Genomic DNA, 72089 nt, shown 5'->3' on the forward strand with positions numbered 1-72089 from the left:
CAGAAGATTGGCATTTGTGTATTTACTGGATTAGCCATGATTTATAATACGGAGCTATTTTTTTATTGACTAGAGTAGAAACACTGTAGAGTCTTGACCATTATATTTTTAAAGGAAATATCAGCTGGAAGCATAAAATTAAATTTTATACCTTTAGACAACTCCAGGATTATTTGTTGAGTGTGCTTTTACATATTGAGTCATCCTTAGAACTTATTTGCATTTATATATTCTATTTTAACAAAAAAATTTAAGGGATTTAGAGGAAAAAGAGACTTTGTTTCAGTCAACAGAATTCTATTCCTGTAACAAAATACCTGAAGTAATCAATTTTAAAATGGTGCAGGATTTATTTTGACACATCAGTTGAGAAGTTTCAGTCCATAGTTGGCTAACTTTGTTGTTCAGGAGCCCATGATGAAACAATTATCATTGTGAAAGGACATGGGAGAGTAAAGCATTGTGGTGGCTTGAATAAGAATGGTCATCATAGTACCATATTTCTGAATGCTTTGTCCCTAGTTGATGAACTATTAAGGAAGGATCGGGAGATATGAGATATGGCCTTATTGGAGGAGGTGTGTCACTAGGGATGGGCTTAGAGCTTTCAAAAGGCCACAGCAGGGCCAGTCTCTCTCTCTCTCTCTCTCTCTCTCTCTCTCTCTCTCTCTCTCTCTCTCTCTCTCTCTCTTCCTCCCTCTCATCTCTGCCTGTGAATCAAGACACATCTCACAGGTACTGCTTCAGTGTCGTGCCTGCCTGTCTGCCGCCATGCTCCCTGCCATCTTTTAGGAAATTGATAAATGGAAATATTTGGTTTGTGTAAGATCTGAGTGCTTTATCAATGTTTTGGATAACCTGAAAACTTATACATGACACACTTATATAGTGTGCAGTGATTCTATAAATAGCATCAGAATCTACATGACATTAAATTATTTCCAAACATTCACGTGGCTGAGTTTGGGGCACAGTGATTCTTTAGAAAAGCGTATAGTGCAGTGCATGGCTTAGTATAACATGGCATTTTCCAAATATGAAAGAAATTTTGACCTCCCTTTAAGATACAGAGTCACATGTACTCAATTTCTATTTAAACTGCATTTTAAATCATTTCTATTAGAATACATCCCTGACTGCTCACGTGCACTTATAGTATTGATTTTATACTAAGAGTAGTTTTATAGGACACAGGTAATCCAACAAATTTCATTTTTAGCTGGCTTTTTACTTCTACTACTATATTTTCATATCTAAGTCTGGTTATAGACAGAAAAACAGAAATAAAACAAAGGAGATTCAGGTAGCTTAGGTATACTATAATTGGACCATATCTCAACTCACGGATTACATGCTATAGCTACCAGATGGGAGGTAACCTCAATGGTCTTGATTTAAAATAATTGTCTCAATAGCCTTAAACAGTTCTTACAATCACTGATGTTAAATTCTTAGCTGTTTTTTAAATTCTGAGAATCTAGAAAGAAAATTGTCAACTGAAGTTCCAAGAAAAGAAGAAAAGCTACAGCTATATTAAGTATCTAAAAGGCTAATTGACTGATTAAAATTTCAAAGACTGTGAAGAGCTGGGATGCTTCAGGTTCCAAGCCAAATTATCATGTGCCATCTTACTTCCCTACATCACCATTTTTGTCCACTTCTGTGTATGATATAATATCCTGGTTATTAGGTAAATAGTTTTAGAATGCACAAAAAGAATCTTAGCTTTCAACAACCCCAAAGCTTAAAATGTCACAAATGGCACATGGGTCTTATAGAAAAGATTTCCTCACTTTGCTGTTGAAATTGCATTAATGCATTTAAAAATATCTTGATTTATGATTTTCTTTATTCTATTACTATTTTAAAAACCTTTATGAAACTCTTACCACGTTGGAACTTAGCATTTGAAGGAACCTCTATCTGTGTTCCTAGGCCATAGTCACTCATATTTGGTTTCAGAATAAATTTCATATTCCCTTTAAGGGGAAAGAGAGCTGTGTGTTATTTTTGATTGCTTGTTTGGTTGGTTTGGGGTTTTTTGTTTGTTTGCTTGTTTGCTTTTTGCATTGAAAAAGTGTCTTCCTCAGAGACATCTGGTGAATTTTAGAATTTATTTTCACATATATTTTGAAAGGTTGAGAATGTTTTCTCAGAAAGCAAGTGATAACCAAAGTAGATATTTGTGAATTCCAATAATCAGCTCAGTAGTTGTAACAAATCATGACTCTTAGCTTTGCGAGGTTTTTATTTGTGTGGGGGGTGACTACTGTTTACAAGGAGGAATCATAACTCAGTGGATTCCTTTGGTTGGCTACCATTGTGCTCACCATTTTGAAGTAAGAGAAATATATTTCATCTATTTTATACACACTTTTTATTTTTAATCTTGTGTGATACATGGCATGGAGAACATATAATGAATGTATTACTGCTACTTCTTGGTTATGTAAACAAAAGGCTTTGAGATCATAAACCTCTGTATTCAAATTGGGAAATGCCAGTGTTTCAGAATCTACTAAACCTTTTTTATTTGTGTTTATCAAAGACACTAGAAAATAAATATCTAAGTGCTTATGCTTTAAAAGCCTCTATAAAGCACATTATCTATGTGTTGCAAAATATCTGTGCTTATAAAACAAAAGTGACAGTGATGACTCCGTGCTATGGTATCCCAGAAAACACAGTTTAGACTTTGAATAAGTTTAAAATTATTTAGAGTGTCCTTTCCTTTCACCAATCAAGACCAAGTGAATTTATTCTTTGTTGAAAGATAATCTAAAACCTATAAATCCAATCATTTTCCTCTTGCTTTAAAAAAAAAACATTGCTTCTTCATTTTAATCAATTTTAATCACTTTAGCAAGGCACTAGGTAACCAGATTACAAGTTTTTAAAAATACCATTTTTTAAAAAGGAAAGTCTAAAAGAGAATGAAACCAAATGAAATGTTCCTGGAATAAAAGGCTAGATAACCAATTATTTTCTCTGAGGCAGGAAGGAGATTATAAATACAATATGCCGGGTAATCATCCTATGCTTAGACGACTGCTATGATCGATGGCTATTTCAAGAGAAAATCACAAGAACCAAGCACAGTGCTTCATTAGGACTGTAGCCTGGATAACTGTTTTGCTGTTTTAACAACTGTTCTTGTTTCTATTGTGCCTTCTATTTTACCTAGCCCTCTATACCTATGAGCTCATGAGATCACACTACTCCCTTTAGAGTGGTAGCATACAGTGCAGCCATGAAGAACCCACATCTTTATAGATTTTTAAGATTGTCCATGGTGTTCTTATTCAAATAGAGCAATATTACAACTATGCTATCATCTAGACACAAAGGCGACCCTGCTGACAATAATAATCTCTAAGTGACTGGTAAGAGCAGAGAAGACTGCCACATCCTTCTATTTACCTGTTCTCTCTAGTAAGCACACACTGGTCTAAGAAAACAGTGTGTGTCTCTAATGAGTTACATTGTGTCTGAAGTCCCCATGGACAACAACAAAATACCCAAGCTAGAAGACCTTGGAAGATACTTAGTCAAACTTTTGCTTTTAAAACATGGTAAAAAGGAAGATCCTGAGAGGAGATATGGTTTGGCCACCTAGACAGTCCATAGCAGAGCAGGCCTAGAGAGCAGATTCTCTAACTGCAAGGTCATTGTCCTCTATACTTTGCCATGCCATCTTAGGGATCACAGCCATGGCTTCACTTCAGCTGTCTTCAGTTGCAGAAGAAGGTTACATCTGATTTCATGATTTCTTGTCCTCTACTTAATGTCCTGGTCCATGAAATCCTGTTCCTTTTAGGGACAGAGATTTTTCCCATGTCATGGATGTCTTTTTAGACCTAAAAGATAGCATCCTGTGTTTTATCAGTAAGTTAGTATATAATAAATGATTACCTCAGCTACTCTATTGAAGAAGACATTCAAAAATGGTCTATCATTGTACATTTCTAAGAGAAACTAATGTTCAGACAGGAAAGAAGGGCTGACTTGCATCAGGATTCACAATAGGATTTTAGCCAAGTCAAGAGTGATCCTAAGGAGGAAGAGTTTTCTAAATGTGAAGGAAAATTCAAGATTAAAAGATGCTCAACGACCTTCAAAGTATAGCCATTATGTGAACTGGCAAATGAAAATAGAGAGATGGTACTCATGTTCTTCAACTGAATTTCCAGCGAGTAATAGGCCTGTTTTCTATTGTTTTTAGTCAATGCCCAGAGACCTGCACCAACATTACAGTGAATTTAAGATATTCAGATAAATTTGAGCTCTTAATATAGTCTCTTTCTCTGTACAGTGAATCAGTACCCAGATTCAAACTATGAGGAAAAATTTCCATTTGTTAGAATAACTCACATTTTTACACAGGCACCCAAATGAACTGAGCAGCTCAGGCAAATGCATTCCGATCACTCATGTTGCAATGCTGGAATATTACACTGACCTCTGAGGCAGAAATTATTGCAGTGGCTGTCATGTAGGAAGGGACTCTTTCTGTGATTCGGCACCCATACAGAGCAGAAAGAGAAGGGCTTTGAATTCCTGGTAATGGATGTCTCACTCAGTCAGTGAAAGCCAACCATTCTCACTGTTCGGCAGCTAGTAGGAGAGGGACATGCAAGACCAGCCAGAGCACAATATTCTATTGTGGGGAAAAAAGGCACATAGAAATGTGGAAAAGGTGGCATGTTTGAGCACAAGGTGGGCCTGAGAAGCTGTTCTAATCCTATATATCGCCAATGCCATTATTATGTTCAGTGGTCCTGGAACAAGCAAGAGGAAAAGTACTTGCGCACCTGTGGGAGCTGGTGATAGAGGGTGTAGTTTAAATGATGAATAGTTCTGCTATGTTGTGCTGTGCAGCTGTGGCTATATCTTGTGGATTAGGTAAAGTACTGTGAAAAAGATAGGAGCTGAGGAAGGGGTGGGATATATGGTGAGGAGCAAGGAGGGGATAGTCCGTTCATTAGCGGGCCAGTCAGATAAAACAGATAGTGACTCAGTAGTGAAATGGTTAAGGGACTAATAATACGTGGGGTTTTCTGCAGAGCCTCAGGACTGAGTAGTACCCTAATCGCAAATGCTGGACTTGACTTTTTCTCACTTATGTACCACAATATGAACAGTAACTGTGACGAATTAAGCATGTCTAGTGACACACACTACTAAAATTTGTATTGTATGTGTTCATTTTACTTTTATAATGCTGTGATGTTGGTACTAACACTGGCCCTTTTCCACAAATGAGAAAATCAAAGCAAAATATTTAAGGGACTTTTTCAAGGACAACCAACCAAAAAAAATTAAGTCAGAATGTCATCCCAGGATATCTGGCTATACCGTCTATACATTATGACTATTTTTTCTAGTACTATGTCTGTCATCCCCACGTCAAAGCCTATTTACTTTTCGGTGAGGAAGCCAATTCTTTTTCTGTAATCAGAGGTTTCTCTCCCACCTGCCAGTTCCAGAATAACCACTCAGTTGCTTAATATTACTTATAAGTGTTTGGCCAATGGCTTATGTTTATTATTAACTAGCTCTTATATTTAAATTAAACCATAGCTTGTCTATGCTTTGCTACAAGGTTTGTGGCTTGTTACCTCATTTTTTTTTTACCTGTCTTGCTTCCTTGGAGGCTGGTGGGTATCTCCCAGACTCTGCCTTTCTTCTCCTGTATTTCTGCTGGGATTGACTGTCTGGCTCTATCCTGATTTTTTCTTAGGACAAAGTAGTTTTCTTTATGCACAATGAAAGCAACACATATTCAACCCATACAGAAAGATCATTCCACAGCATCTTTCTTTACAGATAGGGAAATAGAAACTTGCCTTGTCAGCATATCATCATTGGTAGATCCGTACATCAGATATACTCTGAGCTTTTCTTGCTCTTAAGGAACCACCTCCCTGAGTTGCTCCTGTGTCAGGAGCCTTGCAGACTTCTGGTTTGTTACCATCAGCAGCCTTCATCCATGTACATTAGGAACAGCTAGTCAAGAATAGAGTAGTTGGAAAATAAATGGAATAATTCCAGTTTGTTTCCTATTTGTCACTAATATTGTGAAGGAGGTATATGATGTTACTGAAGGCTATGCACACACATACCTTTTAAAATGCTTCCATCTATCAGCCTTAGAGTGCCTGGATAAATTAGCCTTAGAGCAGTTTGACAAATCTAGTGAAACCTTTCAAAGGACATTAATACAGATGGACTATTGCCTTTTAAAAAATTACCAAACTGCTCAGGCAGGGTCTGGGATGAGAGCAGAGGTTAAGTCACAGGAATGTGAAGATATGAAAGACGTTTGTGATATGATGAAATGAAATGAAGTATAAGGAACTGATAAATGACTTTTTAGCTTTAAATTTTACGCTCTGTAGCCATATGCACGTGGTGAATGAAATACAACCATCAATGGTGGAGCACTGTTTCTAAGCACATTCATGATCAAACCGCATGGGATTGCTTCAACGCTGGGATCATCCGTGTGGGAATTAGGCCGAGTTGCTAACCTCAAAGTGGGCATCATGGAGATAAGATAGCCCTACCCAGGATTTTGAGAAATTTCTTACCCCTAAACTTGTGAAACAGTATATAATCCATCTAGATATCTATTAAACTACATATATGAAGTTTTTACTTATGGAGTAAATTCTAGAGTTGAAAGAAATAGATCTAAATCCCAGCTCATATATCAGGAAATTTTCAAGACAGAGAAACCCTACCTTGAAAAAAAGAAAAAGAAAAAAAGAAAATATGGGAGTTTCCCTTAGGAGTCATACATTTAGTGTCAACCATGGGCTTGTTTGTCCCCCCCCCCACTGATTCCTCCCATTAAGAATTCTGAAGTTCTAATACCACTGCTAAAACAAAATGTATATGTGTGGGTGCACCCCTCGCGGTCCTGAGTTCCTTGCTCGTGCTCTCTCTCCTTCTGCTTCTGATTTGAACCTTGAGATTTCTGTTCGGTGCTCCAATGTGGGTCTCTGTCTCTGTCTCCTTTCATCGCCTGATGAAGGTTAATATTCTGGAGGATGCCTATATGTTTTTCTTTGGGTTCTCCTTATTTAGCTTCTCTAGGATCACTAATTATGAGGACTACTGAGAACTCAAGAACAATGGCAATGGGTTTTTGATCCTACTGCACGAACTGGCTTTGTGGGAGCCTAGGCAGTTTGGATGCTCACCTTACTAGACCTGGATGGAGGTGGGTGGTCCTTGGACTTCCCACAGGGCAGGGAAACTTGATTGCTCTTTGGGCTAACGAGGGAGGGGGACTTGATTGGGGGAGGGGGAGGGAAATGGGAGGCGGTGGCGGGGAAGTCAGAAATCTTTAATAAATAAATAAAAATTTAAAAAAAAGAAGTATGTCACTTGGGCGGGGTGGGGTGAGGTTTTAAAGCCTCAAGCCAGGTCCAGGGGCTGGCTCTCTCTCTCTCTCTCTCTCTCTCTCTCTCTCTCTCTCTCTCTCTCTCTCTCTTTCTTGCTGCATGCAGATCCCAGATATAGAACTCCCAATTATTTCAAAAGCACCATGTCTGCCTATGTCCTTCAATGTTTCTCTCCATGACGACAATGAACTAAACCTCTTAAACTGTAATCCAGCCCCAGTTATATGTTTTTTTTTTTCTGAGAGTTGTCATGATCGCGGTGTCTCTTCACAGCAATCGACTAAGACACTAAGCACTAACAAGGACAGCTAAGTAAGCAGCAACCTCAGCCTACATGTTTTACTAATTAAGATTTTTTTATTTGTATAGAGTTATTTGTTTTAGAAAGACTTTAGTGATATAGTATGTTATGGGGTGCGGGGGGAGGGGTGGGGGGATGACATGACTACTTTCAGGTAGCCAGGAAGTCACGAGAGAAAAAAAATGGGATCAGAGCTGCAATATTCCCTCTCAAGGGAAATTTGCCTGGGGCCTAACGTTCTACCTTTAACCCCTCCCTTCTAAAGGTCCAGGAGCACTTCCCCAGGAGCACTTCATGCCAAATCTTAGTCTTGTGTCTGTGGTTGCCATTGAAGACTCAAAGTATAGCACTACATTTCATTAGGAGGGAGAGAAATCAGGTAGGCAAAACTGGTTCATTCATCTGAATTAGACACTCCTGTATCAAAACTCTAGCCTCACTCCACGTTTCCAAAATGAAATAATCTTCAGAAGAATCTAGCATTTACAAATAGGACATTGGGTCCTCGTGTCATATTTGCATCAGAGGGAGATGAAAGCTCATGGCTCTGGATTCACATCCCTGCCCCCATCTACTTCCTGTAAAAGGAAGCAAGTTCAGCCTGGGTAGAAAATGACCTAGGAAGGAGTGGGTGGAAGACGGCTGGTAAGAAGGTACAAACTCTGCTCAGCTTGGGAATATTTTTATTTTTAGCTGCATATTTCAACACCTTTGTTTCATTTTATGTGCCTTGGTTTTCTGTTAAAGCATATTTATTTCACACATAAGTTTAATGACAGTTGCATAAATGGCTATGCAGCAGTGTACAACAAATTTTATGTAAGAATTCAATCTGGAAGGGGACATGAAAAGGAACAAACCAGAGACAGTGCTTTACATGATTATTTGTTTGTTTGTTTGTTCTTGTTCTTAGGTGAAAGTTTCCAGTCTGATATCTCACACAATACATTTAGACTATGGTTTTCCCTTCCCCAACTCCCCCCAGTTCCCTTCCCATTCAGATTCACACCCTTTTTATCTCTCCTTAGAAAATAAATAGGCATCTAAGGAATGATAACAAAGCAAAATAAGCTAAAACTAAAACAGCTAAGGCAAAACAAACAGAAGGAAAAGAACCAAAGAAAAAGCACAAGAAACACACATTCATACAGAGACACAAACATTCACACAAACAGGATTCTGAATTCATTTCAGAATTGTTAACTTGCAGAATTGCTCATTCGACAGTGAGTACTATTTTACTTTATTTATGTTTAAAGAAGGAAAGATGGTCACTGGCATATAAGATGTTTTTACTCATGCATAATTAAAAGATGGAATCAATGTTCACCTTGTTCTTGTAGTTCCTTTCAAATGTGAAACTGACCAAATACTTCAAATCTCTAAAGACCGGTCAATTGATTTTACATCAATAACACCCTCTGGTTTCTGCTTTTAAAATGTAGTGCATTGTTTTCCCTAAATAACCATGTCACAAAGAAGGGCTCCAGTTTTATCCATTTCTTCTCACATCTCTAGGCACTGGCTCCATACATAAACACATACATATAACCATTCTTCCACAATCACCACTACCAAAAATTTACACATGGATGTTAAGTGAATACTGCTAAAAATAAATGCTCCTTATCAAGTTTATCCCTCTCCTTTGCTTTTGAGAAATTCTCAGTAGCACCCGGGCAGCTGTAGGATGAAGTACAAACCCCTTATACCATCTGTTGTCTTCCACAGCTAGGTCCTTCTTTCTTCAATGTTATTCTCAGATAGCCTCCCAGTAAACTGAACTTTCTTTCTCTATTGTTTCTGTAGTCTGATATACTTTGCTTTCTCTGCTTCCTACTATAGCTATTCTTCACAGAACATGTTGGGGCTTTTCCTTTAGGCATAGGAATCTCTTTTGCCTCCTTTTACACACAAAAACACATCTGAGAATTCTTGGCCCCTAATCCTCACTGCCTGATCCACCATCTCAATTGGTACCCTTACATGCCTTTTATCAGCCAGACAAGAACATTGCTCAGCAGTGTTCTTTTACCAGTAATAATGATGAAAGAACAACTGTAATAAAGCAAATGGTAGATCTGGCCAGTGAGATGACTCAGCCTATAAAAGCGCTTGTCACCAAGCCTGATGGCCTGATTGTGATTCCCAGAAGGAAAAAATCAGAACACTTCCAAATTGTTCTCTGAACTACACAAGCATGCCATGCCATGTGCATGTGGCATGCACACATGTGCACATATACAAACACTATGTAAATAAACAAATATTATAATTTTTATAATTAAAAGAAAGTGGGCATAAACGGCACTGATGAAAGGGAGAGGCTGTTAGCAAAATCCTTGAGATAGCTCCTCCTAACTTTTGTCAGTTGCATTTGCATTCAGGCTAGCAGAAACACATTTCGTCCTAAAAATTGCAATGTTCCTCCTTATAGGGTATGAGTGGTACTTTGGATGTGTAGAAGAGCAGTGTTATATTGGGAGCAAAGCAGGTCACAGTCAGAAATCCACTTATTCAAGGAGAATTTTCCAGAGACAGTGGGTTTGAAGGTGTGTTCAGAGAGCCTATATGAATAGTGAAGAAAGCCCTGGCCGAGGAATCAGGAACTCTGTCATGGTACTATGTCCTCAAACTCCTAGCCTTGGATTTTCCATAGGTAAGATTCAAGGGTTGGTATAACGTGAGGGCTGGCTTGTTGGGGTTTATGTCCTGCCCAGTTCCCACAGCCAGTAAGCTCCCAAAGAAAATCACACAGAGAGTCTGCATTAGGTTATAAAATGATTGGCCCATAAGCTCAGGCTTGTATTAGCTCTTATAACTTATATTAACACATTATTCTTATCTATGTTAGCCACATGGCTTGGTACCTTTTTCAGTGAGGCAGGTCACATCTTGCTTCTTCCAAGATCTGGGCAGGACTGGTAGGAATGGCCTTCCTCCTTCCTAGAATTCTCCTGTTCTCATCACCCCGCCTCTTCTTCCTGCCTGGCCAATCAGCATTTACTTAAAACATGATTGACAGAATACAGACAATTCTCCCGCACCATATCCTGCTAAGATCAGAGGATCTCAGAACTTCTCAGGGACCCCCGCTAAACACTGAAAACACTCTCTCCAACATCTTAATCAGAGGCCCATTGAACTTGAACTTTTGCTTTTATACCTCCTGTGACTGGAAACTGAAGACCTATCAGAGAGCCTACTGTCTTTTATACAGTTATACATCTTAAAATATTTCATTTATTTTCAAGTGAAGTCCTTTCTACCTGAAAACCTTTTCAATTGGATGACTGTAGTAGCCTAACATCAAACTGCACAGTAAGCAGGCAGGAAAATTAAGGGGAAAAACAAGGACAATGAAGGCAAAAATATGAGCTATGATGTCCACAAACGCAAGAGCAACATGAGGAAGAAGCATGTTACTGAAACTGTGAAGGCCCATAGGATCAGACCGAAAATGATACCCCATTTCAATAGCGTAAGTTGCACTATCAAGAGTCTCAGTGTCAACAACAACTGTTCAACATCGCCCTTGTTTTCTTAGATCACAGAGCATGTACCAGCAACCTAGGTCATGACCTATGGTGCATAAATGACTGGGCTTGCTTCCTGTTGAGCTTTCCCTCATTTGCCAAAGTACTTAAATGTGTAAAAAACCTTAAATTGGTCTAACAAATTCAGATTCAGTGAAGCCTCCCAGCTCTTGAGCTGCCCCTTTTCCTGTTGATCAATGAGCACTCAGCAGTCAGTTCTGCCTTCAGACTCCCCTTCTCTTCTGTGGTGATTTCCATCACCACGTTGACACTGTCCCTGAGTCACTTGTCATCTGAATGCGCACACCAGCTGTGTGGGAGGAAGTCTCTAGAGGTACTGAGGGAAGACAGCCTGAAATGAAGTATTTGCTACAGCATTTTGAACAGGACTCCCTGGGAGAAGGTAGAGCTGTATGGATGCTGGGAAAAGAGCAGAAAAGACGCAGGGGGTTCACATTTATTGATAGCCTTTCTGCTGTATGTCAGGCACAGTGATAAAGAGCTGTATCTTCTCCTGTGATCTCTACACATCTGCTTTAAGCTGAGTGTGAGTCCTGTGACCATGTTACATTCAGTTAACACCTACCATTGCAGAGCTTCTCTGGCATGCATACTGCACCCAAGTGGTAGGAAGACTTCTTGGGGGAAGGGCACATAACAAAGCTAGTGCCTGTCTTATTTGCCCCATTCTCCTGAGATGTGATTATAAAATAGCTCACTGATGACAAAACAGGTAAAAGCAGCTTTATTTCTTATCTCCTAAGATTGATAAGAAAACATAGTAATGCAAAATAAAACAAATGATTACAAGAAGGGCATTCTATTAAAATACTGAATTAAAAATAAAGGATCTCAGATTTATAGACCCACCACTGCATTGGGTTTCATACTCCACACAGGGAAGACCCATGTGTTTTCTAGTGTAGTCTTCTGCTTTATGAAGCTATATGATATATGAACCTATTGTTTTTGCGAATGTGCCTCTAAAGAATTTCTTCCAGTCCCTGCATAAACAATCTAGTAGGCCTTAAGAGGGGATGGTTTGACTGTTGATTTTTTTTGCCTTTTTTCCCCTTTCTACCACTTTAAATTTATATACATGCAACTAAGGAATTTGGTGAAGTGGGCTTTGCCCTCTCTGAGCTCTGTAAAGGGAAGGATTTTAGCTGCTTGTGCATAAGAAGCCTATGAGTTGAAGCAGAAAAATTGAGCGACTGCAGCTCAGAAGTCTGCTTTTCCTTTCAGAGGGCCCCATGGGGTTGTCATAATCAAGCTACCTTAGCACAGCCACTTAACCAAACTCAAACTCGCGAATCTGTGTGGTGAGGGAAATCAAAACCAATGTCCTATGTACTTTGCAGCTGGGTCTTGGCCATAGCCGGTTCTTCTCGTGGTTTTGTTGGTTCGGTGTCTAAGTGCCAGTGCCTCTCCTCCCTTTCCCAGTACATCTTGAGCCACATGTCTGTGAATGTGAGAACTCAAGACTTAAAACAGTTGCCAAGATACCAAAAGCAGCAGTGCCACTGAGGAATCTTCTCAGTGTTGAAGACATTGAACAAGGATGCTTCAGGACAAGGGTACTCACTGATTATGAAAACAAGGGTTGCTTTCTCTTTCTCTACTTGGCGGTACTGATAAGGAGGGATGAATGGGAGTAGAGGGCACTGTGAAGAGGTTTCTGAGCAAGGACAAGGAAAAGCTTGTACAGTTACTACTGCCCTTGAGTGAGTTTGGAGGCAGAAAGGATTTGAGAGACCCTGGAGTGGGATAGAGATTGCTTTGCTTCACAGCTGGAAAAATAACAAGTATAGTTCAGTATTTGTAAAGTGGCCACTAGATTCTTGGCATTATGCTGAATATAAGACACATTCTTGTTCATTTATGTTTTCTTTAACAGAGACCATTCCTTTATTTTGGACATATTCTTTCTTTTAATTTTTCTGTCAACTCTATGAGTGAACTTTTTGTATTCTAATTATTTAAGTCAGAGAAAAATCAATTCAGATATGAAGTCACTAGTCAAAGGGCTTATAGCTAGTAAGTCAGGATTACAATTTGTATGCCTACCTCCCCAGAACTATAAGAAGAGGAAGAATTGGGACATGATTGGTTTGGGTTACTAGGAGAGGTCTTTCATGAATGGAGTAGTATCCTTGTTACTTCAGAATCTTGGGAGAATTCAGACTGACAACCATCTTCTCACTTTACAGTGAAATGAGGACTCCAAGTAAAAACCCAAGAAGAGGCCAAAAAGACTTTGTATTTGACAGTGGAGAATCAGAAGTAAGATCATGACATCATAGCACAGAGTTTCCCCAGCCAGTTTCTCAAAGTTCCTGCTGCAGAAAGAGAGAGTTCTTCACATCTCAAACGCCGGTCTAATGAGAGTATGTACCAAAATGCAGCAAAGGGCTCTCCAATCAATAGTGTTTGCTGGTACACCCCTCCCTCGTAAGCACTTTTCCAGGCTAGACATAAAATGATTGTGCAATGTAATATTTAAGAGTAACCTTTAGCTATTAAGCTGATTTCCTACCAAGTAGTTGCCTTCACAGTAAAGGCTTACTAATTTATACTCCAATAAAATCCCAACAGGCAGGTATATTGTGCAATCCACCCTACACAGGCTGCCAGGGGATAGATAGGGAAGGTTTGCAGCTTCTTAAAAAGACGCCACAAAGAACTTGAGCATCTGACTTTTTTGTTGTCCTAATTAAACCACAGTTAAAAAGTCAGCTGCCCTTCTGAGTGTCTACATTGATGTGCTTGCCAGATGAGTACATGATCTGACCCACTAGACACTCTCATCCACCCGAAAGCTCTCCCTAACAAGGGGGAACATCCTTCACAAGCTTAATTATCGTCATCTAGCCTTATGTCCAGAGATCCTTCAAGATTTCTGACAGGGTACATTTTAAAAATTGACATTGTTTTCTTTCTGTAGGCAGTGGTGACAAGTTCTCAAAGCGTCCTTAGACCATCAGCTGACTTAATGAGCAAACGTATTTGAAGCGGCTTTCTGATCTCTAAGCACATCTCTCAAGTCTCAGACACACAAAACAAAACAAAAAATTAAATGAGCATTGGTTAAGGAGCAGTTTGCAGCCTGTGTTTATCCACACCAATTATCTGTGGTTGTTCTAGTCTTTTGTTTATTTGTTAGTTTTTGAGGTTGAAGTATAATTACATCATTTGCCTCTTTTCCTTCTTATTTTTCCTCCCTTCAACATTTCCCATGCACCTTCCCTTGTTCTCAAATAAACTGTTATCACATATATACACATTTGCACATATGATGAGTATATATGTATATATGATAAATATGTATATATGATAAATATATATTACTAAGTATATAAATATAACTTTCTCAATCTGTATAACATTACTTGTATGTATGTGCTCTTGAGGCTGACCATTTGATGTTGGTTAGATAATTGATGTCTTCTTCCCTAAGGAAGACCAGTTCTCTCACTTTCAGCATTCTTTAGTTGTCTTTGGTTCTTTTTCTAGGGCTGAGACCTCATAAGTTTTTTGCCTTCCACATTACCATGTCTATTGGTATTTAGGTAGTGAGATTTCATGGGTGTAGCTTCTCTGACATTTCTAGAAGACACAGTCTCATAGCATATTTGCTGTTCCTCTGTCTCGTTCATCTTTCTGCCCCCTCTTCTGTAACAATCCTTCAGCTTTCTGAAGTGCAGAAGTTGTGTTACAGATGCATTAGTTAGGATTATTGGTGCTTTCTTGTAGTCTTTGTCTACTGTAAAGAGAAGTTTCCTTATGAGCTACACTTACCTGTGGGCATAAGGATAGATATTTAGAATATATTTAGGGATTATGCTGGTTTAGTAAAGTGGTGGTTTTGGTTCTCCTCCAAGACCCATGACTTCACTAGCCCTGAGTTTTTGACTCGCTTCCAGGATCTGACAAAAGTTCCCTCATTCTAAGAGGGTCTTGATTCCAACTAGAGACCTGTTGATTACCAGCAAGGTATGCAGGCCACTACCGTACCTTAGGACTGTCATGCCATGTTAATAGTTGTTGGGGTTCATAGGCATCACAGCTGGATAGGTCTATTGATGGCTTATTTCCTTTGGAAGCTTACATGGTGCCTTTTGGTACCATTAAAGGTAATCATTAGGAGGAAGCTTTCAGGTAAGTTCTCCTTCAGGGCCTCTGGGTCCGGTTTCTAAATTGCATGAGGTCTTTAGCAATAGAAAACTTATTTTTCACCTCTGAAGGCATAAAAGTAAGGTCGACAGCAATAGCCTATAATGTTTTATGAGTCTCTTAGACTTCCCAAACGAACAACACACCAGAAGGCCTGCCATGCCCTGTATTGTTTTTTTTCCTTAGGATTATATGAGAAAGATTATCAATATGAATCTGAAATTTTCATTTAACTGTGTATTGTGTGTGTGTATGCATGTGCATGCACAGGCTTAAATAAATTATAATTATTTTTCCATAAAAGGTTAGTAGTATGATTTCTTATGATTTTGCAAGTATTTTTATTATTATTTTTATCAACTTCCCACCTTTTGTATTGATTTCACATCCTCTTCCCTAATTAAAGCCTCCCCATTTTTCTCTTTTCCCCTTAGATCACCTGTACCCTGCTATTCCAACCTTTCTATTGCTCCCACACACTCTCTCAATGGGCCCTTTTTACTTTCTTGGTTTCTGTAGTTACTTCAGGTTATGTAGTCACATCTGAAGATTTGTAGAAAGGAGCCTCAGATGGGAGAAAAAATGAGACATTTGTCCTTCTGGGTCTGGGCTTTGTCACTCAACATGATCTTTTTCTAGCTCCATTCATTTACCTGCAAAGTTCATGATCTCATATTTCTCTACAATTGAATGGTATTTCACAGTGTATAATGCATCACATTTTCATTATCCATCTGTCAGTTGAAGGATATTAAGGCTGTTTATATTTCATAGGTATTGTGAATCGAGCAGCAAGGAGCATTGTTGAGCAAGTATCTGTGGAGTAGGATGCTGAGTCCTTTGGGCCAATGTCAAGGAGATGGGTCATAGGGTAGACTTATTTTTAGCTTTTTGAGGGTTTTTCAAACTAATTTCAAGTATGGCCACACCAGTTTGCAATCCCACCAACAGTGAATTTTTCCCAGAATTCCTACAGCACTTCCTGCCTGTTCTTTTGTTGAATTTGGCATTCTGACTGGGCCAAGATGAAATCTCAAAGTCATTTTGATTTGCATTCCAGAATTTCAAGGGACAATTAACATTTTTGATATATTTCTTAGCTATGTTTATTTCTTCTTTTGCACACTCTTCAGATTCCAAGGCCACTTTCTATGCCCAAATTCCAAATATTATGCACGTGTGCATACATATACATTGTGGTGGTTTGAATAGGAATGGCCCCTATATACTTGTTTGTGTATTTGAATGCTTGGTCCATAGGGAGTGGCACTATTAGGAGGTGTGGCCTTGTTGGAGGAAATTCATCACTGTAGAAGTAGGCTTTGAGGTCTTATATGCTCAAGCTATGCACAGTGTAGCATACAGTCTCTTTCTACCACCTGCAAACCAAGATGTAGAACTCTAAGCTCCTACTCCAACATCATGTCTGCTTGCACAATGCCATGTTTCTTGCCATGATGAATTGTAAGCCACACCCAATTAAATATTTTCTTTTATAGGTTTCCACGGCATGGTGTCCCTTCACAACAATAAAACTTAAACTAAGACAGAAGTATTCATATATAGAAACTAACTTTCAGTTTTAGGATATACAAAGTTATGGGGTCTAGGAATTAGGCTAGGATACAATGTAGAATAATTATAGATCATGGTGTACTTTATTGACCAGTTACTATGAACCAAGTAATCCACCAAAGTATTCTACAGGTTTTGAATTTGATCTTCATATGGTATTTTGTTACATAAGTGAAGGAAATTGACATTCAAATTCATACAGCTAGAAAGTGGGAGAATTTTACACATGGCGTAGGTTTTCTTGACCTACTGATTACAGTACTTAGTCAATTATTTCTTTTCTGTGAGAGAATAAAACAGCTCAACTCAGAACTTGAAAGAACATTTGAGCACTCATTTTGGTGGCACAAAAGAAGAATTCTTATAAATGTAGGTCTAATGCAGTGATTAGCAAACACTGTATTAGAACAGCTGCCTGCCATAGCTCTATCCTTTCAAATGTCATTAAGATCAGATGTCAGTGTAGTACAATTACAATTATTTTCTACAGCTGGGCGGTGGTGGCACACGCCTTTAATCCCAGCACTTGGGAGGCAGAGGCAGGCGGGTCTCTGTGAGTTCGAGACCAGCCTGGTCTACAAGAGCTAGTTCCAGGACAGGCTCCAAAACCACAGAGAAACCCTGTCTCGAAAAAAAAAAAACAATTATTTTCTATACAATCTATGATGTTGCATAAATTAGTGGTTTTCCAGCAGGAACATTCCTTAAAGAGAGCTGAGAAATTTTATTTTTCTTTTTGTTTGTTTGATTTTGAGACAAGGTTTCTCTGTGTAGCTTCTTGGAGCTTATCCTGGAAATCTCTCTGTAGACAACCAGGCTGGCCTCAAACTCACAGAGATCTGCAAGCCTCTGCCTCTCAAGTGCTGGAATTAAAGGTATTAACCACCACTGCCCAGCGAGCTGAGAAAAGTAATGGGGAACAGGAATATTTTCTACTAAAGCCCTGATGTGGGAGTGATTTCTTCCTAATCTGTTGCTTTCATTGGTTAATTAATAAAGAAACTGCCTTGGCCCATTTGATAGGCCAACCCTTAGGTGGGTGGAGTAAACAGAACAGAATGCTGGGAGAAAGAAAGTTGAGTCAGTGAGTCGCCATGATTCTCCCACTCCAGACCAACGCAGGTTAAGAGCTTCCCTGGTAAGCTAAGATTATTAGAAATGGGTTAGATCAATATGTAAGAGCTAGCCAATAAGAGGCTGGAACTAATGGGCCAGGAAGTGTTTAAAAGAATACAGTTTCCGTGTAATTATTTCGGATAAAGCTAGCCATGTGGGCAGCCGGGCGCCAGGAACGTAGACCACCGCTCCCACTACAACAGCCCCGCTGCTCCAGTTACTACAAAGCCCTGTAGCAATAAGCAAGAACACAGAAGGGAAGAAAGTAATTGTTCAACTAGATTATGAGTTTTAAATAGAGTTGCTTCCAGGGCAGGGGCACATTGAATTTGAACAGAAGCTAGCCAGATGGCAGGGAAAAGGCATTGCTTGATGCATCCATGTCTCAGGAGAGACCAGGAAACAGGTTTTTGAATATATGTATATATATATATATATATATATATATTCAAAAATTTTATAGCTGCTTTCCCAAGGCTCCCTGGCTACAGTAGAGAATCTAGAATCAAACTAATTATTGATGGTTAACAACAATGAATGTGAAAATCCATCTGTTTACATGTGACATCAGATCTTATTGTTAGCAACAGTGGAGTAATCCACCAAAGGTAAAAAGGAGGGTAAAGAGTGACTTGAGCAGTGTGCATTGACTTGACTTTTTGTATGGGATCAATAGAGAATACTCACACCAAAGAGGGTCAGTCAGCCTTCATAGACAGAAGGTGGGCTGTTAGTTGAATAAAGGAGCTGCCTATGTCAGGTGAATGAGTCAGTATATTAAAATACAGACATTTTTAGAAAAGTTCATAATGTTGAGTTAGCAATATTTTGATCCATCAAAAGCACCATTAATAAAATCAATACAATTAAGAAAACTGTAAATTTCAGAAGGGAGAGTATATGAGTAATGCATATATTAGAAAAAAAAGATTTACACCTGAAATATATAGAGTCCCTACACTTCAATAAAATATAATTAAATAATCCAATATAAATGGTCAAAAGACATGATTGGATATTTAACCAAATAAAATACATGAATGGCCAATAAATACTTTAAAATGTCCTCATCATCAAAATTAAAGGTAAGTTATAAATAAAATGATAATGACAATATCAAATGGATCCTTTCAAGACATAGACAAAGCATACCCAAACCTTAGCAGTCTTCCCATGGACTAATGCCTTCTCAAAATCCCAAATGCAATTGTTCCATCCCCAATAACCTCAAAATGTTAACTCATTCTAGCATTACCTCAAATTCCTAAGTTGAAAGTCTCATCTGAGACTTGAGGCAAACTCCTTCCAGCTGTGAGCTCATAACATCAAAATAAGTTATCTGCTTTCAAAGTATAATGGCGAGACAAGCACAGGGTATACACTTCCATTGCAAGACAGAGAAATAGGCAAGAAGGAAGCCTGAGGCCTGTCTGAAATCCCATAGGGATAAGGCTGATCTTCAAACTTAATGCTCCCAAGCTGTCATCCTGTGAATGCTGGAGAAGGAGTTAGGACCCAAGAACCTCTTCTCAACAGTTTTTGCTATACTCATCACATGCTTCAACTCCCAAGGCTTGAGGGAAGTCTCATGACTATAATTTTCCTAAGCAGACACTAGTCATTCCACATGCCTGCATTATCAGTGGTGTTTCTTTTCCCATGGCTTCAATAGACTTTATTCCACCAGGGGTGCTCACTATTAGCTGCCTCCCTGAATTAAGTTTCTTCCTGACCTCGCAGGATTCTCAATGGAAGCGGATGGGCTTTTCTGGATGTTACATTCTACATGCAGGCAGGATCATCAGCATGTTGGCATCATTAATAGTTCTAGTCTGTGATACTTCAGACATAGTGCCCCCTTCCGTCACAGTCAAGCAGCTGAAGATAGCTGTGCCCTAGTACAGATACTAGAATCTTGAGGTGGTTCTTGGCAGTGAGTCTTTAGACACTGTCATGGGCATTTCCGTGCCCACAAACTGTTTCTACCCTGCAAGAGGTTTGGTCCTGTGTCAGAAGGATGTTTTGACCTCAGGGCTGCCTTTGCAGTCTTTTACCATCATCTTCATAATTCTTTCCTTATATCATTATTTTTTTTAAAAAATAACTGCCACTTCACAATGGAAAATGCATTTCAAGACATGAGCCCTTGTGAATATATACTCAAACCATATCCAAAACCGTGGTAATGTCCTACCGGGACCCTGGCAGGGCTAATCAAAGGAAGCTTCATTAGCCAGTTTAAACATGGGCTGTTCAACTATTCTAGACCTAATTACATCAGAAAGAATAAGTCAGGAGGATGATCATTATGGAGTACTGGAAAAAGCAGTAGGAAAGGTAACCGGTAAAATATTTGGAAGCTAATTTAAAGCTATTCATGGTAATTTATTAGGTCCCAAATATACAGAATATCAAAGGCCAACCAGGCTGATGGACATCTCCCTAATAAAAGTTTTCTTGCTCATCACTCCGAAGACAAATATCTCACTAGGCAGTTGCCATGGAGTGAGTCATCTCACATCTCATAGCCAGATTTGCTCCTCAGGCCGTTCATTACCTGGAATGAACCCAGAATGCATTATTAGTGTTGTTGGGTCAAATAATATTAGGAGTGAGGCCGATGACAACCGAGCACAATAATGCTTCTGTGTACTGTTCTGTACATTATCTGGTTGTCCTGTTGCAGGTTCCACTTATCTTCTAGACAAGATGTCCATGTTCTGTTTGCAATTTGCTCTTTTTGATGTACAAACCTCTTTAAAAAAAAACTCTATCTAACCCAACATTGATGATCTCTGGGTTTCATTTTCAGTTGATGCTTTATGTAACATATAACATATTAAGAATTTAATCTAGGGGGTCAGAGAGATTGCTAAAAGATTACAGGCATCTGCTCCTCTTTCCAAGTATCCAGGTTTGGTTCTTAGTGCCCACATGGTAGCTCACAACTGTCTGTAACTATAAGTTGCAGGGGATCCAGTATCTGATGTAGGATCCTCTTGTATAAGTGTTGCTTTTATTGGTTAATAAATAAAGAAGCTGTCTTGGGACTGTGGAGAGCAGAATAGAGGTAGGCAGGGAAAACTAAACTCAATGCTGGGAAAAAGAAGGTGGAGTCAGTGAGATGCTATGTAGCTCTGACAGAGACAGATGCTCGGAATGGAAGGTTAACTGGTAAACCACAGCCACCTGGCAATACACAGATTAAGGGAGATGGGCTAGTTTAGGATGTAAGACCTAGCCAATAAGAAGCTAGAGCTAATAGGCCAAGGAGTGATTTAGTTAATCCAGCTTTTGTGTGGTTATTTCGGGAGTCTGGGCATCCAGGAAATGAACAAGCAGCCTCATATTACAAGTAGCCCTTTCTGGACTCTGAGAGCAGTGCATGCATATGGTGCACAGACATGCAGTTAAAACACTAAGCCACATAAAATAAAAATAAACAAATGCTTAAAAATTGATTCACGTGCCAAACAATGAGTAAGAAAAATTATTAACTAAATAGTATCCAGAAAATAATGTCACTTTTAAAGAGAAAATCAGTAGTATTAAACAGTTCCTTCATACCCGTGTTGATAAAATGAAACAGGTAAATGAAAGCTCATCATATGTTCACCATACGTGCCCTTAATAGGTGATAACGAAGTTTCTCTAAACCGAGGTCTAACCGACGGTTAAGTACAAGGAAATGAAGAGAAAGGGGCTATGTGTTCTTCTGCTAACAAAAAGCTCTCTCTCCCCTTCCTACTCAAAAGGTGGCTTCATACCAACAACATGACATCATATGGGAGTATGTTTTAATATGCAAAATCTAGCTGGCATACTCAGTCAGAATCTGTACTTCAATGTTCAATTTTACAACAAAATATTCATGTATATGTTGAAGCTGGACAAGCATTGGTTTAGATATAATTAAGGACAATTAAAAAACATTACTTAAGATTTGCCCATACTGATCTAATTTTGGAAATGACTACATAAGTCTGACTGACTAGTAGTTCTACCATTTTGAGTGTTTGTGTACTAAATGGGAATCCTCTACTTGAGTGCTGTGATCCCATTCTGAATAATATTTGTGATATACAAGGCTGTCATTTGCTAATCCCTCATCTTTCTTAACCAGAAATCAGTATTGTTTATTCACAGAACTTCAAATATTGACTTTGGGGAAGTTCCCACTGGCTTAAGAATTTCACTACTGGAAATTGTTTACTATCATATGAAAATTTGGAAATGCTATGGTGTTCACATCCAAATTAACTTTAAACATCTACTTTTTAAAAAAAATGGTGTGGGTGTGTGTGTGTGTGCCTGTGCACATGAGTGCCAAAAAGGCCCATAGAAGTAGTTAGATCCTCTGCAGTGGGAATTGCAGAAGGTGTGGACTGCCTGATGTGGGTGTTGAGAAGCAAACTCCTATTCTCTGCAAAAGTACCAAGTGGTCCTACCAATGAGCCATCCCCTTAGCCCCCCAAATTAATATTTTAAACAAAAAGTACTGGTACCAAGTTTTAGCCCTCTGGTACAGTGGTTCTCAACCTGTGGGTTGTGATCCCTTTGGGAACTGTGATATGACCTTTACTCAAGGGTCACCTAGACCTTTGGAAAACAAAGATATTTATATGATTCATAACAGTAGTAATATTGAAGTTATGAAATAGCAACAGAATAGTTTTATGGTTTGGTGTTACCACAGCATGAAGAACTGTGTTGAAGAGTTGAAACATTAGGAAGTTTGAGAGCCACTATTTCTAGCAGAATCTACTATTTGTTGATAATTCTTTCACTAGAGAACCCTCTAGAGGAGGTAGATCTCAGTGAGTTCTAGGCCAGCCTGGTCTACAAAGTGAATTCCAGGACAGCCAGGACTGTTACACAGAGAAACCCTGTCTCAAAAAAATGAATAAATAAAAAAGAAATCTCTAGAAAACATAATCACCTGCCACACAGTTCACAGTCAAGTTGGCAATACTTACTTAGAATGAATAAGATTATTAAAAAACAGTATGATAAATGCTATGATGGGACAAATATTAGAGTAGCTGAGTCATTATTTGGCCATCTGTGTAAGTTATGGCATCCTATGCTTTATTCTTGATATTTGAGAGGATTCGAGTATGTCAGAAGACTTTCCTAAAAATGTAGGGGATAAACTGGGACCTCTAAGGTAGACAAAACTTGAAGATAGACAAGGAAAAGGACATGAACAATGCTGGCCTTTCCATACAAAGTAGATTTAACTCTCCCCTTCCTTTCCTATCATGAGGCTGATTTCCTGACAGTGGATGAAGCCCGTCATCCAATTATTTCATTCTTGATGAGTGAATTTCTTAAATTTTGTTTTAGAGATGGGTCTTTTATAGGTCTGGAGCCCATGATCCTCTGTTGGTAGCCTCATGAGCAGAAGATTAGCCACAGCCAGTTAAAATTCATGGTTTTTTTTTTTTGTAGCACTGCAAGTTAAACTCCAAACATTAATATACTAGGTAAGAGCTCAGCCACTGAACTATATCCCTAGCTTGGGGCTTAAAAATGATCAAATACCACTATTTCTTGAAACCCAATTATTTCTTGTTAACAACAGACATCTAGCTAATTATCTTAAAATGCTAAAGTCATCTAGATGGACAGGGTTCTTAGATTTATTAGAGTGACCTAATTCTCAAATCAATAATAGTTTTGAACATTTGTTCCTCTGTGGAGCATGTTCTCTAAAAGGCAGTCTCTTTCTTCCTTGCTCTGGTAAGAACATTTGTGTAATGAAAGTCTCTCTTCTCTTGAACTCAGAAGGAACATAAGGAACTAGTTTCTGTAGCAGTCTGTCCACCAAAGTGAAGGAACAGATTCTGAATGAAGGAGACAAGGGGGACAGGAGATATTGTTTAGGGGGTGAGGCCAATTTCATTGCAGTTTGAAACTACATAATGAATGAATTATATTAGAATGTAACATGCTTGCTAGAGTTAGCTGAAGGATTTTAACATTTATCCTATTTGATAGTGAACACTTTAATATTCAGATATATCACATTTTGATGAAGAGGTCAGCTGAAATCTTATATAGACACACAGGTACATGCTGTGTATATATTTTAATAGCTAATGACATGAATATGTACTCAGTCCATTACAGAAAAATATTTGCTCAGTTATATCAGCAGAACATGTGGAACTAACTTTACCAGCCTGACAATTAGTTGTTACAGTTTAAAGAAGTTTTGGAACCAGCTTTTGTCATAGCCATTAGTAAGTTATGAAAAATGGAGAATGCTTATTTCCTTAGAGTTTATGCAAAGAAAGGAAACAATAGCCCTATTGCAATTAGCAGATACAAACAGAAAAGAAGTTTTAGTTTAATAACATAATTTGCATGAATGTATGAGAGTTTAAAATTTACTACATGTCATATTTAAGAACATAGTGTCCTGAGTCGTAATTCCAACTCCATTTATGAACCCATGATTAAATTATGACGAAGGGGTTGCTCATATGTACAGGAATTTAGCAAAAAGAAACTTGTTAAGAAACCAAATCCAAGTCAACATTTCAATTGAACAAAGTTGCGCTTCCCAACTGAACCCAGATCAGATGATTCTGCTGCACTGTAAAACATTCCCCTTGCATGGCCAAGGTTCTGGCATGGGTAATCTCCATAATCAACTTTGACTAGATTTAGACAAACCTTTGGGTGTGTCGGTGAGGGTGTTCACAGATAGGTTTAACTGAGTATGGTAGACCTGCCCTACATGTAAGTAAAATCATTTCATGGACTGTGGCCTTAGACTATAGGTGAAAGACATAAAAACAACAAAAAGAAACTCAGTACATCTTTCTGTATGTACTAACTATAGGTGCAATGAGACCAGAAGTCTCAAGCTCCCAGATCATGCTTTCCTTCCAATTATGGACTGTGCCCCCCTCAAACCACGAGTCAAAATAAGCATTTTTCTCATTTGTTTTTATTTTGAGACATGGTCTTATGTATTTCAGGCTGGTCTTAAACTCAGCTTGAAGCTAAGACTGGCCTCATACCTTTTAAAAGACGTGTGTTTGAGTAGGCCTTGGAAAAAAATGGAGGGGTAAATATAAGCAAAAGTTATTCTATGAAATTCTCAAAAGAACTAATAAAAAGTTTGTGTGTATGAGTTTGTGAGTGTCTCTCTCTCTCTCTCTGTAGGCCTATGTGTCTGTGTGTGTGTCCTTGTATGTGTATATCTGTTTGTGTACTTGTATGTGTGGTAGGGTGGGGTGGGTAAGCCAGAGGCACACATTAAATCTTCTGCCTGTAAGTCTTCATCTTATCCCTGTGGTCTTCAACCTTCCTATTGCTGCAACACTTTACTGTAGCTCCTCATGTGGTGACCCCCTACCATAACATTATTTTCATTGTTACTTTATAACTGTAACTTTGCTACTATTATGAATTTTAATGTAGATATCTGATATGTAGGATATTGGATATGTGACCCCTGTGAAAGGGTCAATCGACCTCCAAGGGGGTTGCAGCTCACTGGTTGAGAACCACTGCCTTATTCCCTGCAGGTAAAGTTTTTTTCTGGTCTTTCCATACCTGTTGCTAAGCTGGCTGTGAACAAGCCCCATACAACTAAAAGGTCTATACGCAAACCCTACCACTGAATAACATTCTCGACCCTCTTTTCACTTAGCATATTCAGATAGCATCTCCTGAAACTGTTCAGTCTGGCCTGGAACTCCCTTGAATTTTTCCTTCTCCTGCCTCAGCCTGCCAAATAGCTAGATTAGCTGGACCACTATGCTTGGCTCATCTTTTTACTGTTCTTCTTTGTTGGTATATTTTAAATGCATCTTTTTACAGAGAACATATGGTTGTCTGCCTTTTTTATTAGTTCCTCAGACTTTGCAATTTAATTGGCGTGTTTAGATGATTTACATTTGACGCAACTATCTGTATATGTGGTTGAATTTAAATTAACCATATAACTTCTATTTGTTCCATCTGCTCATTTTTCCATTTTTTCCTTCTTTATCTTCTCTTATTTAGTTCGGAGCTTCATTTTCTGTTCACTGTTTAGCATTATTTTGCTTTGTTTTAAGACACATTTTCCCCTTGTTGGCTTATTAATTTTATTTCTATTTCTCTTTTTAACTGTTGCTCTGTTTTTTTTTACAAATTAATATACAAAGTATTGAGTTTCATTATAACATTTTCTTTTTTCATAAAGCAGAATCAGAGTGCCTGAAAGGAGATTTAATATAGACTTTATACACAAGGCTTAGAGGAGAGGCTCTCCAACTGAAGCACGGGTATGGGCTTCTTAGAGATTGCTGTATTACAGGACGTTCATAAATGCTTTCTTCTTGATCCCCTTCCCCCTCTCTGCTAGCGCCAGTAACCTGTCCCTAATTTCAACAGTTCCCCTCCCCCCAGTAATGTTCCTCTGCGTTAGGGCACATGTATTCTGTTATTACTTTTTGCTCTCCCCTTTTAAGATCTTCTCCCCTTTTCTGATGCCCTTTCTAGTTTCATGACCTGTACCCAAAAACAATATATAATATTGTCAATATATAATATAAGTCAAGAGAGTTTACTTTGAATAGCATTTCATGTATAATATAGGAGACAAACTATTATCACATTTTAAGTTCTTTTTTCCATTCATTTTATTTTTGCACATGCTATTTACCCCATAATTTTGGCTTTGCTTTTAAGTCTTTAAGAATTTGATTGTTTTGTAATGAGAAAAATTCTTAGGTCTCTTTCTTCTTTGCTGGAGATTCAAATTTTCACAGGTACTAGCTTTCTTCAGCATTTTTGTCATAAATTCTGAGGGTTTATGTTTGAAAACAATGTCTAGATTGGTAAGTGTTTACATTTCTTAGTTTAGCATTACTTCTGATGCATAACTGGTATATTTTATGTTATTTTAATTTGTGTGTATATTTAGTATATATGTAATGTAAATGAAAAAATAAATATACAGTTTAAATGAAGAACTTTTCGAACTCATGACCACTTCTGAGATAATGATCATCTATTGCTTCATCTATTGACATTGTCCCACAGGTCATTAAAATTCTGCTTATTTTTTGGTTGTTTTTCTTTTTGCACATCAATTTGTATCTTTATCTACTGCCAAGTATGTAAATTAAGCAGTGTTTTCTGGAGAATTTTTTTAATACACTACTAAGATTATCCAGTAAATATTTCATGGCAAATATTGTATTTTCAGCTCTAAAAGTTCTATTCAGATTTTTATCTATTATATTTCTTTTATTATGTACATTTTCCTTTAAATTCCTCGATATAATTATCATATATTACAAAACCTTTTCATGAGAATTTTGTCTGTTATTTCCATGTCTGATTTTTTTCTACTAACTTGTCATCTAGTTATGACTTACATTTTCCTGGTTTCCTTATTATTTTTTTCTCCTCCATACCCTCCTCCCAGTGCTTCCTGCCTCTTCTCTCCTGGACCCACTGTTTCTCTGTTTCCATTCAAAAGAGCAGGCCTCCCACTGATATCAACTGAATAAGGCATAACAAGATGCAATAAGACTAGGCATAAACCCTTATATCAAGGCTGGACAAGGCAACCTAGTAGGAGGGAAAGGGACCCATAAACAGGCAAAAGAGTCAAAGACACCCCAATTCCCACTGTTAAAGTTAAACAAAAACCCCAAGCTAAAGAATCACAATGTATATGGAGAGGACCTAGCACAAACTCATGCAGGCTCCTTGGTTGTCACTTCAGTCTTTGTGGGACCCTGTGATCCCTGCCTAGTTGATTATGTGGGTCATGGTCTCCTGGTGTTCTCAATCCCTCTGGATCCTATAATACTTCCTCCCCCTCTTCTGTGGGGTTTTCCAAGTTCTGTCTAATGTTTGATTAACTCCCATTAATTTTTCTGAACTTATGAATGAACATCATTTCTCCAGTTTTTGAGCATTTATGTTTTATTGTTTTCTTCTTTAAACTAGGATTTCTTTTGCTGATCAATTATTTGACCTGTGTTCAAGCTTGAACACTATATAGTTTTTGGTTTTCATTTTGTCATATTTAATGTTTATTTTAGCTTACTTGCTTTAAATTAATAAGCAAGAATTCTATATGTTTATGACATATGGTGTAATGTTTAATATTCATATAATAGGTATTGTCAATTCGGGGTAATTTACTGATAAGATAATAATTTCACAAAGTTATTTTTGTCTTCTTATGATTTATGATTGAAGCATTTGAGTTTTAAGCTTTTAATTTTAAGACCACTTCAGTTTTATATATTTTACTAGTTGGACTTGACAGGACTCTCCTTTAATCCCAGCACTTCAAAGGCAGAGGCAGGTGGATCTCTGGGGTCAAGGTCAATACAAAGCCAGTTCCAGGATATCCAGAGGTACACAAAGAAACACTGCCTTGGAAAAAAAAGTGATTTATCTTAGAAATGAATGTTTTGGAATATTCTTTTACACTGTGTGAAGATATGTCACTGTGATTGGTTTAATAAAAAGCTAAAAGGCCAATAGCTAAGTAGGAATTTTGGAACAGAGAGAATGCTGAGAAGAAGAAGGGCAGAGAAGCCAGACAGATGTGGAACAAGTCAGACACATAAAATAAGGTAGAGGTCAAATCCACATGGTAAATCATAGATTAATTTTAAAATGAGTTAATTTAAGTCATATAACCTAATTAGGAACAAACTTAAGCTATCAGCTGAGCTTTCCTAATTAATAATAAATCTCTGTATCATTACTGGGGAGCCAATAGTCCTGATGAAAAATCTGCTTACAAATGAAGTCACCTTCCTAAAGTCAGACAACCAGAAAATATAGATCCAAGATTGAATGTTGGGTATCTCTTTAGAGCCTGTGTCCCTACTCAATATGTTCCTTATAGAGGAAGCTTCTAACAAACTTGATAACATAGGTAGCACTAGTTTAATCTCCAGTGGTTAGAGACATCTTGCTGGTCATTATGTATGAATTCTAGTCCTAGTGAATGGCTAGAATTCAAAGAGGCAAAGAAAAAAATCAAAGAAATTTCTATTCAGGAAGTTTCCAAATGTACAGCTGTAGACACAACAATGTTGACGATGGGATTGTTTCAATAACAGCGAATCATACAGCAGAGCCAGGCTGGGTAAGATGGAAATAAGGCAGAAAAGTAGCAATGAAGGCCAATTGTTTCACTCCCCAGCAAAGAAAACCAGGACAAAACTGGTTTCTAGGGGCATCATTCTACATCACATTATACCTGAATCAACCTAGTGGCTTCACAACGTTTTACCACCCAAAGCTGAGCAAAGCACAGCTACCCATTATATTACCTGTACTGCAATCACATTAAAGAACTAATGGGAAACACATAATGTACCATTTCTAGTCCAGCCTTTTGTGAAGCAATAAATTGCTTTGAAACTACAGTACTTATGCAAATGTGATATCTGATAGTAATATCACATTTGCATACCATCTGTTAGGGTTTCAGAGCTGAGCTCAGAAATCTTTCCACTCTAAGATTCTAGATAACATCTTGCAATAGCTATCAGGTAATATATCAACAGGCTTGAAATGTCTTAGGATCCATCCTGCGGACATTAAGCCAAAAACCATATGGATATGATGATTAAATAATAGTTTTAAAAATAGGCTTGCAATTAATTAATGCAGCCCAGTGATTGGATTTTATACACAAATTCTATTCAGCCTTGTGCTGAGTATGCACCTCCAAAGCCCAGGAATTCCCTCTGGCTGTCCCTGTATACTCAGAGCCTAGCAAGAGGGAAACATAGACTTGTTCATTTAACCAATAATAAACACATGCTGAGCCTCTATTATTTGCTAGACACACCTCTAGGAGATGATGTAGCTATGGACAAAGTAAAAAAAAATCTTTGTTCCCACATATTCCAGTGAGGAGAATATAGAAACAAACTGATCTAAGATAGAATGCCTGGCGATGACAGTAAATCAATTAAAATTATAACAAAACCGATAGTGGCATTATTATTATTGTACAAGGCATAGGAATTCTTTCTGAAGGTAGGACTTCTAAGCAGAGACTTGAAAGTAGGGTAGAAGTGAACTTTGCATGAGTCAGGGAGATGGTACCCCAGGCAACAGGAAAATAAGTACAATGCATGCAAAGTAGAAGTTTGCTTGGCATAATTAAAAAAAAAAGAGCAGGGCAGACAGTATGTCTGGAGCATAATGAGAACGGAGAAAGGTGGTAGGAGATAAAGTCAATAAGACAGGCAACTTGCCTAGCTGAACAGACCCAGTGGCGCTTATCTTTTCCTGTGAGTGAGTGTAGAAGAGTAAAGGACTTGAACAGTGGAGTAAAATGTCAGTGCTTAGGAGGAAGGTACCGTTAAAAGTTTCTCACAACTAACTGCTCTGTGTGGCTGGATCAGAATCATTGCTTAGAAGAATTCCTGTGTCTACCCTGAGCATAGATTTTTGGACAGAGAACAAATGTGAAAGCAGGAACACAGTGATGTTCAGAACACACTGCAGAAATCCAGGCAATGGTAGAGGAGAGCTTGGGTCAGCTTGGTTTCAGAATGGGAGGTATGAGTGAGGATAGAGGCCAGGCAACACTTTGGCTGTAGTTGCAAAGAGTGTGAAGTACCTATCATTTTGACCTCTTGGTCTTCCTTTCTACACAGTTGGACCAACTAACAACTTCTTCCCTGACTCCACAGGCACAGAGAATCACTCACAAAAATTAAGGGTATTTTGACAGTCTTGGTTAAATATTTCAGCTATTTTAACATAAAAATCCTGCTCTCATAGACTCTAAAGTGAGTGAAAGCTCTGTGATCAACAATCTGCCTGGTTTATACAGCTACCCACTTCCTCCAGCTCCGAATCCATTTTCCTGCACACACTCTTCACAGAGTCTCATTTTCACAGTGGTGATTTGCCTCTCACTCTGGCCCATGCACTTTTTCAAGCAGTTTATCACCATAACTATAGATGATGGCTATTGCAATGATGCAACTTCTAAGAAAATAAAATTTGCTCAAACCCCCACTCTTGAGGGTGTAAGCAAGGCTCTAAGCCTAAGTCTGTGAGAACACAAAGACTATGATATGGTATATACTGAACCACAGGTCTCCATTCATGATTTAAGCTCTCCAGGATCTGAGAATGTGCCAACAAATACCCTAACCTGATTATCTCCTCAAATCCCTTTGCCCTATCTGTACTTCTACATCTATGCTTTTCTCATACTTCAGATGCCCTCAACACTAGGCCGGCTCTGTTGTCGTAGGATGCCTACTTCAGTGTGGTTTCACACATGTGGCTGTTTCTGTTTTCTGAGTGCTTCCCATTTGAGGAGGGGTACACCTGACAACCAGCATAAGCTATAAACAGAGATTGCACTTTAGTTTGCCAGCTGCCCAGACAAGAATAATCACACAGAAACCATATTGAATACAACATCATTTGGCCAATGTCTCAGGCAGATTCCTAGCTAGCTCTTCCATCTTAAATTAACACATTTCTATTAATCTATATATAGCCACAAATCTGTGGCTTACAGTAATTTCCACCATCTTTCTCCTTCGGAAGCTATATGGCTGCTGCTTGACTTCACCTACTCTCTCTATATATCTCTGTTTGTATTTCTCCCACTTGGCTTTACTCTGCTAAGCCATTGGCTGAAAGAATTTCATTCATCGACCAATAAAAGCAGCACATACACAGAAGACCATCCCACATCAAAAAGCCATCTTTTGTTCTTCCTTAAAAGCTTGAGCGATTCTCAGCTGACTGCTCTAATTCCCTGTAGTTATCTATTTTCGGCTTCCACCTCTTTGAAGTAAAAAGCAAGCAAGCAAGAAAACAAACAAACAAAACACTTAGAAACGATAGTCCTTCCTCTTTCTCCATTTTATCCCGTGTTTAACCAAAGTTTCGAAAGGCCTTCATAAACAAAACCCTATCAACACCTGCTTCCAGAATTCTGGAAAACAGAAGCAACTCTTTTCCTCCAAGTCCCACACTTTGATTCTTACAGTGTGATCACACACACACACACACACACACACACACACACACACACACACACAAACTATTCAACGTCTGTGCACATACATCTTCATATATTAGCCATGTCTTACAGGCAATTTCCTGGTTTGCAGCTGATAATGTGTATTTTAAGACAGACCTCTCTGCAGGCTTATACGTGCTTGGAATTGAAGAATGATTTTGGGTGGTTCCAGAACTGACTGAGTGCATGAGCATATGGAATGCTGAAGCGTACAAAATGAGTCTCATCAAGTGATTTATTACATACCACTCTAATGACAAATTCAAAATTGTTAACATAAAGTATATGACCAAAGTGATTAGTGTAGACTCAGAAGAGTTCATTGAAATATACAGACTTGAGTTTGCACGAGTGTTTGTTTGAGTGGCTATGTTGATCTAGCTGATTTTTGTGGGGATTCTTTACAATAAAATGATTGTAAAAAAAAATAGCAAAGGATTTTGTTTGTTGGTGTCATGCTGATTTGGAGCATTAAAATTATGATTTATAAGTGGTCTCTCAAAGCTCTGAGCTTACTGCTAATGGCTGTAAACAGAGAGAAATTAATTAATTTCCTGTATAAAAAAGATGGAAGGATCACTGTGACATCTGCTATAAAAACTATCTTTACTTATTAAAAATAATGGTAGATTTCCTTTTTAATGTTTTCCACTTTCTACTAAAAGCAATTGTCTGTACATAGTAGCCCAATTTACCTGTGTGTCACAGGGCACTTAGGTGCCCCTCTCCATGGATGAGCTGGGGCTGCTTTTCAAAAGACCCTGCTGGAGTTAACAGGGGTACATTTGGCTTGGTTCAGGGAGCTGGACAATTTTGGTCTCCTCTTTGTAGTCAAGGAGACTGAGCATATTGGGGAAGCATTTTCCCTTTGCAGCTCATCCATGAAAATAATCTCTAAGCAAGCTCTTGGCAAGCCCAAGTCTGTGATCGGGCCAACCGTAATCACTTAGTCTCCGATTGAGTTTCATCTCTCACCTCAAGATTTGTTTTCGTCAGAATCCCAGGGGCCCTCTGGAATCTCTGGAGGATCATTTTTACCTATATAGCTACTCTGTTATAACACACTTTGGGGGTGATTTCTCTTTCCCTCCCACTTCCATCCCCAAGCCAGTAGTTGACATGGATTTAAATAATACAAATAAAATTCCTCCACTAATGGCTGGAACAGAATGAAGCCTAGAAGAAGTAACTTAGAGCTGCAAGTACATTTATAGGAACCACTGAAGGATAGTAGGCCATTAATGGATGTTCCAGTGGTAGATTAGCATGATGTCGTCTTAACAGTTTTGAGAATCAGGTCGTTGTGATAAAGTCCAACTCGGACTAGAGACTGACTGTAAAACTGAAGCAGAACAACACTCATAGTACTCAGCACTATAACAGTGGCAGTAATGAGAGTGATTTTGGCTCTGAGTTATGCCACTAGGGACAGCCTCAGGAAGACTTTCCACCCTAAGCACCTACCTGGGTCATAAGCACGACACTCAAGTTTCTTAAGTTTCACACAGACTACAGGAAGAGACAAAAATGCTCATCTGTTCAAAGTATAGGAAGCATAAGACAGCGAGCGGAAGAGAGTCTAAGGGAAAAAATATGAACAAAGTGTGGGAATGATGGCTGTAGTTTAGACTATATCTTATGCATTTTATACTGTACAGTGGATGCCTGACACATGATTGTCTTTTTTATTGATTTTATTGAACTCTACATTTTTCTCTGCTCCCCTTCTTTCCCCTCTCTTCCCCTTCAGCCCTCTCCCATGGTCCCCACTCTCCCAATTTACTCAAGAGATCTTGTCTTTTTCTACTTCCCATGTAGATTAGATGCATGTATGTCTCTCTTAGGGTTCTCATTGTTGCTTTGCTTCTCTGGGATTGTGTTTTGTGGGTTGGTTTTCTTTGCTTTGTGTTTAAAAACCACTTATGTGTGAGTATATGTGATAATTGTCTTTCTGGGTCTGGGTTACCTCACTCAATGTGGTGTTTTCTAGCTCTATCCATTTGCCTGCAAATTTCAAGATGCTGTTATTTTTTTCTGCTGTGTAGTATTCCATTGTGTAAATGTACCACATTTTCCTTATCCATCCTTCAATCGAGGGGCATCTAGGTTGTTTCCAGGTTCTGGCTGTGACAAACAATACTTCTATGAACATAGCTGAGCACATGTCCTTGTGGCACAATTGAGCATCCTTTGGATATATACCCAAAAGTGGTATTGCTTGGTCTTGAGGAAGGTTGTTTCCTATTTTTCTGAGAAATCACCACACTGACATCCAAAGGGCCTGTACCAGCTTGCAATCCCACCAGCAATGCAGGAGTGTTCCCTTTACCCCACAACCTCTCCAGCATAAGTTGTCATCTGTGTTTTTGATCTTGGCCATTCTTGAGTTCTTTATATATTTTGGAGATTAGACCTCTGTCTGATGTGGGGTTAGTGAAGATCTTTTCCCATTCTGTGGGCTGCCATTTTGTTTTGTTAACCATGTCCCTTGCTATACAGAAGTTTTAAAGTTTCAGGAGGTCCCATTTATTAATTGTTTCTCTCAGTGTCTGTGATACTGGGGTTATATTTAGGAAAAGGTTTCCTATGCCAATGCATTCAAGTATTCTTCCTACTTTCTCTTCTATGAGGTTCAGTGTGGCTGGCTTTATGTTGAGGTCTTTGATCCAGTTGGACTTGAGTTTTGTGCAGTACATGGTAGTTCTATAAGTATTCTTTATACAGAGTAAAAGCATGTTCTAGGACTTTATGGGTAGATGACAGGTAAATGTAGGATGTAAATTGGTACTTAGAGTAGGAAGAGTAATGACAAGCAGACATTCTGGTATGCACAATACCTTTTCATGTCCAAAGCATTCAGGGCCTCCTTTGGGCTTCCTTGCTGGAGATGGCAAAACATAGCCCCCCTCCACATGCAGTTCCTGAGATGCAAGAAGCAATTTCCTCCAGGCAACCCAGTGGCAGCTAAATGAGCATGTTACTGGAGGGCCAAGGAGAAAACAACTTTGTGCCCCAAGGACCATTTCTATGGCATCTGCCTGTGCATTTGGCAATGTTACAGATGATTCTGGTTAATGGCAGTTCTACTAGTGTACTTGTTCTTCATGTTCTTTTTCTCCTTCCACACCAGTGGCTTCTGAAAATATGGATGTGCTGTATGATAATATGAGTCTTCCTGATCCGATCGAGCAGGCAGGCATTGAAGCTGTAAAACAGGTTATGGGGGGAAAAAACCTGACCGATGAAAGAATTGGGGAAATTTGGGAAAAGTGCAGAAATTGTTCTTTGCCTGATTATAAGCCTTGGCAACGAAACAGAAACGAACTTGGCTATGATGAATAAAATTTCTGAAGAACATCGGGCTTTTAGGGCTGACTGCCTATGGCCTTATAAATCAAAATTGGAATTGTGAGGAACAACAATGTGAAGTGTATGACAATGGAGTAAAACCCACTGACCTATGCTTCTGTAACTGCAAGTAGTTAGCCTCTGAGGTGAAAGCCTCAGAAGTTGTTTTATGATTAACTCAGCTAAGAATTAAGAATATAGTGGCTGGCATGGGGATTGGGAACTGGGAAAATGTCATAATTAAAGATGATGTTCTGATTTCAAAGAATCTTTGTACTTCTTGTGAACTGCTTTGCCCAGGTAATGATTAGCCTGTGACAAGAAAAAAATAATCATTTTCCTTGTGTAAAATTTATAATAAAAGACTGAAGTTTGAATCTCAGGGTAGAAGAAGAAATGAAGAACTTGCCCTGCACCTGAGAGTCTATCAGCTTGCATCAGAACCCTGTGTTTGTGTACTCATTTCGCCTTCCAGATTAGAGACCCTCTTCTCTGCTGAGGTTGGTCCCTGACATTTCCCCACTTTGAATGTTCCAGAAAATATCCAATTCTCATGCCTCATCCATTTCTCCCTTCACTCTTCAGAATACAATTCTTCAGAAATACAGTTGCTCAAGTGATGATTATCAATGACTTAATCTGTTCCTTTTGTTTCTCAAAGGTCCTGAACTTTTCTCCTGCAATGTTTTCTAGGGCTCTGTCATCTATTCTGATGTCAAAGTTATGTCTGTATGTATGAGAATTTTTTGCTTAAGATTGAAATAATGGAATTCAAGCAACCATATTTCTTTTTTCTACAAAATGCCAAATCACGACATTTGCCTGCCTGTTGGTTGGTTCTCTTGTTAGAATTACAAGTTTTGAAAATGTCCTAGAGATCATAATGCAATCAAACATTTCATCTTCATTTTTAGAGGAAGAACTCAAGCTAAAAGCCTCCAAAACGATATTTACCAGATTCACATATCAGTTGTAGCAGAGCTGTCGTCAGTACTTACATCCTCCCTCTCCCTTTCTTCTTCTTGTTTCATTTAATTAATGTCACTATAACAGTTATTTCATTTTTCATTAGTTTACACTATTGCCCTAATTTATTTCTCACCTCTGCCCCTGGGATATAACTATCAAATTCATCCACTCAAAGATAATTTGGTGTTATTTATCGGCACTCCAGTGTGAAAATATTAATTCCAAAGTTTGGCTACTATGGATGTGGCTGATAATTTGGGATCCTTCACTTGTCAAGAAGGAATTAGAATGTGATTCTTTGGTGACAGTGGGGCTAGGGAACAACTTTCCACATACCTCAATTCAAGTTTGCAGCATGAAATGTGGTCTGTAACCTATGATAGACAAATAACCTCCAATGTTTCAGTCCCCCACATATAAAATGAATACAATGACAATGAAGTTCTACAGGATAATCATGTGAATTAAATATAAAAATTTTATGTAAGAATATCAAGGGATAGAGTTTTTTTTTTCATTTGGTTGATGAGATTTAGTTGCCATGAGCTGACAAAAATTTTGATTTACATGAAGAAAGCTTGAATTGATGCTATGGTGAAATGAGACTCTTGGGAATGTATTTGGCACTTAAGAGGAATGCAAGTAATTGGAAAACAGAGGGCATATTGAGGTATTAACATCCTAAAATGGCCTCTAAAATTCTTACTTCCTTGTATAGAATCCCTCCCATTTGCATTTGGACAGAAATATAACATCTAGGATTAGATTATGTCATATGGTAATGACAAGGTGAGTGTAGATATAATCAGTGTGACTTTGAATTGAATGAAAGAAAGAATGTTCTAGGTGGGTTTAATCTAATCAAATGAGCCTTTTCAAGGAGACTCTATAGACATCAGAATTATAAGTCTGTCTCCTGATAATCTTAAAAAAGCAGGTTCCAAGGAAATGAATTCTGGCAACAACCACAGGAACTTGAATGACTCCAAGCCTCAGAGGAGACCTCAGTCCTGGTGATTTCCTGATTATCGCCTATCAGACCCTGATAAAAGGACTCATCTAAGGATCCCTAAACTCACAACATGCAGAGCTGAGAGAAATTGTTTGGTCATTATTTGAAAGGCATTAGGTTTGTGATAATTCATGTAGTCAATAACTGACCTATCTCTTATTTGGATATTGAATCTATAGTTTTTAATTTTATACTTACTGGTTATGGCTTTTATGAATTTATTTATTCTTATTTCCCATATTTACAACCAGACATTTCCTCTTCTAACTTCTTCAGTTTCTCTAGCATCTTAAGTACTAAATCGTTTACCTAGAGGCTACACCATCCCACAAGAAGTCCTGCCCCATTAGGAATAGCTATTTAAGCGATTTAAAGCCTATTGTTTAACCTTCTTGTTTCCTGCTCTGGGTGGCTACACTAGTTAAGTCCTGAAAATCCCTCTGGTTTCTCTTGTAGCATTCTGTGAGTGTTGCATGCCTTGGAGACAAGCTATCCTCCTACACTCTGTGACTTTTCCTTCTGCAATTCCGTAATGGGCCTCTCATGGAGAAGTGACACTTTCAAGGGTTGCTTCCTATCATTTCAGAATCTACTGTTTGGTATCTTACAATATATAAATATAATCTTCCAGATTGGCCTTATGTTTATGTTGCAGAAGCACAGGGATACTCTGCTTGACCCCAAGTCTATGGGGAAAATCAGAGGCACAGCTATGAGTGTGCCAGGCCAGTGCTTCTTAGGGACGTCAGGCTATGGGCCTAAGCTAGTGACTGCAGGATGTGCCAACTAATAGCACGATTTAGGCAACGCCATAGCCTTTAGAGGATGTCACTTTTTTTTTTTTACAGCAAACATCATTTATTCCAGGAACTGCAGCATTCAGTGAGAAAAGAACAATAAAAACATGTCTTATTTATAGGGAGGCCACTCCGACCCTCCCCCATTCAAATTCAGTGCCTTGGAAACTCCAATTCTATACTGGTAATATCAAAACACAGGACTTTGGAGACTAGGAAGATGGCAATAATCCTCATCTTATCCCAATATTCTTATTTAATGGGTGACTTTCAACAAATGGCTCCCTCACACTCTTAGGACATCTCTTTCAGATCTCGTTCACTCCTAAGGCTGAAGAAGGCTGGTCAAGGGCTGGAGATTTTTGTCTGCATTCACAGACCTATCTGGGTTGTGTGGCTATCACTAATAAGAGCAGACACAGCTCCCCAAACAAGCACATTACAGTGAATGAAAAAGGTGAGCCTTGCTAAGGTTAATTAGCTTATTCAAGTGGCAGAGCCAGGTTACTCTGACGGCAATCTCCATCTGCTCAAGGGTGCCATTCCTTTGAATCTCAGAAAGCAGTGGTTCAGAAATTTGAAGACATGATTTTGACTACCATTCATATTTTCTGCAAAATATTCTCTGCATATTTTATGACATTGTCAATCTCAATTTTCCCATTACTAAAAACAGGAGAATTAGGGTCAATGCCCTGTGCCTTCAATGGCAATAAAATATTGGGGTTTTTTGTTTATATTAAGGCTTCAAGTTTATGTGCCTATGTGAGAATAAAGTGACTTGTTATTGTAAATGTTTAGGGAGCAAAGGCCACTTAATTGATGGAATACTATAACAAGACAGTGGAAACTGATGTTTTATGTTTGGTTATGATAGATCATCTCTTGTTTAACCAATATTTATTTTCTTAGTGTCTGTTCTTTCCAAATAATAGGTTAGGTTATAGAAAATTCAGAGAAATGTATGATAAATATCACCTGTCATTTGGGAACTCATTAACAATTAGGGTTGTGGAAAACAGCAGTGTATCTATACTGCAAGTCAGGAATCTATAGAAACTACAGGGCAAGTAGGTTGACCAAGAGTCAATGGCCTGGCTTGAGATTCTAGAGTTCTGTGCTTTAGACATGTCCATGAGTCATCTATTCACGGCGTGACTATTAAAGGAGATTTCCAGGTGGCGTCAGGGATGGGATTACTCTCCTGGCATGAGTTTTAGACTCGACCAGTCATTGGCTGGCCACTCTCAATCTATAGGCTGCCCTTACTTCAGCATATCCCATAGGTAGGAAAGACTATAGGCAAAAGGTTATGTGGCTGGGTTGGTTTCCTACTCCCTCCACTTGAAGTCTTGCCTGGTCACAGGAGATGGCCAGTTCAGGTTGTATATCTGATATTGCCAGGAGTCTTAGCGGGGATCATCCATGTAGATTCTTAGGAGGTTCCCTTGCACCAGGTTTTTCCCTGACCCTTTCCAGTAGTCTCTTTCAGTATTCTCTCCATTCATCCCCCAACCCTGATCATTCATGTTCCTACCCCTCGTCTATCAAGGAGATCTATTTCCCCTTCGCAGGGAAATCCATGCATTCTGTTTTGGGCTTTCCTTGTTACCTAGCCTCTCTCATGCTGTGGATTGTAGCATGGCTATCCTTTATTTTACAGCTAAAACCTACTTATGAGTGAGTACATACCATGTTTGTCTTTCTGAATCTGGGTTCCCTCACTTAGGATGATCTTTTCAAGTTCCATCCATTTGCCTTCAAATCTCCTTATATTTTTGGTAATGAGCCTAGCCTTTAATGACAGAGCCATGTCTCCAGCCCTGTCTTCAAATTTCTTGATGTCATTATTTTGCACAACTTAGTAATACTCCACTGTATAAATGTACCACATTTTCTTTATCGAGTCCTCAGTTGAGAGATATCTAACCTGTTTCCAGATTCTGGTTGGTATAAATAAAGCTGCTATGAATATAATCAAGTGTCCTTATGGCATGATTAAGCACGATTCAGGACTGATCAACTACTGCCGTGCACCACGCTCCCGTGTCTATGCTCTGTGCGCTGGCACCCAGTTCGCGAGTTTCGGGCAAGGGGCTGAAGGTTAAAATACACAGACACACACAGACAGAGAGACAGCAACACAAGTCATCCTTGAATTCCCCAAGAATGCCCCCTTTATTGTGTTTGGGGGCAGATTATATAGAGATAGCCACGCCCCAGCCAAACCCACCAGAAACCACTCTCCTGCCATCAGGAACTCCTGAAGGTCTCGTGCTCAGAGCAGCTGTAGGCACTCAGATCAGGAAATTACAAAAAATTCAGGATCTGTGGTCTAACTGCTTCCAACATACTACCAGTGTTTCCTGAGAAAAATCTCCCCACCACGCACACTTGCATCTTGATCTGTTCTATTATTTTAAATGTTAATCCAAAGATGTCCACATTTTAAGGAAGTGAGGTGGGGATGAGAGATGCAAAGTATGGTCATGAGAAGAAACTGCAAGTCTGAGACAAAGGATCAAAACTGGAGCAGAAGGTTTTACTTCTAGTTGTTTTTTTTTTTTTACTTTTGATATTTAATACTTGCTTTTATAATTAATTTTAAGCATGGGCGTATCACAGTGGACTTTGTATATGACTGAATCTGGAAGTATTCAACCCCATCAGTCACGGGCATCAACTTTATTTTGTTGTTTGTTTCTTAGTTTGTTTCCTTAAACCTTAATAAATCCTAAACAATTCCCCCAAGATTTCTTCTCCCATCATTCTACTTAGCCCATGAAAAAACTTGAAATCTCAGAGAAAAGGCAAGAACACTGTCAGAATGGAGCTGTTTCCCTCAGAAACACTTATAGTTGATCTGTTAGAAATTGTGTCATTTAGTGAGCATGCAGTTCTCTTAACTTTTGTGCTTTTTTTGTGTGTCCTTAGCATGTTTCTTCTTTTTTTTGGGGGGGGTAGATATACTAAGGGAGAGAGTTATCCAGCACTAACAGTCTCATAAAAAACACAGTAAGTTATGGGAGGTAGAAGACTACTGTTAGACAAATAAGAAATAGCTGCCCTTTAAGAGAAGTGGTGAACAGGGGTGGGGATGAAAATGTAGAAGTATGAGAGGAAATCAAGCACATAAAGACAGAAATTCTCTCCTTATTCAGGGAAGGAAAACTAGAGACCATATGTTAAGAGGGATTAGGCTAGAGAAGAGACTTTGGTTGAATTCAGTAAGCTAGCCATCTGGAAATCTCATGAAAATGTTAATAAAACATGAAATATGTATGAATATTCAACAAGGGGGCTAGCAAAAGGACCATCACCCCTGAATGAGAATCAGCAACACATTCTGAAAAGGAGATAACAGATTGGCTAGGAAAGCAGTAGTGTAGCCCTCCTCGCAAAAGCAAACACAATCTAAAGAGAAGCAGATTTGGTTATAAGATTATTGAAACAATAGTCTCTAAGATATTAGACTTCTCCCTAGGAACACCATGCTAAGAGGAGGAAAAACCTGGATCCAGGAAGATGTCCAGGAAGAATCCACACAGTTCTGAGACCTTGTCAGGCCACCTTGCAATAGAGACTGAAGCTGAGGCAACGATGTACCAACGATGAGTGGAACAAAAAAAAAGCAAAAGACATTGGCTTTTGTCTCCTACAGAAAAAAAATACTAGTTTAGTTTCCCTGTTACACTCTACCCTATAAAACATGTAGACCTGAGTTAATTAGAAATAAACTTTAATAACTAAAATTGTGCATTACCTGAATTTAGCATAAGAGATTTTTTTATTTTATATTTTTTTACTTATTTTTTTTGAGCTCTACATTTTTCTCTGCTCCCCTTTCTGCCTCTCCCCTCCCATTCAGTCCTCTTCCATGTTCCCTATGCTCCCAATTTATTCAGGAGATCGTGTCCTTTCCTATTTCCCATGTAGATTAGATCCATGTATGTCTTTCTTAGGGTCCTCATTGTTGTCTAGGTTTTCAGGGTTTGTGATTTGTAGGCTGGTTTTCTTTGCTTTATGTGTTGGGGAGAAGGGAGTGTAGAAGAGGAAGAGGAGGGGAAAAGAGGAGGGGAGAGGAGAACTTGAGGGAATGGGATAGTTGAGATGGAGGAAGGACAAGGATGAGAGCAAGGAAAGAGATATCTTGATTGAGGGAGCCATTATGGGGTTAACAAAAACCCTAGCTCTAGAGAAATTCCCAGGAATGACCCCAGCTAAGACCCTAACTATAGAGAAGACGGTGCCTAAACTGGCCTTGTAGTCAGACTGATGTTTATCTTAAATATCACCACAGAACCTTCACCCAGCAACTGATGAAAACAAAGGCAGAGAACCCCATCCAACACTGGACTGAGCTCCCAAGGTCCAGGTGAAGAGTGGGAGGAGCGAGAATATGAGCATAGTGATCAAGACCATGATGGGTTCACCCACTGAAACAGTTTACCTGAGCTAATGGGAGCTGACCAAGTCTAGAAGGGACAGGGAAGGAACAAGCATAAGAAGAAACTAGTCCCTCTGAATGTGGTTAACAGTTGCATGGCTGGGACAGACTGAGGGGCCACTGGCAGTAGCACCAAAATTTATCCCTACTGCTTGTACTGGGCTTTTGGGAACTTTGGATGGATACCTTGCTCACCCTAGATATAGCAGAGAGTACCTTGGACCTTCCCCAAAGCAATGTGCCTTACCCTCTCTGAGGAGTGGATGCATGGTGGGTTGAGGGGGGGGGGGTGAAGGAAATGGGAGGACAACAGGAGGAAGTGGGAATTTGGATTGGGTATGTATAATTTAAAAAGATAGTTTGTTTTCTTCAAAACAAACAAACAAACAAACAAACAAACTGAGTGGGTTTTTTACAAAACTGAAGCAGGTGTGTACAGCAAAGGAAACTGGAGAATTGATGGCAATCCACAGGATGGGAGAAAGTCTTTGTCCGCTATTCACCCAACAAAGGATTAGTGTTTAGAATAACAAAGAACTCCGAGAACTAAACACTAAGTAAGCAAACTAAGTAAAAAACAGTAGGATACAGAACCAGTGAGTTCTCAAAACAAATGATATAAATGGCTGGAAACATTTAAAAAGAAAATGTGTGACATCCTTAGCTATCAGAGAATTGCAGCTGAAAACATTAAGATTCCATTTTACAGCCTGGCTGTAAAATAGTGGTGGGGAATGCCTTTAATCCCAGCACTCAGGAGGCAGAGGCAAGTAGATCTCTAAATTTGAAGCCATCCTGATCTACAAAGAGAGTTCCAGGATACCCAAAGCTACACAGAGAAACCCTGTCTTGAAAAAACAAAAGATCCCATCTCACCTAAGTTACAATGGTCATCATCAAGAATCAAAAAGACAAAAAATGCCAGTGTGGATGCAGGGAAAGAGGAACCCATCTACCATATTGCTGCGGATGTAAAGTAGTGGAACCATGGTGAAATTCAGTCCAGATATTTTTCAAAATATGAGAAATAAAAGTACCATGTGAACAAGGTATACCATTCCTGCACAAACACACAAAAGATTCTATAATGCTACAGAGATATTTCTACATCTATGTCCATTGTTATTCTATTCACAATAGCTAAAATAACGGGAAGAGGTTACATACCTATCAACTAATGGATGGAAAATGAATATATGACCCCATGTCATTCAGATGTAAAGAAATAAAAATACTTCATGTTCTCCCTAATTGTTTTTTTAGTTTTGTTCTTTAAACTGGAATACTACTGGAAGCCAAGAAACTAGGATAGGACTATTGTGGGGGGAGTTAATGGAAGAGAGATAGTATAACACGTAAAACGAAAGTAGAGAAGAAACACTTGAAATAGAAAGGTTTAAGCAGGGATGGGAGTGCAAGACTGGAAGGAAGGATTAATCAAAATGAAAGCTAAAAGGAAAAGCCATGTGGAAAATGACAACCTTGTAATCCAATTGAAAATACAAGAGAGACTAGGGATAGCTACCCTGTGAGGTTAGACCACGTTACTCTTAGTAACAACAGGGTAATCAGTGCCCAGTGCCTGGCATGGGATACCAACACAGGAGCTGTTAGTCAAAAGGTCCCAGAAGCCCTCAAAGGAAGCTCCTTTCAGACCTCTTGGATGTCCATTAGAAGGATAGGATAAGAGCCTATTGCAAAGACACCACACACTTCTGTGGCAAGATAGAGAAAAAGTAAGCTGAACTGAAAACTTCCTCCATGCCAACTAACTTTCACAGTATCAGGGAATAGAATACAGGCATCTTGGGGACAAAAGGCTCTCGCAGTCTTATGTATCTATGATCACTATGAGATACAGAAACAATCTGTCCAGCAAGAAGGGACCAACTGTGTCGTCACAGCATGAACCATTATGAAGGCAAACAAGTGCTTCAGATTGGATAGAGGCTTGTTCTATGACAGGGAATTCATGCCCAATACTCTAGAGCCAGTCCATGACCCATATTCAAATCAGAGTTTCAAGGTGGAACTTAGTACTGTTGTTTCATTAAACAGACAAAGCATCTGTCTTATGAATATCTGTGCTTATATATAAAGATAAAAGTATTCTACACTTTAATCAACAAAGCCTGCCTATGCAGTGCATAGTCATGAATGTAGAAACTCATGGTTGCCCAAGACTAAGAGATTAAGTGACAAGAGATGTTTATCAGCCTCTCTAAGGTCAAAAAACATTGTGAAAGAGAGGTTAAAATAATATAATAGTTGAAAGATAGGAAGAGGCAATCGCAAAGTCATAACTCGTAATAGTGAGCCTATACAAGATTGGCCCTACCAATAATCAGTCGTGGATGGGGGAAGGGCTCATGGAGCCCTACAACTTCCTGCTGAACTATTGGATGTTGACAAATTGAAAGAAGGGGAATCATTGTCATCAGCTGAGTCCCACTGCTGTACCCATCAGGCTCAAATGGTCAGTTCAGCAACCACGTTTATACAGATGAATCACTGTTAAACTCAGTGGGTCGCAAAATAAAACAAATAGTATGAGAAAAAAAATTGTGGGAGTGGGGGAGATGGTGACAGAGAAGGATGGGTGTGTGCTCAGAGGTAGTAGTGGATGGCAGTAATCAGTCTATATTATATACATGTATGTCAAAGAACAAAGTTAACTAATACAAAACACAGTGCCAGAAAAAAAATGCATCATGGGAAGGCAATTGGCTGTGGCTACAATAAAGGATTATTTTCTATAACTAAAGAGCATAAATATTCAGATGAAATAGGCCTATTTTGTGTTCAAAAGGAATTAAAAATCCACTCACTCTTTCATATACACATATTGCAAATTTCAAAATATCAAAGAGAAAGAGGAAATGCAAAATGTTTCCAGAAATATATAATTATTCCTTATAAAAGGATGTAAGAACTGGAGCACCATCAGCCTTCCCATCAACACCATTGGAAACTGGAGTATAATGAAGACACATGAAATTCCAAGAAAAACTGGCTTTTCATCTCACTGACATTAATATTCAAACTTCATATTTGAATAAGGACAGCTTCCAGACCTGCAAGAACTCAGAATGCTTACTTTTCTAAATCATTTCCTTAGGATATTTTCATGGCTATAATCTGTTTAAACAAGAGAATAAATCATGAGAGAGGCAAAGGGTCTCTCTTAAAATGGCTTTGTATCTCAAATGACCATGTGCTGAAGGCTTGATCCCTAGCCTGAGGTGCTGCCAAGTAGTAGTGGAAGAAAGTTAGAATGCTCTCCTGAAGGAGACACTGACCATGCTCCCATCTCTTCTTCCTGATCATTGGCTGCCATCAGGTGAGCAGCCTCCTCTGTCACATGTTCCCATAGTCCTATATGCCACCAGCAGCCCAAAACAAGCCACCATGCAGCCAAACCTCTGGAAGCATGGACCAAAAGAAGCTGTCCTTGTTTAAATGCTGTTTAAGTATTTGTCACAGTTTTTAAAAGCTGACAAGCATATTCCTAGAGTAACAACCCTGAACTCTCCCAACTTCGAAGACTGAGTCAGAGTGGGTAAAAGGAAAGCTGTCCACAGAAAAAGGAAAAGAACTGGAAGGACAAAAGAACAGTTTAGTCCCAAACACATACTACCGGGCTTCATTTAAGTCTCACTCTGAAAATACATCAATGGTAAATGACTCTGTGTTGAGCAGGAGAAAGACAACAGGGGCACTGCACTAAACACCATAAATATTAATTTAATAAAAATGAACAAATGCAGTTTATTAAGGCCAAATTTCACACAAAATCATAAGAAACAAAAACAAGCTATAAAACTCCCCATAGCTATTTTTATTTACTTCTCTATTTAGATATATGGTCTTGCTATATATTGGCCCAGACCCTACTGTGCAGCCCAGGCTGAACTTAGATTCACAGCAATCTTCCTGCCTAAGTCTTCTGAAGTGTTGAGATTACAGATGAATACCATGGCGTCTGCCATAACTTCAGATTTCAATAATTTCAAAATGCTAAGGTTACTTTAAAATTAACCTTACCATACTGGTAACATTCAGCTGCTTTGCTTTTTTTCTTTAGGAAAATGTGGTAATATTTTGTTTGTGTTTTATCAAATAAAGCTTCCATGAAGATCAGAGTACTGAGTTAGCCACCAGTTAGCCATAAAGGCCAGGTAGCAGTGTCACACACTTTTAATCCCAGGACTTGGGAGGCAGAGGCAGATGGATCTCTGTGAGTTCAAGGCCACCCTGAGCTACACTAGATTGATCCAGTCTAAAAGAGAAACAGAGCCATTTGGTGGCTCACACCTTTTATCTTGGGAGTCATATGCCTTTTATCCCAGCACTAGGGAGGTGGAAACAGGAAGGGACATGGCTGGGCCGAGAGAGGTGGGAAGAGCCAAGAGCTCAAGGCATTCAGTCAGGGGACTTGTAGAGACAGGATACCCCAATCCATCTGAGGATTTTGTAGAGGTAAGAACGAGTTGAAGAAGGGCGCTTAAAAGAAATTCCACACTAGCTCAGCATAGAGGGTTATTTATTTAGGGGTAGACTCACAGATCATAATCCTCTGCTGGAACGGGGAACAGCAACCAAATCCCGGAGCCAGAAAAGAGGCCAGACACGTGCTTTACATGATGCGTTAAGATAAGCATAAATAGTTTAAGAGGTCACGCCCAAGTGGACGGGTAACTTAAAGGTTACTGGCTGTAGGAATTCCTACAGCAACTAGTGACTGGCTGCTCTAATTCTCTGATCTTTCAGCTTTCACCCCTTAATATCTGACTCTGGGTTTTTATTATTAAGACCAATTAGAATTTGTGCAATAGGAAAAGTAAAATTCAGACATACAAAGGACCCAGACTGCTCTCAACATGCTATCAATAATCAGTAGCTATTATTTTTATGAGCACTTTTTTGGGCCATCTGCTAGAGAATTACCCACTGTATCAACATATAAACAAAGCCTTTTAGAAATGTTAAACCTTTTCCTGAAAGTTAAAAAACAACATTTAAAACTCAATTGCTAGAAAAAATATTGAAAACTTAAGCATGGGTTCAGAAAAAACAGAAACTTATATACCTTGACAATATAAGAAGGAACAAGCCAAGCTGACCTCGGTGGAAGAAGACAGAAGGGAAGGTTGGAAGTCATCTTAGGCAACAAATGAGAAAAACGATGCTGTAATTTACATAACCACCGTGAAGAGAAGTTAAGTCGTGCAACAAGGCTCACATGGGAGGTTTATTGGAAGAGGAGAGCAGGGGCAGAGAAGGAGACAACAAGGGTGTCAGAGACTGGTAAGAGTGGCAAAAGAGAAAGGGGGGGGGAGACAGAGAGAAAAAGAAAAAGAAGCACAAAGAGAAGAAAATGAGAGAGATAGAGAGAGAGACAGAGAGACAGAGAGGAGAGAGATGGGAGATGAGCAGGGTCCTTTTAAAAGGGAACATAGTGAATGTGCACATGAGATGCTTTTAGTGACTGCAGCTGAGCACGTATCCTGTCAGAACCCCAAGCGCAGGGTTCTGTTAATGGAGCAGTAGATGAAAGAGTCTGAGCATGCTAATTGAAGTTGCTGGGGCTGTTAAGGAGGCCTACTACCTTCTCACTGCACTTCCAGAGGATGCTTCTGTCCTAGTCTACCTGCAAATGCCCCAGGTATCAGAGGTGCATATATGTGGACTCTAAATTTCTATTCTTCAGTCATAGGAGAGCAATGTAAGGAGCAGGCATACCTGACAGGGATTTAAGGATATCATCAGCTGCATTCAGAATCCCAGGAAGTTTTATTTTTTACTTCCAGCTCCTGCCTATTTCCTAGCTGAATTCTCTAGCCTCTCATCAAATCTCCAAACCCACTTGAGCTCAGCCAATGAAATTCATTGTTGCTGTTGTTTAAGCTACCTAGAAAAGGGATGTGTGTGTGTATGTGTGTGTATGTGTGTGTATGTGTGTGTTGCTGGTGGTATGTGTGGGTGAAAATTATTGTAAAATTTAAATCCAGTAGATTCAACGGTTCTATTTGGCTCTTTTTAACTTAGAAGATTGAGACGAAGGAAACAAAATAAACTTTTTTCAAGTCACATACTAAATCATCTCCACATAGGCCACTTTAATAGATGACCAAAAAAGTAGACTAGAGAGATATGGTCACAGGAAAATGTTTGGGGACCACAGGCTTGGAGGTTATAAGAGCAAGGCCACTACCATGAATGATAGAAGTGCTGAGGATTTGCCTTCTTTTCTAAATCATTTCTTACAGCCTAGAAAGAGGCCCGAACTCCCCAAAGACTGAGGCTTTGGAGTGCTGCCAATCTCTGACCCAAGCAGTTCAGCCAACCTGCCAGAACACACTGATGACAAGAGGATGCTAATTACCACAGATTTGTTTTCATATGGAACATGAAACTCTCTCATTATCAGAGGATTTGCATCAGCTAAATTATACAGATTCTCAATGATGACAGAGTGTGCTCATTTTGATCTGGTTGTACCAATAGTGCGTGGCTGCCTAATCTCCTAATTGGCAGGAAAATGAAGACCAAAAAGAGCAGTAAATACCCCAAGGAAGGTCAAGAGGAATTTTGGAATATTTTAATTACATTAAAGGGCTCGAGTAAAAAGGAATCTGGGTAAAAACAGAGGTAAAATTTCTGAAAAGTATTCTGATGTCAGACCTATCGGTCGTCTTTAAGACAGACAAAAGACAGAGTGGGTATGGATACCCATCAGGTGAGTATCTGCCATACAGCAGATATCTGATAAATATGATCCCATTAAATAGTCCTAATCCATTCAGGAAGGGGAAAGGATAGTTAGTTAATGCCAGTATCAAGGTCAGGAAATTAAGGTTCCAAAAAGGACGTGACGTCCTAAGGTCAACAACAGTTCAGTGCTAGGTCCAAACCCCAAACAGTGCCACTTCTGATCTACTGCTTCTGAATATAGTAGATGATTAGTACTACAGGAGTGGAAGGAGACAGCCGGAAGACAAGTCCCAGTTTGAACTTCGAACCCCATGGATGATTTTCAACTTAGTCTCTGACTCGCTAAGTAGAAGAACAACTGAGTGAGGCTGTGTTTTTCATACTCACTTTGATGCTGTGGGGATAAAAGGCTATGGAAAGCCCTTGGAAAAAAATGTGGCTGTATTATCTACTTAGTCAGAACCTCTCTGAACATCAGAACTGCATTTCAGGGAAGAGGATGGCAGAAAGCAAGTGCAGATGCTCTCTAAATTGTTCCCGTGTCTTTAATATTCAGAGAAGATTGTTTGTTATTGGTTGGGCTAGGGAAGACAAATGGCCATCACTGCATCCTCTGACTGCCTTGCTTCCTGGCTGATGAGATTGCATGTCTGAATATTTTTCTCCTCAAAGCATTAGGCTTCGAATAATTGAAAATACAACAATCTTTTCCCAGTCACAATGTTATTTCCCTAAGAAATGGAGTAAATTCAGAATCCGAAAAGGAACCATAGTCCATTGATGTAAAAGAGGAAAATTCGAGGAGACTGGTGATGGAAGAATGGCCCTTCCTCTCTTTCCTTATCCTGGCGATTTTTGAAGTTCTTTATTTTATGTATATGGGTGCTCTACCTGTATGTATGCCTATGTACCACATGCCTGAAATGCTCACAGAGGCTAGGAGAGATGGTCAATTCTCCTGGAACTACAATTACAGTTGATTTGAAGCCACCATTTTGCTGCTGGGAATCGAACCCAGGTCCTCTGCAAAAGCGGCAACTGCTTTTAACTTCCCAGGCATCTCTTTAGCTTCCTTCTATCATCACAATTTTGAAAGCAGGTATGATGGGCCAGTAGACTAGGAGCCTTTTTAGGGTTGGGGCATAGAGGGCATGGATTTATTTACTACTCTTGTATCCAGAACGTCCTATAAGCCTGGCGACTAGTTGTCAACAAGTGTTTTTCTCATCCATAAAAGAGCCCACTGTCATGTTGCAATCCAAACTAGGTTCTGAGCTCCTCATTGTGTATTCGTATTTTCCATGCCTGGCACAATGCTGTATAGTATGTAATGCTAGGTTCTTAATAAATGTATGACAAAAGTATCATCTTTCCGAAAATCTGAGACTAATCCAGCTATTTATTTAATGTGTTATGCTCTCCCTCTCTGTGCTCCAGGATCCTGCTGTGCTCGCTCGAATCCTGTGGTGAAATCCTTTTCCATATTGAAGTGTTCATCGCTGGAGAAAAATGGAGTTTGCTGGGGTCTATCTTTACTATGCAGAACAGGCTTTCAAATCTGAGCGATGCAAATGGAAAGGCAAAGAACTTTTGTGAACTGAAGTACAGTACCATTTCGATGGCTCTATTTGCAATCAGCAGCCTGATATATCTGCCTGTATTTGTCCGCCATGCCCTTTAAGGGGAATTCAGACTATGCCCAGATGCTGATACAAGCTACAGCAGAAACCACAGGAAACAATTCTAAAGTACCAGTAACACTTTTTTTCCTTTGAAGATTGAAAGTTTGAAGAGGTGTCTTGACTCAGTCTGAGGAAGGGGAAATATAAAGGCTCATTTTGTGATTTTAGCCAAATTACGGAATCTGTACCTCACTGTTTGTCTGTAAAATATAGACAGTATTTTAAATTTTCAGAATTTTAAAAACCATTTAATAAAGTATGTGACAGTATTATTGTTCCCAAAATATATGCCTACCACTGTGCCCCCCTGAACACGCCAAATCTCATCTGATCTCTCATTATTCATTTACTCTGTGTATCCTAAGGTTGGAGGATATTGCTATCATTGTTTCCATTTTGCAAATAAGAAAACCAAGGTACGAGGAACTTAGTAACCTGTCCTTCCTGACATCACTCAGAATAGTGACTGCCCAAACCTGGCAATGAACATAGTATGGTATTGGATTCCAGAACCCTGTTCAAATTTATTCTGCCTGGCAAGAGAGGCCCCTGTTTTCCAGAGGCCAGGTCTGACTTGATGCACCTGCTCTGTCCCTCACCTTGCAGGCGCTTCTCTCTGTCAACATACTCATGACACACGGCCGCGGTTTCCCATCTCCAACACTGACAGCAGAGACAGTGTTCTGACCCTCTGAAATTCTGGGAAAATGTGAAATAAATGGATGGATCCAAGCAAAACAGAAGGTATGGCTGGAAGTGTCTCCCCCTAAAAGATCCTGCCATGTTCTCGGTCTTCTATGGCTGTGTATCATTCTAATGTACAAACTGCACACCAGCCATACAGAGAGCTCAATGAATACATGATCATTCCTTGCCTGTATTTTATGGGTGCTCTGCTCTAATGAGCTCCTTTCACATCCAGAAGATTCTTTTTATCAAGTAAAAGTGTTTCTAAAGCAAGCTAAAGCCATTTTCCTTTGGTCAGCATTGCCTCCCTCTATCTCCCCTCCTGTAATTGTTATTTGCCCCCTGGAACTCATTTAAACAATTAGTCTCCGTGCTCCTTGTTAGCCATTCAGCTTGGTATGCTAGCTTGATCCTGGTTTGCTCTGAAAAACATTCCATATTGATTTTAAAATGTGGGGCCTACGTTTGTCACATTTATCAACTCTGTCAGGTACAAAACTGTTTTCTTCCTGTCAGGGCAGATTAATAAGCAGCAAGTTTTCTAACGGGTGTAAAATGGCCCCTCCTTATTGACGGCGCATTGTCTGCTGGCCTTTATTTTGATCTTTTTAAAGTGCTCAATAAATTAATTACCAGTAATTAAATCTTCACATCAAACTGTTGGATAGTGGACATATGCAGACTCCAACACTTATTCTGAGCAGAAATTGAGGCCTTCAGCCCCAGACTAGAAACATGACTTCATCGCTAACGTGTTCTCTGCCAGATGAAAGCCGTGGAGAGGAATACACATTGTTACTTTTCTTTTTTTAGTGTGATGGGAGAGACATGTTGATAATTTTAACTTTATTTAGAAGTACCTCTCCCTGTATTCCGCTGGAGAGGGGGTATACTGCAGATTGGCAAACGAGTGTATGCTCAGGAGTTGATTTCTTCCATTTATTCTCTCCCTAGAGCCTGTGATTCCCTGAAGAACTGGGGTGCACATGCTTTGCATTATTTAAAAAGGGTGATTACTGATGGCCTGTCTTCTGGAAGGTCATCTACAATGCCAGCTAATAAATCTCCAAAGCTTCCCCGGAACACACACTTGCATGTCTCCCACAAGAATAAAAGCAATCTGGTTGACACTTTATTTATTCATTTATTTCTAAGCCAAATGAGCTACCTTCTTCAATCTAGCATAAAGTGAACTGGTGTCTGCCTTTGGGGCTTTGAATATGGATGGATGCCTTCAACTTTCGCTTGGTGAGGAGAACAGCTAAAAAGCCTATGAGCCAAACCCAGGGGAGCTATCAATTCTTTCTATGTGGATTGCATACAACATGCCACCTCTGTCCATCGTAGTGCAATGAATAGGTGGACACTGGAGTGGTACTGGGGATGGATACAGACTTCAGAGGCTAAATGGCAGAAAGTGACTGGTTGGCAGTGACTGGAACATGTGGCCTGTGCTTGCAGCTCTGATACAGGCAGTTGCTTGAGAAGACCACTATAAGAGCGGCCTGACTCTTCTAAGTAACCAGAGAAGACTTGAAGTATTGAAAAGTCACATAGCTACCTCTAAGACCCTCTAGGTCCACCATCACCAAACCCTAAGCAGATTCTGGCCCCTTGCATGTACACAAGCCTGAGCAATCTGACCTAATGCCCTGCACAGGATCTGGCAGGCAGTGCCAGGGCATCCCTGGGGAGAGGCCTCCTATTATATGAATGCTTGTTTAGTTCTGAAATTAAAGTAGAAACCACTTCCTTACAGTTCACCCATTTGGGATATCCAAACCAAGGTTGATATTTTGTGCCCCAGAATCATTGTGAGGGTGTGGGGTTGGCCATGAACACAGATCCCAGTTATCCTAACTGGGATAATGAGCACCGACTGGCCCCTTTTCTCCAAAACTCTGACTTAGAAGATCTGTGCCAGGGGTCAGAAACTGTATTTAATGAGCTGCTGACCAGGTACTCCAATGACATGAAAGAACGGGACTCAAAATGTTTAATTGGCTTAGTTTCTGACAAGTACCACAGCTTAACTGCCCTTTTCACTGACTCAGTAACTTGAGGACAAGTGAGCCAGTTTATATAACATCACACAAGAATACAATGCCAGATCTAAGGTCTGTTTCTTCCTTCCCTGCCCTCCTGTTTTCCCGTGGCAAAGGACAGGATGAGATGAAGCCATAACCACACAGATTTCTAAACAGACACAGCCTAGTGTGCATCTGAAAGGCCCTCAGTGATCGGTGTTGTCATTTTCTAAGCACACAACTGTCTGCTGCAATGAAGCCCCTTGAGTAATAATGCCAGCAACACCTGAAGGATCTTGACAGGTTAAAAAGTCTACGCATTTTCCAAAGCCCCCTGTATGTGTAGAGGTCAAAGGGCTGAGAAAGAGAGTAGTGTTATCAGTTGAGAAGCATTCATAAGGAAATGACCTCTGGTTAACTGTTGCACAAAGGAGGTCTGACTTGAGATTTAATTTTGCCACGAATATAATGTAGCCTAAAATATATCCCAGGCCCAAGATCTAATGTGTCTCCACCAGATCTCTTAAGATCCCTTCTTTGGATTTTTTTAGAAAAGAGTTTGTGGGTCCTGGAACTCAAGAAGAAACAGTACCCAGAACACTCATGCCCTAACACTCAATGGCTGTAGTCACTACAAGCCATGAATCACATTGTCATGAAATATGTCCACTCTGAAAAGAAGACCTGAAAAGGGGAAATTCTGGGGCATAAGTCACACATCTGGAATCCTTCATTGCTCACTTTATATTTTACCATCCTACTTAGATATCTTTGTGTTTGACTGTGTTATTTTTTTGCACTTGTTTGGCCGTGACAGAGATGCTCAGAGTGTAGAGATTAAGTGAACTCTCACTAAGGTCTTAGTGGAGGCAATTATCTTCCACACTGCCTAGCCAAACTGCAGAGACGTTGCCTATGTCAGCTTCTTCTTTTATGAAACTGAAAAGGCTGTTCTTGCTATTTGAGAAGTAGCCCCAGTACTCCAAGGCTTTATGGGTATGTTTCTCTTTATTTGCAGCAAATGGCAATGATAACTTGAGATGGTAATATGGATTTCCACAGATCTCACTTAACTCTCTGCATAGCAAGTTTTGATTACCTACATCTTGGTCTACAGCTACCTTCTTTGTTTAGCAGAGTCCTCTAAGCCAGCACTCTTGTGCTAACCTAAAGCCAATTGGTTTTTTCTTAAAAGAACATAGAGTTTCTATCTATCTGCTTCTTGGAACAGCCACTCTGCCCCTTAGTTCAGTTCCTTTGGGTGACAAAAGCACTGAACCAATTCCTAGGATAGACTCGTAATTAGTGAAAATAATCTGTCATAATTATCCTTTCATCTACCAGTTACTGCCTCTTCAAAGAATTCTGCGCGGCAGCTGTTGACCAGTCGATGTTTCCTTTCAGTCCATTTCAGTGTAGTTCATAGCAGTTATAACAGAGGAATTCTTCCCTGCATGTATTTTTTCTAGAACTGTGGGACTGACAAAAATGGAATTAATATTACCCCAAGTTATCATTTTACAGCTAGGGAGACAGTTCTATTTAGAGTCAGCTGGCAACTAAACAATAAAGAGAAAATTAAAATAGGTGTCTGCTGCCTCCTAATCCAGCCCTCCTTCTGTACTTATTCCATCATAATAAAGTCTCAAACTTTCAGCCCTAAAGAAACCATGAAGACAAGATTCTAGACAAAAGTACTTGTCACTTTCCATCTTGATGCCTGATAAAATGTTTGGAGATGTGGCCTCATTCTGTCTAAATTTAATTGCCACAATAGTGTTCAAAAGGACTCCTTAGAGAATGACAATCTTAGATTTTCAAGTAGGCATGGATGAAACAAAACTTTATAGACAAGGGTTGACTTTAGTTGAACTATTCCCTCATCAATTTTTTTTTTTGGTGTTACCACTTCAGATCCCTAAGCATGTTAGTCAAGCATTGGAATTCCTAAGGATGGAAAAACTAGACTGTAATTAGTATACACTGATCTTATTTAACATTCAGGATGTCAGACTACAGACCATTTCCCCCAAAAGAATTACACTCTTCTCTTTAAGATATGTTTGAGAAACAACCTATTCAAGGAGCAAAAATGAAGTTGAAAACAGAAGAATCAGTGCCACAAACACCTCCACTGGCTATTTCTAGAGGTGCACACCATGTTGTATCCTCCCAGCTCCAGACCTTACTCAATATTTTCCATACTTAGTTAATATTCTGGGTTGTCCCTCTCTATGAATGACATTGCCATTCACTTAGCTTGCCAATCAAAAGTTTGAGTGACATCTCTATCCATCCCTGTATTCATCCATGTTCTAGTAGTCATCCTTAATATCCCATCATTCCCTTTCATTCTCTGATTCACTGTCAGCCTTCTTTTAGGCTACAACAAAAGCTTTTTGTCTCAGGTCACATTCTAGACTGGGTTAAGAAATTAGAACACTGTCTTCAACCACGATTTAATTGTGGTCCTGTAAGTTCCCACTGTATAGCCCAATTTGGCCTCAGACTCACTGTTTATAACAGGCTAGCCTCAAAATTCATCCTATGTCAGCCTCTACAGTGCTGGGATTGTAGGTGTGGCCAGCACGGATGACTCAAACAGCTTTTCTAATTAGCCACTTATGTAAATGGTATGTTCACACTGAACTATAAACTCTGAAGAGTGAAGGCCAGATCTAAATCGTCTCTGTACCTCCAGAATCTAAACAAAATAACTGGTGCAAATTAGACATTTACGTAAAGAGATGCTCACTGTTCACAACGTTATAGTAGCCCTGAATAGCTTAGCACATCTGTTATGATAACCTTGTCTCTAAATCTCGTTTTCCCATCCCCTAGCAACTTATCCCAGCCCTCACACCTTTCGAACACTTCTATGAAATTATACACATTTCTTTTACGTTCTGTGTTGTCTAGAGCCCAGGCTTCTTTCTCTTTCTCTGAAGAGCCTGGACAAGTCCTTTTCTTTTCTGTCAAATTGGCTGGTAACTCTGTCTTTCCAAATTCAGCCTATAAGCAGAGCCAATCTGGACTTAAGTCTCTAATTAGACTCCAAGGTTAGGTGGGACTGGTTTAAAGATTACCTCCAGTAATCTCTCAGTAAAAACTATGTTCTACATGCATTCTTCAATTTTAGGCTCCCTACCATGGCAAAATTTGTTTCTAGTCCAAGTCAATATTTTTTCTTTTTGGTTTTTCGAGACAGGGTTTCTCTGTTGTTTTGGAGCCTGTCCTGGAACTAGCTCTTGTAGACCAGGCTGGTCTCGAACTCACAAAGATCCTCCTGCCTCTGCCTCCCGAGTGCTGGGATTAAAGGCGTGCGCCACCACCGCCCGGCTAATATTTTCTTAAGATATGATAATTTAAAAAATTGAGTTGAAATAGCAATTGAACAGAAATGGCACTGAAGGCCCCTTTGCTCTAATTCCAGAGATGAAGGAGAGAAATTGTGCCAGTTACTATCCTTTTCTGGAGCTGAGGACTGAACCCATGTCTTGTGCTTGCTAGGCAAGTGCTCTACCATAGAGCTAAAGCCCCAATCTCAGAGGACAAAAAATTGTGTACATGCTGTGGAAAACAAGATGTCAATGCCTAGAAATTAAATTTCCTTTGTCTATGTTTCTCTCTTAATTCCTCTCCCATTGCAACATCCTAATAAGTGTTGTCTAAGCAGATGAATGCTGAGCTCCACAGTAGACTCTACTAGTTTATGTGTCAGGGCGCTAAATTCTCATTTTGTATAAAGTGAGTTGGCGAGAATACTTAAAGCACACCATGTTAAATATCACTTTATTTTCAAGAGAAAACAAAATGCAAGAGTAAATAATTACCTTAACTAGCATTATCCAACAACTTGTTGGCAAACCCTATAACCAAATCAGCCCTAATGCATGACTACACTGCACTTACTGAACAAAATAGACCGCATGCTCCAGGCTCAAACCCAAAGATTTCCCTATGAGGTGTTAGGAAGTCTAGCCCCTTAGATCAAAGCCTGACTCTGTATATTTCTGTGTGTTTTTTAAAAAGCACTGTCATTTCGACTTTTCAATCAGAGAATTGTTCTCTTCCTGTCATATCCCAGTTTCCCTGAGTAGCTGCTTCTTGTCATTTTTACAGTAAAAATAAAGCTTTTAAATTTCACAGGAATTTTAACACATAAAGATGAAGCCTATTACACAAAATGCAATAGATAACTATAGAGAAATGAATCACTTACTTTAGTGTCCAAGAATTCTGGCTGCTTGGTACTGACTCGATAGCTCTACGAGAAAATAAACAAAGAGAATTCAATAATGAGCACCTGCTATTTCCAATAAACTTGCCAGGAAACAACTAAGAGGGAAAGAAATCAATTCAGATTGAAATGACACAACCACCAGGCAGTCTAAGGGGAATTCTCGGAACGGCCCCAGCTTTCTCTGGAGTTCATTGCCCTCTCTTGCCCCGCTTCTTCAACATCAAGAGGATTCTGTGTCCTGTACCAGTTGTAATGTCTCCAGCTATGCAGAAACTATCCCTCTCTCCTTCATAGCTTCCTTAGAAGAAAAGAGATTTATAACAATAATAATGACCCCTCTTCCATAAAGCTGAATTTAGCTTTAATTCAAGTTTTGGCCAAATGCCTTCATGTTTCTTATCATGATCCTTCTAGTTTCTTCTCACAGCAGTCACATAAAGTAGGTATGGAAGGAGTCTCAAACCAGAAAGGTGAAATGGCTGTGAGTGGATGCTGAGCCTGTGAAGGACAGAGACAGGGATAAGAAGCAAGGACGCCAGAGACAGTTTAGTCCTGTTCTTTCAACACCATTTCATTACTGAGGGAAAAACTCTGTAGCAATCTCTTCTTTGTTCTTCATGATGAAATTTATGAGCTGATATATTCTAAGAGAAGCGATGAAAGGGTCACAGGTTGGCATTAATTTAGTCTAGTGTTGGCAATATGGAGCTCTAAAAAGGAATCATGAGACAGATTTATTCATTTCTCTCTTCTGTTTGATGATGCAGTGAGGAAGAATGTGGGCCCTAAAATGACATTTCCCAGGAAAAATCTGGACCCCAAAGCTTTGAAATTAGGAAGATGTCTTCAAAGGCAAGGCAGCCAAATATCAGCCTTTTTATGCTGTATACCAGCACTCTACAAATGGTGATCCATCAGCTAAACGGGCGAATCCATAATTGGGACATATATGAAAAAAATCCATTTCAATAAAGAAAGAAGAGCAAACAAATTTTCATTGGCACAAGTATAGTTGACTACTAATGTATAATATACAGTCACTTTTGCACTTTAATGGCATAAATAACAGGAACTAAAATATTTACTTCCTCAGCCCCACTAATTAGGAAATGTTCATTCTTTCACGACTCAAGAGTCACATTCAGAACTCAAATTGCTAAAACCTAAAAGAAGACTACACACTGCTGAAAGTCTCCAAGTAAGTCTGTGCAGGGAGGGGGGGAGCAGATAGGACCCGGAGTTAGAATAAACACATTTCTTGACTTGTTACTCTTTAAATAATTGTTTTTTTTAACCTTCATTATTTTTACTTCAGCGATTAGGAATGTGTCTTGCCTCTAAACCTCCTGCTCCTATTTTATTCTTTCAATGGAAACTACCAACAGATGATGTGGATCTATCTTTGAGGGATTTTATGAGGTATGGCTATGTACAAACATAGAGGTCAGGAGCAGTGGCCTCTAAGTAGCTATTCCCTACACAATAATTCGAGTAGTTGGCATATATATCATAGTTAAAAAGAAGAATTAAGTATCTACTGTCTATTTTGACTTTCCAGGTGGATATATATGTATATATGTTCACCTTGTTACTTAGCTTCTCTAGGATCATGAACTATAGGCTCAATGTCCTTTGTTTATAGCTAGTATCTACTTATGAGTGAGTATATACCATATTCATCTTTTCAGGTCTGGGTTACCTCACTTAGGATAGTGTTTCCTAGTTCTATCCATCTGCATACAAAATTCAAGATGTCATTGTTTTTACCACTGAGTTGTACTCTAATGTGTAAATGTGCCACATTTTCTTTACCTATTTTTTGTTGAGGTGCATCTAGGTTGATTGAATGTTATGGCTATTACAAATAATTCTTGTATGAACATAGTTGAACAAATGTCTTTGAAGTATGATTGCACATCTTTTGGGTATATTCCCAAGAGTGTTATTGCTGGGATCTGAGGTAGGTTGATTCCCAATATTCTGAGAAACTACCATACTGATTTCCAAAGCGGTTGTGCAAGTTTGCATTCCCACCAGCAATGGATCAGTGTTCCCCTTATTCCACATCCTGTCCAGCATAGGCTATCACTGGTGTTTTTTATTTTAAGCATTCTAACTGGTATAAGATGGTATCTTAAAGTTGTTTTGATTTGCATTTCTCTGTTTGCTAAGGATGCTGAACATTTCCTTAAGTGTCTAGACAAGATACCCTGATAAAATTGGGATCATGGGGATTGGCGGAGAAGGGAGGGGAGAAGAGGATGAGGAGGGGAGAAAGGGAGAGGTGAGGAGAACTTGAGGGAATGGGATAGTAGAGATGGAGGAAGGACAGATGAGAGCAAGGAAAGAGACATCTTGATTGAGGGATTTATGGGTCTAACAAGAAACTCGGCTCTAGAGATATTCCCAGGAATCCACAAGGATGACGCCAGCTAAGATCCTAAAAGCAGGAGAGGAGAGGGTGCCCTAACTGGCCTTGCCCTGTAGTCAGACTGATGAATATCTTAAATACTGCCATAGAACCTTCATCCAGCAACTTATGAAGACAGGAGTGAGACCTGCAGTGTAGCACTGGGCTGAGCTCCCAAAGTACAGGTGAAGAGTGAGAGGAATGAGAATATGAACAAAGAGGTCAAGACCATGATAAAGACACCCACTAAATCAGTCTATCTCAGCTAATGGGAGCTTACCAATTCTAGCTGGACAGGCAAGGAACAAAAATAGGTCCAAACTAGTCCCTCTGAATGTGGTTGACAGTTGCATGACTGGGGTAGACTGAGGGGCCACTGGCAGTGGCACCAGGGTTTACCCCTACTGGCTTTTAGGGAACCTATTTTCTTTGGATTGATACCTTGCTTAGACTAGATATAGTATGGAGGCCTTGGAACTTCCTCAAAGCAATGTGCCTTACCCTCTTTGAGGAGTGGATAGGGGTGGGGTGTAGGTGGATGGAGTGGGAGAAAAGGAGGGAGTGGGAAATTGGATTGGGTATGTATAATAAAAAAAAGATAGACTTTTTTATAAATAAACTAAAATAAAAGAGTCTACTGTCTTCTTCTAAGAATTTACTGGTGCCTTAGAAATGCCTGATAACTTATGTATTGATAATGACTAACCATTGAAGCAGAATCAAAAGCAGATACATGTATCTTTAACTTAGATTTATGGAAGGAATTATTTAACATGGTTATACATGCTAAGAAGTCTCATAATTTGCCATCTGCAAAGTTGAGGTTCAAGAATAAATAGTAATACAACTCATTCTAAGTCCAGTGATTCAAGAATTTAGGGACAGGGTGTGGGAAATTCATGGTGTAAGTACTGCTATAGGTCTGAAAGTCAAAAAAACAGAAGTTCAAGTGACTAAATTCACTAGAAGCCAAATGTCTCAACTTAAACCGAGTAAATTGTCTCTTCTTCCACTTTGTTCTATTAAAGACTCCCAATGGATTAGATGATATCCTCCAGCATTGGCAATGACCATCTGCTTTACTCAGTTCACAGATTCAAATGTTATTCTGTTCCAGGAACACTCACAGAGATATATACTATATACAGAAGTGGTGTTTTAATACCTAACTAGCATCTTGTGTCCCCCTGTCAAGTTGAGGAATAACATTAGTTAAACATTATAACTGTATCTTTTCTGATAGATGAGCCTTGGATATAGGGGGAGGAGGCGAGGATAAGATACCAATAGGAATGTCTCCTAGGAACTCTAATGCTCTGCTTTCCCTACTGTAATACCTATTTCCTGGTTCTTTAGTAGCAAACTACCTCAATGGGTGATTTAAACAATGGGCATGTTTACCTGCTAGTTCTGGGTGTTAAATAGCAAAGATCAAAGCCTTAGCATTGATAGCTTCTGAGAACTTATAGGGATAAATCTGCTCCAGCCTTGTCTCCCAGAACCTAGCATGTTAGTGGCTATTATTGCAGTCATTACATTTACTTGCATATAAATTCATATTTATGTGGACATCAGTCCTTCTATATAAGGAAATCATACCAGATTTAGGCCTCACTTTATTTCAGCAGAACTTTACCTTCACTAGTCACATATGTAACTATTTACATGAGACCAACTTCTGGGGTTAAGATATCAACACATGATTTTGAGAGAGGGGCACAATTCAATACTTTTGTCATCCCCACCCCTTCAAGGATCTACTCCTGTGACTCAGATTTTGTATATGTCCCGTCACTACAAGTTGGCCTAAGATATCAACAAAGACACAGAATGTTAAGGTATATATTCAAACATTATGCCTATTAGTTTCTAGATATGTATGTGAGCCTAAAAAACTACACTCTGTCTGTAGTACTTGGCTGCTGTTTCAGTAAGACAAGAATACTGTACATCACATGGTGATTATGTGCACATTAACCGGTCTAGTCTATAGCATGGTTCAGTCAAAGCAACCATTGCTATCATTTGCTCATCAGTGCCTCAACACTAAGGCACTCCTGGTCATAAAACAAAGAAGAAAGTACTGTGGTACAGATAGATTTCTTTGTCAAATGCTCAGCATCTGTGGGTTGTATGCAGTCTTTGGGGTAGTGTTGTAGACCCAGACACTAAGACAATAAATTTTCCATCATGGAGGACAATTTTAGGAATAGTGGTAGAGACTGAGAAGATACAAAATTGAGACTCATAAGGAAACAGGAATTCAATTCAAGAAGAGATAAGAACTGTTGGAGAAAAAAGAAAAAGAAGGTGAATACAGCAACAAAAGTCCTGGGAGGAACTGACTAGGAAACAATGCTGTAAAGTAATGTGAGAAGCATGAGGGACATGCTAGATGACATTTTCCCCAGTGCTTACCATGCTATGCTTATTTTTACTTCAGCTAACATTCAAGTAGTCAACTCTATTCCATGCTTTAAGAATATATATTTTCATAAATTGGCTCAAATGTGAATTCTAATTTACTTCTTGCATACCTGCCTAGCTCTATGCTTCTTCAGGTAAAAAGTATAGTACTAAATATTTGATTATGTGCTGCTCAGTACTTGCCATTGGTATTTTTCTTGACTGAACACTTGCTTTCTCAAATGAAAGGTGACTGTCTCATAGTTTTTTGTTTGTTTGTTTAATGTTCTCATTTTTAGTATAATGCTAAAACAGATAGTATCTTATCCATAAAGTCTATAGATTTACCAAAAAAATGAGTTGCTCAAGCTTTGTAGGAGACTATCCATGATTATGTAACTAGTAAGTTTATTGTACTGGCCCTGAGAACAAGAAATAATTTCTGTATAATGGGATAATCATAGTATGATAAATATTATAAGCTGGGTACCACTTCAAAAGGTAGAGTATTCTCTACTGTACACTCAAATTCATGTAACATTAGTACTCCTCGTGTTCTTAAGATTTATCACGTGCTATGTGCTATGCTAAATGTTTTTCATACATAAATTCATCTCATCTATGATCACCATGAATTAGGCAATGCTATCCCGTTTTACAGATAAGGACATTAAGGATAGGGGAATTGAAGTAATTTGACCTTAATCTCATTAAGAGGTGACAGTCTGACTCTAAAGTTAAACTAAGCAGTTTGGACCTATATATAATTTAGTTGATAAGATGAAATGGTTTGGGAAATAATAGAGTGGCAAATAGCTTAATGTAGGAGTCAAACTAATACATTTTCTTATCTCTGATCTCCAGCTCAAGAGATGCAAGACATTACACAAGTAAATTCCTTTCTCCAAATCTCTATCCTCACTTGTATGATAAAGTGCCAACCACACAATAGGATTTATGGCAATCAAATAAATACAGCTAAAGAACACAATAAAGTACCTGTCATAAAATCAAAAGACACAAACTTTATAGTATTTTAGTGTGAATTACATGTGCTAAACAGACAATTGCCTGAGAGATGTAATAACACATACTACATACCAGGAAGTAGCACACCTTTTGTTTTTGTTTTTAAGATGATGTTACCCTATTGCTGTGGGACAATGGTTTTACCCTGTAAACATTTGTTTCTTGTACTTGTTTAATGAAGTGCTGATTGGCCGGTAGCCAGACAGAAAGTATAGGTGGGGCGATGAGAACAGGAGAATTCTGGGAAGAGGATTCTGTAGTCCACAGTTGTGACCCAGCTGCAGAGGAAGCAAGATGTGACTGCCTCGCCAAAAAAGGTACCAAGCCCATGGCTAATGTAGACAAAAATAATGTGCTAGTTTACGATACAAAAATTAATTAATAAAAAAGCCTAATCTACTAGGCCAATCAGTTTATAATTGATGTAGACCTCTGTGCTATTTCTTTTCTTTTCTTTTCTTTTCTTTTCTTTTCTTTTTTTGGTTTTTCGAGACAGGGTTTCTCTGCAGCTTTGGAGCCTGTCCTGGAACTAGCTCTTGTAGACCAGGCTGGTCTCGAACTCACAGAGATCCGCCTGCCTCTGCCTCCCAAGTGCTGGGATTAAAGGCATGTGCCACCACTGCCCGGCTCCTCTGTGTTATTTCTTTGGGACTTAGTGACTGTGGGAATCAGGCAGGAGAGAAAACTCAGCCAACACCCTATAACGGGGCAATGATGTCCCTACTAATGGCTAACAATAAGAAACCAAATTTCAGGAATAAGCTACTTCTTTCTGAGTCATCCAATAGGGTCCTGTTGGCTGCCAAATATCACAGATTTTTGCCATTGCTCTTGGTTATGTTCCACAACTTGAAGGTAAGACCCTATTGTTGAAGACACTACATATTTAAATCATAGAACAAGATGAAATCAAGTTGGCATGGACCTGAAAACTTCATCTCTCTTAGCTAGGTTTTATAAAGCTGAAAGGTGTTATACAAGCTACCAGAGGATAAAGGTAATCATCATTCTTCCCTAGATGCAATCCCTGTGAGTTACAGTACTGACATGCTTGGAAAAATGGTCCACTGGTACAATAGTGGCATAAACATCACAGGAGCAAGCAACCACTTTCTGATGAGAGTTAAGGTCTACTCCACAAGATGAAATACAGAACTTGTACCATTATCATGCCAAAACCTATGTCTAGACCATATATCCTTGGAAGCAGAATCTACTGCTATCATTGTGTTAAATAAACATAGAGTTAAACAAACTACTAATGAATAATCATTATACCCATTGATTAACTCACCTCTCAACCCTCATCAGAGAAGCTTCTTTTTGCAGTAGCTGGTTAACACAGCACCCTTATATGGTCAATGTTCAGAGAATGAGAGTGTGGAGTGATCAGCCCTAAATAGGACAGCTTATCATGCTCACTCCTTTCAAGACTCTGAAATCACTGTGGAGGATGGGGAAGAAAGATCATAAAAGCCAGAGGCAGTGGATGGCAATGAAAAAGTGTTTTCCAGAAACAACAGGACTGCTGCATATATGAACTCAGAATTTGTGACAGCATGCATAAGAACTGTACACATTAGAGCCAGACCAAATACCCATATGGAGGGGAGTATGCTCACAAAATCCTACTATCTGAAGTGCTACTTGGAATGAATAGCTGGTAGAAGAAGGAGAGTGAGGATTATTTTGTGTTTATTTTTTGTTTTCAGGTGTTTTTCATATTTCACTAAAAGGTGCAATATGCTCCAGTAGTTACACTTATACCCAAAAGTACATAACTGGTTCTAATTGGACTGGATGCATTTATATTATTATTACTGTTATTATTATTATCGTCATTATCATTATTACAAATGACAACATCGAGTTGGGTGATAAAGAATGGAATATCTGTGAGGAGGTATAGGTGAGGTTAGTATAACCAAAAACAATATAAAACACTCTCAAAGAAGTAATAAAACATGTGCTAAAGTTGAAAAGATGCCGCCCCATTTTGAGAGTTAGGGCATAGTGGTTGTGCTAGTGTTGATATTGACAATGCAGTGATTGAGCTGTGGGATGTGTTTTATACTCCTAAACTTTATTTTTATCATGACAGATTTAGAACAGATGAGCAATTTCTAATATTACCAAAGGAGTAATTAACTTACTAAAACCTTAAAGCGGGTGATCCTTTCACATTTCGACTATGGATCTTGAGCTTATTTCTGATTCTCTTGTATAAAGAAACAAAGCCAATTAATTCCTAGGATAGGATTTAGCAAAACAGGCAATAGAACACAAATACATTTCCTTCTGTTTCTTCCAAGCAGGGAAAAATTAGTTTTGTACTTAGTGTATTGTTACTGTAGTACAGTTTTGTTTCTTTCTACCCCTTACTTCTTAAAGCAAGGAGAGGGGAAGAGATAAAAATTTACAATGTAGGAGTGAACCAGTAGAGTACTTCTGATGATGTTCCTTCCTTGTGACATAGTCCCTCAGAACATACCACAAAGCTGGCATTGATGGATCAGGCCTATACCCTCGATGCCTGAGAGAATGAGGCAGGAGAATCACTGTTGGCTTGAGGCTAGCCTGGGCTACACCCTGAGTTGCAAGACAACCTGAATTACAAAGTGTGACTGTATCAAAAGAACAAAATCTACCACAATATCAAAAACACAGCAGCCTCTAAACCAAGTACATGGAGCTTCATCTAACAACCTATGGTCTCCTCAGGAAACAGATAGTCAGACAGTCAGACAACCAGACACTAGCATTTTTTTATTGATTTTTATTGAGCTCTACATTTTTCTCTGCTTCCCTCCCTTGCTGGGAGCCGATTTGAGTGGCTGCCATTACAAGATGACATTCGGCCCGGGCCTCGCTTGATACCATAATAGAGATTGCAGTTCTTCCACCAGAAAACAGGGTGAGTTGTTGAAATCTAGCTGCCGATACTCCCCCTGACTGGCAGGGGAACTTCCTTGTGGTCTGTAATTGACAAGGATGTTCCCCTGCTTTCTTTCCGGCTGGTGGGTCTCCAGAAAAGCAGTTAAAGTATCAAAGTATCAAAGGTGGCTAGGCAGACTCCCTATATAAGCAGCTACAGCTGAGAGCTCAGGGCCCCTTGCTCCCTGCTCTCCCTATAACCAAGAGGCTCCAATAAAGCCTGATTTGGGAAGAATCCTCGTCTGGTGGCTGTTCTTTCCTGCTGGTCAGGGAGTTCGCCGCACTCCCTGCCTCTCCCCTCCTCTTCAGCACTTTCCCAAGGTCTCCATGCTCCCAATTTACCTAGGCGATCTTGTGTTTTTCTACTGCCCATGTAGATTAGATCTATGTATGTCTCTCTTAGGGTCCTCATTGTTGTCTAGGTTCTCTGGGATTGTGATTTGTGGACTGGTTTTCTTTGTTTTATGTTTAAAAACCATTTATGAGTGAATATATATGATAATTGTCTTTCTGGCTCTGGGTTACCTCACTTAAAATAATCTTTTCTAGCTCCATCTATTTTCCTGCAAAATTCAAGATGTCATTTTTTTCTGCTGTGTAGTACTCCATTGTGTAAATGTACCACATTTTCCTTATTTATTCTTGGGTACTGAAAACAGCCTGGTATTGGCATAAAAACAGACAGGAAGACCAATAGAACTGAATCGAAGACCCAGATATTAATCCATACAACTTTGAACACCTGATTTTTGACAAAGAATTAAAAAATATCAAATGGAGAAAAGGAAGCATATTTAACAAATAGTGATGGCATAACAGGATATCAGCATGTAGAAGAATGAAAATAGATATATATCTATGACCATTCACAAAACTAAAGTCCAAATGGATCAAAGACTTCAACATAAAGCAAGCCATACTGAACCTAATAGAAGAGAAGGTGGGAAATATGCATGAACACATTGGCACTGGAGAACACTTTCTAAATATAACCCCAGGAGCACAAACAATGAGAGAAACAATTAATAAATAGGACCTCCTGAACCTTAAAAGCTTCTGTAATGCAAAAGACACAGTCAACAAGGCAAAATGACAGCCTACAGAATGAGAAAAGATCTTCACTAACCCCACATCAGACAGAGGTCTGATCTCCAAAATATACAAAGAACTCAAGAAATAATTGGTCATTAAAAGGACAAATAATCCAATAAAAAGATGGAGTATAGACCTAAACAGAGAACTCTCAACAGAGAAATCTAAAATGACTGAAAGACACTTAAGAAAATGTTTAACATTTTTTAAAAGATAATGTTGCTTTACCTTTGTTTTAATTGTCTTTGGGAAGTTGCTATGGACACTTATTTGTATGTATATATGCATGTATGTATGTACATATATATGTCATATGTTTATATATGTGTATCATATAACAGTCAAATAAAGATTTCAAATACAATGCAAGTTAGATTTTCAGTGTTCTCTTGAATCACTCAGTCATCATCTTGATGCCTTAGTGTCTATAGAACATTTCCTACAAACAAAAGTACTCTTTATATAATCACAATGAATCATCAGTATCAAGAAAAGCACACTGATATGTAAATGCATTCTAATCCTTAGATATCATCCAAACTTCAGAAACTGTCTCAACAATGTCCTTTATAATAAAAGGAACCAGCTTAGAACTACGTGCTATACTTACATGGCAAGTTTGCCTTTGTGTATGGTTCCTCAGCTTTTATTTGACTTTCAAAAATCTCTACCCTTTTGAATAATTCAGGCAAGTGCAGTTGCTTTAGAAACTGCCCCTTAGTTTGGACAACCAGATATTTCATCATTGTAAGATTTTGGTTGCGCATCCTTGGCAGAAAAGCAACAGAAGTTATGTTGTGTTCTCAGTGCATCCTATTCTTTTGTTAACAAATAAACAAATATGATGTCACATATCACAAGTTGTGAATTAATTTCATCACCAGTTCTGACTAATGTTACACACAGCATCTCACAATGGTATCACTACAAGCAAATTTATGTGAAAAGAGACTTACTTGTTGTGTCTTCACACTATAAGTCTGGTTCTGAGTCTACTTTTCCAATCTTTCCCTCTGATATTCCTACTTGCACACTATACCAATGTGACTTTCCTCTAGTGTCCAGAGTAGCATCCCACTACTGTGCCTTTACCCGTACAGTTCTCTTGGTGCAACAGAGCCATCCTATACCTGACAATCCCTATGTCATAACCTGACTTGCATTTCAGTGGCAAATTCAAATATCACATTCTCCAGGAAGTTTTCCCCTACTGTGCCATTCCTAACTTGGAATTTAATAATTTCTTTAGCACATTATGCTTTCTACTTTAATAATAACATTATGCTTTAAACAAAATTTAGGTGATCAATTGTGAGGTCTTATCCAGCCAACACCATCCATCTCTACTTGTCCCTAATCTATCCAAACTACTATCATAGATATACATAATGCAATGCCATGTTGATTATAATAATATTTAACTAAGTGTGAACTAGATATCATTCTACATTGCTTAGCTCATTTTAATATCTATACCCGTGACATGCATTGGACGTTTCAATATGCTCCTTTTATAGAAAGTAATGCAAAATGGTGATTAAATAAAATTTACTAATGCAAATAATCATTGAATAAATTAAAAAAATATTAATAAGTTCTGATGCCTTATAACCCCTACTCTTGAGAGTACTGTTTCTACTTAGGGCTATTTGAGTGGTTAAACTATAAAAAAAAATCATTAGAAGAGGAAAGTCAGAAACCAATGGTGTTTGCTTGGAAGTAGAGAAAAATACAACTGATTGCAGAAACCAAAGCACAAAAAGATAAGTGGAGGCAAACATATGGAACTCAGACAAATTCAAAGCATGTGAGACTTGATCAGTAAAGTAGCCTATGTTAACAAGGAAAATAGGAGTGCTCTTTGGCGCTCTGCTCTAGATTTATGTCTCTTGTTAGGATAAAATACCATGACAAAAACAAAACAAAACAAAAAACAACTTAAGATAGAAGGAGCTTTATTCAGCTTACACTTACAGGTTCATTACTGTGAAGTCGAGGCAGGAACCTCAAATGGCTAGTTGTATTATATCTACTGACAAGAGAATAGAAAGATTGTTGGACTAGAAGTCCAATCATCAGGGAGGAGTTGCTCCAGACACCACTCACACAGGCGCAATTGATGCAAAAGCAAGAGGATTTTTATTCTGTCATGACAGGGTCCTTCAGGTTCAGGATATAAAGGACATCTGATAGCTGTTACAGTCTATCTTTTAAAGCAAAAAGCCACAGACATAAGGGGGGAACCTGTAGGTTGTTTTCCAACTTATTGGATTGTCTTATTCAAAGGGTTACTAGCAATAATTGGTCTATTCCAGGGCAGGAGAATAGTTGCGTGGTCAGGTGATAAGGGAGAGCATCTCTGTGATCTTCCTGACCTTGTTCTAGTGACTAAATCAATACATCAGGAACTGAGTCAACATCTGTGGGTTGTCTTTGCCTCAATTCCCAGAATGGAGGAATGTTTGAAGATTATTCACAAGGACACAGGAGGATAAGCAGTGCAGCATGTGGGTGTGTGGGTGACTGTCCCTTTTCCAAGACAGAGTGAGTGTAAGGCTTTAGAAAAATGTCTTAGGGTTGAGGGGGCTTAGAAATGCATTTAGAGTCTTTCAAAATGAATGCATATGTACTTGCCCATTTGGTTATACTTGGCTTGATTTCCCTACCCTTCCACAGTTCCGGACCTCCTGCCTTGGGAATGGTACTAACTACTTTTAGGCTAGCTCTTCCCATATCAAAACTAAATTAAGACAACCTTCCTCCCACAGACATGCTCACAGGCCAAGAGCACAAAGTAGACAAGCCCTAATTGAGATGATTTTCTCTGGTGTTTCTACGTTGTATCAAGTTCAGAATTAAGGCTAACCATTACAGGTCACCAGATTCGAAGACTTGCCTCGGTATCAGGAGCTACAAGGATCACAAGAAATGCGGAAAGTGTAGGGAACAATACTCCTTATTTCCAACTTTAGATAAGTTGTCTCTGCAGTATATGTAGACTAGACAAGCCAGACAACTGGTGGCTAAGGCTCGAAAATGCCATAGGAAGAATTCTATAGCAAATTACCTCATCTTTGTTAGCTTCAGCTTTCTTGTCTACAAAATGGTATTTATACTTGTAGTGGCTGCATAGATATGCAAAATATGTACACAAAAACATATGCATGTAATTGTTAGCTGATGTTATATTAAGCTGTTGCCAATATTTCTTCTTTTTATCACATACAGAAACATAGATGCATATGATTTAGTAAACGTGACTCCTGATGGGGAGTACTGTCTCGTCACTCAAAATATCAAGGTCAGTGTTGATTTACAGTTGGCACACAATAAACGGTACTGGCTTCAAGTATGCAGTCTGTTGAGTTGTTGTGTGTCTACATCTGTGAAACCATCTTCATAATCTAGATGGATTGGATATACCCATTAATTTTTATCACCAGTGCATATTTGTTGGAATGATTTTTTTAAGTGCATAACTATTATACTGCTCCAGAGCATACAAAACACCAACAAGGGATTATTTTGAAATTCAGCTAGAAACATGTGTTCCTTACCCAATTTTCCAGGGATTCAGAAGACTACAAGAAGAAGGCAGAGGGAGCCCCATGCACGAAGGGTGTAGAGATATTAGACAATAGCAAGCAGGAGAGGAAACACGCCTGTCTGCTTGGAGGAATTAATATAGGAGTGCAGCTCCCGATCAAGCTCCTTCGGTGCTGACTTCTAATGTTATGTTTTTTGTTTCTCTAATTTCTTTTTGCAAACAATCCTTATTTATCAGGAAAACATCTCATTACAGACTGGAAAACTTTAAATCTCTTTCATTTATAGAATTTTCTTATTAAAGAGGAAGAAACTTGGACAGAGATGGGTGACAAAATAAAAGGATAAATGGAGTTTAGCGACAATTTTTAGTGATTTCGCAGCCAAGACAGGGTGCTGTACTCATTTAACAGTGTGCAGCATTGAACAGCTCCACAGGGAAGTAGGGGCTGCCTAATTACCTGGGGAGCTGGAGACCGTCCAGGCTCATCTAAGGGAGACAAGCCTACTAGCTCATCTCTGCCTCGAGTCCTGACTTCACCCTGAACTTTTGCTTTGCTTTATGTGCGATAATAAAGTCCAAGATTGAAATTCT

Source organism: Alexandromys fortis, unplaced genomic scaffold (assembly GCF_014885135.2).
Source record: "Alexandromys fortis isolate MF-2015 unplaced genomic scaffold, M_Fortis_MF-2015_v1.1 scaffold_95, whole genome shotgun sequence".
Lineage (NCBI taxonomy): Eukaryota > Metazoa > Chordata > Mammalia > Rodentia > Cricetidae > Alexandromys > Alexandromys fortis.